Genomic DNA, 60948 nt, shown 5'->3' with positions numbered 1-60948 from the left:
GAGTAGAAGGAAATAGTGGGGTATGTTCCATTATTTTTGTAAACAAAGTTTACTGTTTGTGTTTAGGTAATCCATGCCCATTACATAAAACACAGAAGGAAAACATTTACCTATAATTTCATCAACCAAGAAATAATCGTTCTGACTTATTGGTTTGTTTCCTTATAGATATTTTTTGGTGGGGGGGGGTCTAGGCATATATATTTATATATACATGTTGTATATAATATGCATATATATTTATATACATGTATATTTACATATACATGTTATATATTTTATATATATATATATCTATTTTTTGAGACGGAGTCTCACTCTGTCGTCCAGGCTGGAGTGCAGTGGCATGATCTCGGCTCACTGAAACCTCCACATCCGGTCCAAGCAGTTCTCCTGCCTCAGCCTCCCAAGTAGCTGGGATTACAGACATGACCACCATGCCCAGCTAATTTTGTATTTTTAGTAGAGACAGCGTTTTGCCTTGTTGACCAGGCTGGTCTTGAACTCCTGGACTCAAGTGATCCACATGCCTTGGCCTCCCAAGTGCTGGGATTACAGGTGTGAGCCACCAAGACTGGGCCTATACATGTTTTATAGAATTGGTTGGTTACTGTGTTGCTGCCACAATGTCCAGCAACACAGTAGGGTTAGGGTTAGGGTTAGGGTTAGGATCCTGTTAAGGTTGCAGCCTATCTCCTTCTTAACAGGAACTGGAATATGGTGGACCCCATCCACATCTTCAGGAATGGGTCCCAGTTGGTTAAGCCAGTAAGCAATTCCCATTTCCCCAGTCACACGATTAGATCATGAATGAACTAGCAAGATACAAGGAAATTTTTGCTCAGGGCTTTTGGGAAAGGAAGCTTATTTTCTCTCCTGAGGAGGTTGCCAAAAAAGATGATCTCCCTTCCATTAGATTTAAATGAAGAGGCCAATGGCTCTAGTTACTGCTGGCAGCCATCTTTACACCATGCAGAAAATTGGCCTACTGATAAACTGACATTATGGAAAGCAGAATGGAGAGACACCAGGTTTTGGTGACTTCATTAACTGGATCAAACCTCACCTGAAGCCCTACCTGCCATTGGACTTTTTTTTTCTTTTTTTTGAAACGGAGTCTCATTCTGTCACCCCGGCTGGAGTGCAGTAGCACGATCTCGGCTCACTGCAACCTCCGCCACCCAGGTTCAAGCGATTCTCCTGCCTCAGCCTCCCAAGTAGCTGGGGTTACAGGCACCCACCACTGCGTTTGGCTAATTTTTGTATTTTTAGTAGAGATGGGGTTTTGCCATGTTGGCCAGGCTGGTTTCGAACTCCTGACCTTAGGTGATCTGCCCACCTCAGCCTCCCAAAGTGCTGGGATTACAGGCATGAGCCACTGTGCCTGGCCTGGACTTTTAAAATTATTTGAGCCAACAGAGTCCCTTTATTTATTTATTTATTTATTTATTTATTTAGAGACTGAGTCTTGCTCTGGCACCCAGGCTGGAGTGCAGTGGCGCAATCTTGGCTCACCGAAACCTCCACCTCCCAGGCTCAAGCAATTCTCTTCCTCAGCCTCCTGAGTAGTTGGGATTACAGATGTGCACCATCATGCCCAGCTAGTTTTTGTATTTTTAGTAGAGAGGGGGTTTCACCATGATGGCCAGGCTGGTCTCCATCTCCTGACCTCAAGTGATTTGCCTGTCTCGGCCTCCCAAAGTGCTGGGATTACAGGCATGAGCCACTGGGCCCGGCCCCTTTATTTTTATTATTTTTTGACACAGGGTCTTACTCACATTGCCCAGGCTAGAGTGCAGTAGTGCGATCTTGGCTCACTGCATTATTTTTTATTTTTTATAGGAGATGGGGTCTCACTGTCTCCCAGGTTGGAGTGCAGTGGCATGATCATAGCTCACTGTAGTCTCGAACTCCTGGGCTCAAGCAGTCCTCCCACCTCAGCCTCTGGGGTAGCTGGGACTACAGGCACTGCCATGCCTGGCTAGATTTTAAATATCTTTTTTTAGAGATAGGTTCTCACTATGTTGTCCAGGATAGTTTGGAACTCTTGGCCTCAAGTTATCCTCCTGCCTCAGCCTCCTGAGTAGCTGGGTTTATAGACACAAGCCACCACAACCGGCTCCCTTTATTGTTTAAGCCAGTTTAAATTGGGGTTTCTGTGACTTGCAGCCCACAGCATCACAACTCCCAATTGATATTACTAGATTACTGTTTTTATTGCTTTTTTCTTGCTATTTAATACCATAACCACGAACATTCTCCATGTCATTCCATCTATGCTGCATCTTTTTTTTTTTTTTTTTTCTGAGATAGAGTCTCATCCGCCCAGGCTGGAATGCAGTGATGCGATTTCGGCTCACTGCAATCTCTGCCTCCTGGGTTCAGGCAATTCTCTCAGCCTCCCAAGTAGCTGAGATTACAGGCAGCCACCACCGTGCCCGGCTAATTTTTATATTTTTAGTAGAGATGGGGCTTCACCATATTGGCCAGGCTGGTCTCAAACTCCTGACCTCAGGTGATCCGCCCACCTAGGCCTCCCAAAGTGTCGGAATTACAGGCGTGAGCACCACGCCCAGACTGCTGCATCATTTTTAACAATTGCATGGTTTTCCATCCTATGGAGGTACACTCATTAATTTAACTCATCCCCTGCTGTGACATGCTTAGGTTATATCCCCAGTTCTTCACCACAATAAATGGTATTCTAACAAACAAGCTTGACCTAACAATCCTCTCTCTGATGATTACTTTGGGGCTAATTCTGAAAAATGGAATTACTGGGTCAAAAAAAGTTTTTAGGGTTTTGATTTTGCCCTTCAGAAAGCCAGGTGAATTCATACTTCCCCAGCAGTAAACAGAGTGTTAGAGATAGCTTACTGTGTGAATAGTCTGGACAAGACCAATCATATTGACTACATATATAGATATATATTTTTCTTTTCTTTTTCTTTTTTTTGAGACGGAGTCTTGCTGTATCACCCAGGCTGGAATGCAGTGGCACAATCTTGGCTCACTGCAGCTTCTGCCTCCCGGGTTCAAGTGATTCTCCTGCTTCAGCCTCCCAAGTAGCTGGGATTATAGGCACGCACCACCATGCCTGGCTAATTTTTGTATTTTTAGTAGAGACGGGGTTTCACCATGTTGGCCAGGTGGCCTCGAACTTCTGACATCAAGTGATCTCCCTGCCTCAGCCTCCCAAAGTGCTGGGATTATTGGTATGAGCCACCATGCCCAGCCAAGCCTATTTTATATCTTTACAATAAAGTTAGTAAAGGGGAAGTTAGCAGGGTGCAAACAAAAGACTCAGTGCAGACTTAACTTCTCGAGAAGGCACAGTAGGCTTAGTGTTTAGGGCCCACCATACTTTTAGGTGGTCCATGAAAGTGTTGAAATTTTTTTTTTGAGACGGAGTTTCGCTCTGTCACCCAGGCTGGATGGAGTGCAGTGGCGTGATCTCTGCTCACTGCAAGCTCCGCCTCCCGGGTTCACGCCATTCTCCTGCCTCAGCCTCCCTAGTAGCTGGGACTACAGGTGCCCACCACCACGCCCGGCTAATTTTTTGTATTTTTAGTAGAGATGGGGTTTCCCTGTGTTAGCCAGGATGGTCTCAATCTCCTGACCTCGTCATCCGCCTGCCTCGGTCTCCCAAAGTGCTGGGATTCAGGCGTGAGCCACCATACCCGGCCGAAAATGTTTTTAATATCCTTTAAAATTAGAAGGATACACTGGGAAGTTAAGGTTAAAAAAAAAAAGGAAACATATACTAATAATAATGAATCCAGCCTAGATTATAGTTATGTTTTTACCAAAGCAATTGAAAATCAAATATATATATAATATTTATGTATATTATATCTATTTAACGGAGGCATGTGTCCATATCCCAGCTACTCAGGAGGCTAAGGCAAGAGCATTGTTTGAGGCCAGGAGTTGAACACTAGCTGGGACAACATAGAAAGACCCTGTCTCTTAAAAAAAAAGAAAAAAGAGGCCAGGCACAGTGGCTCATGCCTGTAACCCCAGCATTTTGGGAGGCGGAGGTGGGCAGATCACTTGAGGTTGAGACCAGCCTGACTAACATGGTGAAATCCTGTCTCTACTAAAAATAAAAAAAATTATCCGGACATGATGGCACGCTCCTGTAATCCCAGCTACACAGGAGGCTGAGACACGAGAATCGATTGAACCTAGGAGGTGGAGGTTGCAGTGAGCCAAGATTGCACCACTGCACTCCAGCCTGGGCGACAGAGCAAGACTCTGTCTCAAAATAAAAATAAAAATTAAAAAAAGAAAAGAAAGAAAACCCTAGCATCCATGAAAGTCATAATGCAGTCTTGGCTCAATATTGAGAAGGAGTCCCTAGATTCAATGGGAAAAGAGGACAGTGACGAACTTGCTGTGTCTGCTGAAGAAAGCATGAAGAAGAGAGCTGGCATCCTAATCTGGTGATCTGGTGATCTGTTCTTTTTTTTTTTTTTTTTTTTTTTGTAGGCATTTTATCTGCAAATGCATATTACATCCTTAGAAAAAGAATCCCAGGATTTTCCCTCCTGTGTGTTTTCGTCTTGCTTCTTTGTGATCCATGATGCCAGCTGAGGTTGTGAGTACAATGAAACCAAACTGGCAGGATGGGAGCAGATTATTCTGCCATTTTTCTATATTTTTGAGTTGCACATCAAATCTGGGGCTGATTACTCCACACTTGTTTAACCTGCCTGTGAGGTTCACAGCAGTTTTCCTAGCTCTGTGATCAATGATTTCAACTTCACCAGTGTAACCATGCTTCATCACCACAGTTAGAAACCAGAGAACGACATTGTAAGAACCTGGTGTTTGCCTCTCTTTTGGCATTGTTGATGCTCTTGAGAGCATCAGCTGGGACATTCATGCACACCATTATGGCAGTGCATGGCAGAAAGAGCTATCTGCTTATGCGTGAGATCGAGAGGTGAAGCCAGCTGGACTTCCTGGGTGGCGTGGGGACTTGGAGAACTTTTCTGTCTAGCTAGAGGATTATAAATGCACCAATCAGTGCTCTGTGTCTAGCTAAAGAATTGTAAATACACCAATCAGCACTCTGTAAAAACGCAGCAATCAGCGCTCTGTGTCTAGCTAGAGGATTGTAAATGCACCAATCAGCACTCTGTAAAATGGACCAATCAGCACTCTGTAAAATGGACCAATCAGCAGGATGTGGGCGGGGACAAATAAGGGAATAAAATCTGGCTGCCACCCCCACCCCCAGCAGCCAGCAGCCAGCAGCCTGCAGCCTGCAGCCTGCAGCCTGCAACCTGCAACCTGCAACCTGCAACCTGCAACCTGCTTGGGTGCCCTTCTGTGCTGTGGAGGCTTTGTCCTTTGGCTCTTCACAATAAATCTTGCTGCTGCTCACTCTTTGGGTCCTCACCACCTTTAAGAGCTGCAACAGCCTGTAATCCCAGCACTTTGGGAGGCCAAGGTGGGCGGATTACGAGGTCAAGAGATCAAGACCACCCTGGCTAACACGGTGAAACCCCATCTCTACCAAAAATACAAAAAATTAGTTGGGCATGGTGATGGGCGTCTGTAGTCCCAGCTACTCGGAAGGCTGAGACAAGAGAATGGCGTGAACCCGGGAGGCAGAGCTTGCAGTGAGCTGAGATTGTGCCACTGCACTTCAGCCTGGGGGCGACAGAGCGAGACTCTGTCTCAAAAAAAAAAAAAAAAAGAGAAAAGAGAGCAGTATCACTCACCGTGAAAGTCTGTGGCTTCATTCTTGAAGTCACTGAGACTACTAACCCACTGGAAGGAAGAACCTCCAGACACATCTGAAGGAACAGACTCTGGACACACCATCCTTAAGAGCTGTAACACTCACAGCCAAGGTCCGCAGCTTCATTCTTGAAGTCAGTGAGACCACCGACCCACCGGAAGGAAGAAACTCCGGACTCTCAAGTTGAGTGCAGACATGTTGGGTTCAAGTCCCAAATCCACAGTTCACTCATTTCACCTTTCTGAGCCTGTTTCCTAACCTGCAAAATGGAGTTCACGGGGTCTTTATGAGGTGAGGAAGGAACTGATAATGAAAGCTAACACTGTCCTAGTAGGTACTTTTTTTTTTTTTTTTTTTTTGAGACAGTCTCGCTCTGTCGCCTGGCTGGAGTGCAGTGGCGCGATCTCGGCTCACTGCAACCAACGCCTCCCAGGTTCAAGCGATTCTCCTGCCTCAGCCTCCCGAGTAGCTGGGATTACAGGAATGCACCACCACGCCTGGGTAATTTTTTTGTATTTCTAGTAGAGACGGGGTTTCACCATGTTGGCCAGGATGGTCTCGATTTCTTGACCTCATGATCTGCCCGCCTCGGTCTTTTTTTTTTTTTTTTTTTTTTTTTGAGACAGTCTCTCTCTGTTGCCCAGGCCGGAGTGCAGTGGTGTGACCTCGGCTCACTGCAACCTCCACCTCCCTGGTTGAAGCGATTCTCCTGCCTCAGCCTCTGGAGTAACTGGGACTACAGGCGCCCGCCACTACGCCCAGCTAATTTTTTTTTTTTTTTTTTTTTTTTTTAGACAGAATTTTGCTCTTGTTCCCCAGGCTGGAGTGCAGTGGCACCATCTCGGTTCACCACAACCTCTGCCTCCGGGTTCAAGCGATTCTCCTGCTTCAGCCTCCCGAGTAGCTGGGATTGCAGGCATGAGCACCATGCCCGGCTAAATTTTGTATTTTTAGTAGAGAGGGTGTTTCACCATGTTGATCAGGCTGGTCTCGAACTCCTGACCTCAGGTGATCCGCCCACCTTGGCGTCCCAAAGTGCTGGGATTACAGGCATGAGCCACCGTGCCCGTCCTGTATTAGGTACTGTTCTAATGAGCTTTATATGTGTTAACCCCTTTATCCTGCCAACCCCCACAGGGTACACAATATTGCATCACCACAATGTGTGCTCTGGGAAATAAAAACCTTGATTGGAATTTTTGTCCAAAGAAATAAAAAGGCCAGGTGCAGTGGCTCACACCTGTAATTCTAGCACTTTGGGAGGCTGAGGCAGGAGGATCACTTGAGACCAGGAGTTTGAGACCAGCCTGACCAGGGTCAGCAGCAAGACCCCGTAATCTACTGAATAAACAAACAGCGCAAACAAGGATTCCCTAGGATTCGGTTTTCCTATCTCTTTTTTTCTACAACCAATTGGTTTATTACAGGAATGCAAGGTTTAACATATGAAAATCAGTTCCCATATTTTACCACATTTAATAAAATAAAGGAGAAAAACCACCTGATCATCTCAATAGATGCAGGAAAACATTTGACAAAGTTCAACATCCATTCGTGATAAAAGCTCTAAGAAAAATAGAAATAGAAACTTTCTTTTACAAAAGGCACCAGTAACAAACCTACAGCAAACACAATCGTTTAAAGATGATATCTGGAAAAAGACAATTATCAGTTCTAGTCAACATTGTACCAGAGGCCCCAGACAGTAAAATTAAGACAGTGCAACGAAACAAAACCAAGGTATAAGGACCAGAAAGGAAGAAAACCACTTTTATTTCCAGATGATATGCATATGTAGAAAATTTAAAAAAATCTCCAGTTAAACTATTAGAGTAAGCAAATTCAGTGAGGTTACTGGCTGCAAGGTTAATATACAAAAATCAATTGTCCTCCTATATGCTACTGCCAAGCAACTTGAAAATGAATATGTAAAAACAATAGAGTTTGTAATGCTATAAAAAATTAAATACCTAGGAGTAAATCTAATGAAAGATATGCAAGATATTTATTCTAAAAACCACAAAATATTATTGAAGGAAATTAAAGAAGACCTATAGAAATGGAGGGACTTACTATGTTTGTGGAAGAAAAGACACAATAATGTAAAGCTGTAGAGTCTCCCCACATTGATTTCCCCAATGGGAATCTGAAATCCTGATAGAAATTTGGAAGGTTTTTCTGTGGAGGTTGACGAGCTGGCCCTAAATTGTACCTGGAAGTGTGAAAGGCCAAGTATAGTAAAGACAACCTTCAAGAAGAACAAAGCTAGACTGCGATGGCTTACTGAGGCTGTGGGCTCACACATGGCCCTCACCACAGGAAAATGTAGGCCACAGGCCAGGCATGGTCGCTCATGCCTGTAATCCCAGTACTTTGGGAGGCCAAGGCAGGAGGATCACTTGAGCCCAGGAGTTTGCGACCAGCTTGGTCAACATGGTGAAATCTCGTCTCTACTAAAAAGACAAAAAATTAGCTGGGTGTGGTGGCTGACGCCTGTAATCCCAGCTACTTGGGAGGCTGAGGCAAGAGAATCACTTGAACCTGGGGGGCAGAGGTTGCAGTGAGTCCAGATCATGCCACTGGACATGAGAGTGTCCAGCCTGGACAATGAGAGTGAAACTCCGTCTCAAAAAAAAAAAAAAAAAAAAAGTCAGCTGGGCGTGGTGGTGCATGCCTGTAGTCCCAGCTACTCAGGAGGCTGAGGTGGGAGGATTGCTTGAGCCTGGGAGGTTCAGGCTGTGATTGAGCCACTGCACTCCAGCCTGGGCAACAGAGCAAGACTCTGTCTCAAAAAAAAAAAAAAAAAAAAATAGCCAGCACAGTAGCTCACACCTGTAATCCCAGGACTTTGGGAGGCCAAGGTGGGTGGATGACTTGAGGTTAGGAGTTCAAGACCAGCCTGGCCAAGATGGTGAAACCTCCATATTTACTAAAAATACAAAATTAGCTGGGTGTGGTGGTGAACACCTGTAATCCCAGCTACTTGGGAGGCTGAGGCAGGAGAATCGCTTGAACCTGGGAGGTGGAGGTTGCAGTAAGCTGAGATCGTGCCACTGCACTCCAGCCTGGGTGACAGAGCAAGACTCTGTCTCAAAAACAAAAACAAAAACAAAAACGGCCAGGCACAGTGGCTCACATCTGTTATCCCAGCACTTTGGGAGGCTGAGGCGGGTGGATCATGAGATCAGGAGATCGAGACCATCCTGGCTAACACAGTGAAACCCCGTCTCTACTAAAAATACAAAAAAAATTAGCTGGGCATGGTGGCACGTGCCTGTAGTCCCAGCTACTTGGGAGGCTGAGGCAGGAGAATCACTTGAACCCGGGAGGCGGAGGTTGCAGTGAGCCGAGATCAGGCCACTGCACTCCAGCCTGGGCAACAGAGCGAGACTCCGTCTCAAAAAAAAAAAAAAAAAAAGAACAAAGCTAGAGGACCAACACACAACCAGATGTCAAGTCTGACTATAAAGCTATAGTTAATAAGACAGCGTAGTTAGACAAACCCACTGAAGGACTAGAATAGGGTACGATATTCAGAAGTAGACTCCCATATATTTATATGGTTACCTATTTATTTATTTATTTTCGAGACAGAGTCTCTGTCGCCCAGGCTGGAGTGCAGTGGTAGGATGTCGGCTCATTGCAAACTCTGCCTCCCAGGTTGAAGTGATTCTCCTGCCTCAGCCTCCCAAGTAGCTAGGATTACAGGCGCCCACACCACGCCCGGCTAATTTTTGTATTTTTAGTAGCGATGGGGTTTCACCATGTTGGCCAGGCTGGCCTCGAACTTCTGACCTCAAGTGATCTACCCGCCTCGGCCTCCCAAAGTGCTGGGATTACAGGTGTGAGCCACCACGCCCAGCCGTGGTTGCCTATTTATATATAACAGAGGTAACGCTGCAGAGTAGCAATGAAAAAGACAAGATTTTTAATTGAATTGGATAGCCACATTTAAAAAAAAGTAAATCCTGACTCCATAAATTTAACCCAGCTGATTTAAGACCGTGTTGTGGCCTATCAGCTGTAACCCTCCTTGCATTTTCCCATCTTTGAATAACAAATTCCTTTCCTCACCCCAGGTCAGAAAGTCTGCTCAGCAGTAGCTGTGGATGGTAAGAAGACACGCTGGTAGGTCTCAGTGGCTCCCAGAAGCCGCACCCTCTCCACCGAACCTCACTCCCCATCTCCCACGCTCCAAAGCGAGGAGTCCTCAGCAAGTCAGTTTCCCTATTTTATTTTTTCTTCTTTCTTTCTTTCCTTTTTTTTCTTGGATGTCCTATCAGTTTCCCTATCTTAAAGTCGCAGGTTTGGCTCAGAAACTCCCGTGTCCCTCAGCGTCTCGCCGGCACCCTCTGCCGGCGTGAGGTGGCGCTGCCTAGCTGCATCCTGGGGGAGCGTCCACATCCTCGGTCGACAAAAGGAGCGTCGACACTCTCGGACCTGGGAAAGTGACGGCCCAAAGGCCAGAGAGGAGCTAGGACCTCGCCCTGAGCTAGCGGGAGGTAACGGCGGGGAGCCCTGGGGCGGAGACCGAGCGCTGGGGGCGTGGTCTCCAGCGGGACTGGGCCTCTAGCGGGAGTGGGGGTGGGGGCGGGGGCGGGGGCGGGGGCGGGGGCGGGGCCAGCCTGCAGGCCCAGACGTGGCGCAGCGACTCGGAGGTTCGCCTCCAGCTTGCGCATCATCTGCGGCCGGGTCCCGATGAGCCTCCTGTTGCCTCCGCTGGCGCTGCTGCTGCTTCTCGCGGCGCTTGTGGCCCCAGCCACAGCCGCCACTGCCTACCGGCCGGACTGGAACCGTCTGAGCGGCCTAACCCGCGCCCGGGTAGAGGTGAGTACGCTGGCCTCCAGCCCCGGCACTACCGTCCCCCAACCCTGCGGCCCCATGGGAGCACCGTCCGTCCCAGCCCCAGGACCACCTCGAACCTCGAGTCTCCCTGCTTTCCCCCTGGTGCCAGGACCATCCTTCCTGTTCCCTAGCCCCAGATGGCCCCAGCATCCACCGTGGAAGCCTGAGACACCGACTTTGGGGCCTGGAACTCCGAACCCTTCCCCAGCTCCCCCTACCCGGTCCGACAGCGGACACCCAGACACACTGACGCAGTCTGCTAACTCTTCTCGTGGCCTCTGACTCCCAGTCCTGTCCCAACTTCCCATCCCCCATCACTTCATGTTTTCCTGGAATTCCCCCCCCGACCCAGTTCCAGGGCTGGAGAGTCTCTTTTCCTTCTCCTGGGGGCAGAGAAGACTTTCTGGTTGCCTCCTCCCATATGCAGGATCCGGGGAAGGGGGCCAACTCGGAGGGGCAACCGAGTTGGGAACTTGGTTGCCAACATTTACTCTGCAGCAGCCTCCCATCCTCCCCCCACCAGGAAATTCCCGTTCGGAGTCCCTGTCTTGCTATGTGACTTTGGCCATCACAGCCCCCCTCTGAGCTTTTTGTCAGCTCTGTCTGACGAAAGGGTGTAGAATGGCTGGGTGCTGGTGGTGCACGCCTGTAATCCCAGCACTTTGGGAGGCCAAGGCAGGAGGATTGCTTGAGCCCAGGAGTTCAAGACCAGCTTGGGGGACGTAGTGAGACCCTGTCTCTAAGAAAAGGGCTGAGGGTAGGATGGAGGAGGGCTGGAGTGGGTGGTCCTGGGGGCTAGACTCCTGCTGGATGGTGGCATCTCCTCAGGGAAGGCAGGGAGGAGCCCTCCCATCCTCCCATGTCAGGGAAGCAACCAGATGGTCTGGTGGGGCTGGGCCGCAGGTGGCAGGCAGGGTGAAGTCTTCCTGTGTAGAGTAGGGACCAGATGGTATGTGTCTCCAATGGGGGCCCCCAGGGCCATTCTGAGGTGTTTCCTTCTGCTCTGCCTCCACTGTGAGATTTCAGGGATCAAAGGCCAAGCCCAGGTCTCTACTGCTTAAGAGGAGTGGGGTGATCATTTCTCCTGGGCATTGGGTGTCAGTCAACAGCCAGTAGGATGTACAGGCCCCAAGGCTGGCAGGCACACTGTGGGTCTCTGGCCTTGCTCTTTTCCCCTGGTGTCTCTAGGCCTGAGTCTCTCCACCTGTATACACAGTTCCCCCTTCTGCCCACAAGGGTCCAGCATTTCCTTCAGACCTTGGGAACTGCTGATCTGGGGGTAACTCGCAGCCCAACCCAACTCAGGGATAAGGATGTATGGCTTTGGGAGTGTGACTGGAATAAATGTGAAGGACTCCTGACCTATCCCATTTTATCCCCCTCCAGACCTGTGGGGGATGACAGCTGAACCGCCTAAAGGAGGTGAGTTTGAAGGAAGAGGTCCCTAGCTCTGTTCCCCCTGAGCCTCTTGTGGAGTGGGCAACATGGTCCCAATGACTGGGGCGTGGGGGGGGGGGGGGAAGGATCCCTAGGCTGAGAGTCAGGAGCCTGCACCTGACTTGCTTTAGACCTCACTGGGCTTCAGTGTCCCGTCTGTACCTCGAGGAGACTGAGGTCATGGTCGCTGATGCTCTGGTTCCTCCCCAGGTGAAGGCTTTCGTCACCCAGGACATTCCATTCTAGTATCCTTCCGTTCTGGGGGAAGGGAAACGGGGTGGGCACCTGGGAGAATCTCCACGTAACTTCAGAAAGGGGTGGCAGATGGTTTTCAACTGACAAGTGGAATTGACTGGTAGTGGCTCCCAGAGGATTCTGAGGTGGTCTCCATGTTGGGTGGGCGAGAGAGATTGACTAGTGATGACTGCCACAGAATGGAGAGGAGGGCCCTTTACTCTTTGAACCCCAATTTTCTCACGTATAAGCGGAGACCCTGGCCCCACCCGGGCACGGAGTAAGCGCTCAGCAAAGGAGGCAATGCTATTCCCATCAGTAAGGCTGCGGGAACCACCACCTCCCTCTGCCCACCACCACCCTCCTTAACACCACCTCCAGTCACAACCTGGTGATGAAACACCTCCCTGGGGCCGACCCTGAGCTCGTGCTGCTGGGCCGCCGCTACGAGGAACTGGAGGTGAGGCCGTGGGAGGCGGGCTGGGGGCGAGGCCAGAGGCGAGGCCCAGCCTACTGACCCCGCCCCTCCTCCGCCTCAGCGCATCCCACTCAGTGAAATGACCCGCGAAGAGATCAACGCGCTGGTGCAGGAGCTGGGCTTCTACCGCAAGGCGGCGCCCGACGCGCAGGTGCCCCCCGAGTACGTGTGGGCGCCCGCGAAGCCCCCGGAGGAAATTTCGGACCACGCCGACCTGTAGGTCCGGGGGCACGGCGGAGCTGGGACCACCCTGCCTGAGTCCTGGAGACAGAATGAAGCGCTTGGCATCCCGGGAATACTTCTCTTGCTGAGAGCCGATGCCCGTCCCCGGGCCAGCAGGGATGGGGTTGGGGAGGTTCTCCCAACCCCGCTTTCTTCCCTCCCCAGCTCCACTAAATTCCCTCCTGCCTTAACTGAGGCTCGACTCCTTCGTTGCTGCGGGCGGGTGGGGTGGGAGGTCGGAAGAAGAACCTCTGAGGACCCCAGCGGGACCTCGCATCCCCAAGTGCCTGGCTGCTGGAGTTGGAGACCTTGCCGAGCTGCCTTCGGTTCAAACCCCCTCCCCATCCCCAGGAGACGCAGAGAGGAGTCAGGATCGTTGAAAACCAATAATTTATCAAAACGCTGCGTGTGTATGTGGGGGGGAGGGTGTCGCAACAGACAGGGCAGCGGTGGGCGGACGCACAGGGAGGGGACGGTGCCCGGAGAGTGGGGGCGGCAGCTTGCCACTGGCTGGCCATGCGGGCGGGGAGGCTAGACATTCTTGCCGCGTAGGCGCAGTTCGTGGCGTCGCAGGTGGTTGTAGAGCGACTGCACATAGGTGAAGACACACTTGGGGTCAGGCTTCTTGCCCATGATCATCATGTCCTCCACCTCCACCAGGGGCACACAGTCCACCAGCATCCTGCAGGGAGGGGGCACGGGGTTGGATGTCATTGCCGGCCCCGCCTCTTGTGGCGCCCCTCTACCCCAAGGTCTTTTTTATTGCCGCATTGCCTGCTGGTCTTTCATAAACTCCAGACAGGGAAAAGCCTTCCAAGAAGGCAGGAAGCCCCTGGCTTCATCCACCCAAGCCTGGAGGCATCCCTCGGGGCGAAGTAGCAGAGCTAGGCAGGTGGAGGCGGAGATGGCAGAAGAGAGCCCCATCCCAGTCAGGCAGGTCCTGGGTCTGCTTCCTCCAACCCTGGGGAGGTGCTGGCTCCAAACCCTGCCCATGTTCTCCCTGGAGACCGCCTTCTGCTCACCCTCACTGGCACACTCCAGTTGGTAGAAGCCTCTCAGCTCGGCCTTTGCACCCAGATGGGCTTCATCACTGGCCAATCTTTATCTATGGACAGGTCTCACTCTAGTGACCCTGTCGTCCACCGATGATTGTCTGCTAGCTGCCTGATCTGGTGCTTCCTGTTGAGAGGCCCAGGGACCCCTATTCTTTGACAGGGGGTGGGGATAACCCTGCTGCTGGAGATGGAGGCCAGGGAACATGTGGGCAGCAGAGGGGTTCTCTAACCCTTATCACCTGCCTTGGGTAGAGCAGGGGAGGCAGATGAGGATCCCAGCCAATACCAATGGACCATCTATGCCATGCTTGCGGGGGGTGGGGGGAACCACCCTTCTGGCCATCCTTCAGAATGCTAGCTGCCCTTCACAGATAAGGAAACTGAGTCACAGAGCAGAGGAGCCATTTGTTTCAAGCCCCACGGCTTAGTAAGTGCAGGCTAGGCCGCATGGGACCCAGGCACCCAGTTCTGGGTGTTGGCAAAGCCTTTTCCCCACTCTGGAGTGAGTGGGTTGTGCCTATTAAGCAACTGACAGCTCCCAGAGCTCTGAAGCTGGAGTCTGCTCTCTGGCTCCTTTTCCCCTGTCCCTCAACCCCCAGAGCAAGACCTCTTCTGCCTTGATCCCTGTTTGCTTTCTCCTATCTGCCATACCTGGCACATAGCAAGCATTCAATGTTGCTGAATGAGTTTCCTGTGGCGGGGAAGGTATAATGGCAACAATTGCTCCTTATTCTCAAGAACCTGAGAACCCAAGACCACCTCCCATCTTGTGCCCTTATGGAGAAACTCAGAACTGTCGTAGGGCTGGGCCTACCCCCAGCTCACCTGGACTCCTTCAGAGAAGAAACCTGGGAGGCAGAACACCGAATACCTCTGTTTCAGTCCAGACTGTATCCCTAACCAGTTGTGGGTGCTAGATAAGGCCCTTTTCTATGACTCAGTTTCCCCCTCTTTAGAACAGGACAGTTATTCCCTATCTCATTTGAGACCTTACAAGAATTTAGGATGAGTGAGAGGGTTCTGGGTCTGCCGCTGATGTGCCACGTGCCCCTAGGGTCATCCCTATCCCAGACTGGGCTTGTTTCCCGAGCTGTACCATGATGCAAAGGCAGCCTCTCTCTGAAGCTTCTTCCAGCTGTGGCTATCGTCCCGGGGATCCCGACCTCCCTCTCCAACCTGGTGCTCCCTCCCGCCCCACTCCCTTCCCTGGAGACCTTATAAAGCCATTGTTTACACTGGGGCTCAGGGCTCAGGGCTCAGGGCTCAGGCTGCCCCAGTGACAGGCCAAACACCAGGCAACTTGAGCAACAGCACGGCTGAGTCACACTTTCCAACTGGATCAGGGCTGGGCTGGGCCCTTCTCCCTCCAAGCTGGCTTGCTGGGCAGCAGCTCCTAAGTCCATATATGATCTGGAGATAGCACCAAGCCCATCCTCCACTCATCTGCACTCCTCTGAGTGTGTGTGTGCACATGTGGACTGCCCCCCACAATGGCTCCAGGCCCTGAGGGGCATCTGAGTGTGCCCCTACCTGTCACTGACTCACATTCCTTCAGCCAATCCCCTTGCTCCTTCTGGGTCTCTATTTTTAATCCTCTCTACAAAATGGGCGGGAACGCAGTGATGGGGCAAGGAAAACAGCCACTAAGTGGGGAGTCTGGAGTCTCAGTTTCTGGCCCCAGCTCTGACCTAACCATCTTCCCTCTCCCTCCCACCCCCAGGACAGTCTTAGCCCACCTCTCTCTCTGAGCTCCTTGTCTGTAATGGGGTAGTTAGTTTAGGATCTGAATTCTTTACTTTGGTACTGAGGTGAGGTGACCAGAGAGGAAATGCCACAGCTGGCTTAGGATCCAGAGACCCCAGCCAGAAACATCTTCCTGTTGAACTGGTCCTGCTCCTGAGCTCCCCACTTTGGAGTATGGCACCACCAACTCCCCAGTGCCCACACAGGAGCCTGGTAGACTTCTTGGCCTTCCCTCTCCCTCTCCAAACCAGATCTATTAGGAAGCCTGTCTCTCTAGCTCTTAAGCTATTCCAGCCATCTAGTCCATCCCATCTCTCATCCAAGCCTCATCCAAGGAAGGTCCTAGAATGCTATATCCATCCCTTCTCTGTTTGGAAACCCTTTATAACTCCTGTTGTCCTCAGGAGGAAGGTCAAACTTTTTTTTGTTTGTTTATTTTTGAGATGGAGTCTCGCTCTGTCACCCAGGCTGGAGTGCAGTGGCATGATTTCGGCTCATTGCAACCTTCGCCTCCTGGGTTCAAGTGATTCTCCTGCCTCAGCCTCCTGAGTAGCTAGGATTACAGGTGTGCGCCACATGCCCGGCTAATTTTTGTATTTTTAGTAGAGATGGGGTTTCACCATGTTGGTCAGGCTGGTCTCGAACTCCTGACCTCGTGATCTGCCCACCTCGGCCTCCCAGAGTGCTGGGATTACAGGCATGAGCCACCGTGCTTGGCCTGAAGGCCAAACTTCTAACTGTGGCCCCCTCCTCCCTCATATCCAGACTCAAGTTTCTTCCCTTCCTGATGTGCTGTGCTCTCCAGCTCTCTTGCCCTGCTAAGCCTAGGCTGATCCCTCTGCCTGGAACTCCCTCTCCCTCCTTTAGCCTGAACTTGTTCAGATCCCAGCTTAGTTTGCACTTTTTTTCAGATGGGGGGCCCAGACCTGCAGCCTGGGTCAGGCACCTCCCCTGGGCTTCCCCCATCACAGTGCTGCTCACCTGGGTCATCACTGCCCATTTAGAATGGTCTCGCCTGCTGGGCCCTGAACTGCCAGAAGACAGGGCTATGTCTGGCTCCTCTGGCTTGACTAAATGCCCCCCTTACTTCCCCCACCCGCCTCCCTGGACCCTCTCTGGCCTTGCTGAGCAGATTCTGGTGAAACGGGGCAGGTGGGAGAGGCGGCGTTTCTCACCGTGGGGCCCCGAGCAGGGGTTAGGACTTTTTGGTTTTTACCAGCCCCTTCTGGACCAGACAGCGGTAGAACTCCTGGATGTACGTGTACACGCACTTCCAGTCAGGCTCTCGAAGCCGCACCATGTCCTCTGTATCCAGGAGCTGCGGGCAGTCCGCATGGGTCCTGGGGAGGGTAGGGGGCCGGGAAGGGGTGGGGGATGGGGGCAGGAGGCCGGGGCCCCGGGTGGGGAAGAGAGGGAAGAGGCAGAGAAGAGAGAGGGGAGGAAACAGAGACACACACACATACACACACACACAGAGACATGAGTTCAATTACGATTCCAGTGCTGCAGTCTGCCAGCCCCCCGCATGCCGCCTCCCCACTGTGGACGTGCCGCTCACTACCCATCACTAATGGTGTGCAATGCAGACAGGGGTGGGGGCCAAACCAGTCACAGGTGCAGAGAACTCTAGGGGCAAGCGGGAACGCGGGGTGGGGGCAATGGCGTTGGCACCAAGGTTGGAGAGGAGGGCTGTGCCCCGGGGAGAGGGGGTGAGGGAGGCGTGAGAGGAGGTGGGGGGAGGAGGAAGAGGAGAAGGAGGAGGAGAAAGAAATTTGAGGGAAACCAGAAAGAGAAGGGGAAAGAAGGGAAGACAGATGGAGAAGGGTGCTGAGGGTGAGGTGAGCAGACGGGGCAACGATTCCAAAGTGGAGGGCTTGCTGAGGTCCTATATAAGCCTCTGGCAGCACTATATAGGCTGGGCGGGCACGGTGCCCGGGCCAGGAGCCTCCTTTTGGAATCTCCAGCCGGGATCCCGTGGGAGCAGGAAGCTCTGGTGATAGTGGGAGGAGAGCAGGACAGAGAAAGGGAGAGAGAGGGAGAAGGGGGCAGAGGGAGGATGGAGGGGATATGGACAGGGCCACCTGGTAGGCTTTGGCCCAGGCTGGTAGGCCGGCCTGAGGCTCCTTCGTTCCGGCGGGCACCTGGCACGCTCAGCAGCGGGTGGGCGGGGATGGAGAAGGACGGGGACTCTCTGGGGAAGGGGGTCTCAGCCGCTGACTGACAATGTGGCTGGCCCGCTCCAGGGGTTCACAGGGCAACTGGGCCTGGTCCCGATGTCCAGCCCCAGATGTGCAGCAACATTAGCAGGGCCAGGGCCCACACTTACTCCGCAGATGAGAAGGCCACCTCGAAGTTCTGGCGTCGGTTCTGAGGGCTAAGCTGCCCATAGTCGAAGGCCTCAGGGAAGAAGTTGTGCACCAGGGCACAGAAGGCCATCCCATCACTCCAGCTGGAGGAGAAGTTCTGGATGTCGACGTGCTATAAGCCGTAGGAGGACTGGTCAGGACCCTGGGGGCAACTCCCCCCTGCTGTCTACCCCTCAGCATTCTGGTATTCCAGACCTAGGGCACTGGGCACAGAGAGGCCCTGTAGCTTGCACAATGAGTAAACAGTTGGAACATGAGCCTCCTCCAAGTCAGCCTGTCAACTCCCATATTTGCATTTTTGAGGGACAGAGCTACTGAGAGGCCCAGCGCCTCCCAGCTAAGGCTATGGTCATGCCTCATCACTCCTTCCCTCATTTAGAGAAATTGACTCAGGGCCTCCTACAGAGCAACACCCAAGAGGCCCTGTTACTTTATCACTGATTCTGGAATCTAGGGCTTGCCTTGTGTCCTCTTTGAGTCTCAGTTCCCTCACCCCAAGAGCCTTTCCATGTTCCCTGTGAGGCCACACAGTGGCGGGAAGTGTACTGGGGAATAGGAGCTCTGCTAAGAGGGAGGTGCTGAGCTGGGGTCTGGGGAGGCCTCCAGGCCCCGTGGCCTCCCGGGGCTCACCTCGTAGCCGCGAGTCTTGGCTCGGCACCAGTCCAGCAGCATCTGCTTGATGCTGTTGGCGTTGGGGACCCCGAAGCTGGTGGATCGCTGCACGGCTGCGCGGGGTCCGCCAGGGCTGCTGTAGGGGCAGTGACAGGACCAGGTCACACGACTATAAGGGGCATGCCTCTGTGGGCCCACCCAGTGGCTCCCAGGCCCCGCCTTCCATGACCTTCGGGCCTTTGCACCACAGATCTAGCCGCGCGGTCTTCCCGCCTCTGCCGGGCCAACTATCAAGCCCCGCCCCCCACTGCCCAGCCCACTTCTGCAGCTCACCCGGCCGCGCTCTCCTTCTCCAGCTTCTCAATCATGGCCTTGCGCGCCTGGGAGGCTGAGGTCTTGGGCAGACTCTGCGCCTTCATCAGCTCTTTCTTCTTCTCGGCCTGCCGTTTCTCGAGCGCCGCCAGGCTGCCGGCCCGTGGGCTGGCCTGGTCCTCGCGGTCAAAGATGCTAGGGGTTGGGGAGGAGCATGTTAGGCAGGGAGAGGAGGGCTGCTCCCCAGCCTGGGCCACCACTCGCGAGGAGGAGGGGGGGTCTTGTAGCACACTAGTATCTCCACTGCCACAAACGCCTGCCAGGGAGGGAGGCGTCCTCATCACACGCATTTTAGAGGAGTACACTGAGGCTCAAATGACAGCAAGGTTTTCAACAGGTTTCCGCCTCCCCCTCCCCCACCCACGAGGAGTTCTCTGAGAAGGGTCATTGTACCCTCAAGTTACAGGGGAGTTCAGCTTCTGGACACTATCCGATAATAAAAATGATGACTAGCATAATAATAGTAATAATAATAATTCATCTCTGTTGATCTTTTCCTGTGTGCCATTTTAAACTTCACAAGAGCAGGGAGGGGCCTTACCAATTCCACTAAAGGTGAGGAAACTGAGACCTCTGGCAGTAACTTGCCTAAGATTTCAGAGGACGTGATGGGCGGAACTAGAACTTGAACAACGTCTGTCTGACTCAGAGTCCCTGGACCCCTTTGGTTCTCATCCTGGATTCTGATCCTGTTCCTGCTTTCTGCCAGCCCCAACAGCCTCTGTTACATGGGGGTACCCTCCTTTCTCATGGGGCTAAGGTATAAAGGTGCTGTGTGACCTGGGACATGGTTTGCAGATCCTGGGAAGTGGCAGTGCCACCAGGCAGCTCAGTGTGGTAGGTAGGCCTCTGTAAGGGTTCAATGCTACTGCGGCCACTCAGAGATGTGAGCCCCTAAGCAACTCACTGGCCTCCCTGAGCATCCACCTCTCCTGTGCTGTGGTTGAGAATAAAATGAGGTCCCAAAGAGAGCAGGATCATTAACTCTCACTTTGCCCCTCCCTGGCTATAGACCTCTTACCTCCCAGCATCCCAGTCTACCCCTCTGTTTTATTTATTTATTTATTTATTTATTTATTATCTATCTATTTATTTTTGAGACTGAGTCTCGCTCTGTTGCCCAGACTGGAGTGCAGTGGAGCGATCTCGGCTCACTGCAACCTCCACCTCCCAGATTCAAGTGATTCTTGTGCCTCGGCCTCCCCAGTAGTTGGGATTACAGGTGCCTGCCACCACGCCCGGCTAATTTTTGTATTTTTAGGAGAGATGAGGTTTTACCATGTTGGCCAGGCTGGTCTCAAACTCCTGACCTCAAGTGATCCGCCTGCCTCGGCCTCCCAAAGTGCTAGGATTACAGGCAAGAGTCACTGTGCAAGAGTCACTGTGCCCAGCCCGCCACTCTGTAAACGGGTTTGCAGTTAGGTCCCCTGTGGCACTGACTCCTCTATGGTCAGGGATTGGGTGCTGGTGCTCACCTGCCCATCTTCTTGGATGAAGAGGAAGAGGAGAAGGTCTTGGTTTGCATCATGGTGCTGCCACTGCCATCTGCAAAAAAGGGGAAGGGGCACCAGGTGAGGGCCTGGGCTGGACATCAGGAGATGGGATGGGAGGCTGTATGGAGGGGTGGTGATAGCCGCAGGCAGAGAAGAGAAAGTGACGGCACAGTTGAAGACACAGAGAGAGAGCTCAAGGAAGAGCTGGAGGAGGTGGGCGGACAGGCAGGCAGGCACAGGGCGACGCCAGGTGGCCTTACTCTCCGAGCGCCTCACGAAACTCGACTCCACTGTGGTGGTGCGGGCCGTCCGTGTGCCATCATCTGCAGGGGCAGGGGATGAGAAGGATGTGAAAGGCATAGGGGGCTGGGGGAGGATGTATTCCCACCCTGAGCCCTGGGCCCCATTTGGCCCCTTACTGGAGTGGACGAGCCGCTCAGTCTTGGTAACAGTGCTGACAGCAGAGCCATCAGCTGCCCGCTGGCTGTGCCTCGTGGTGGTCTCAGTGGCTGTGTTGCCTCGCCCCTCCCCTGGCCGGCCCCGTGCCTCCTGCAGCCGCCGTTCCCGCTCCTTGTCCCGCTGGTCTGGGCAGGGGATGCCCCATGCATGCGCAAAAGGGCCACCAACACCCACACAGCACAGATGCACAGGTGCATGGGGCACACAAGATGGGGTGGAGGGTGGCTTGTTAGAAACATGAATGACACAGGTAACAAGGGCCTCTCTAGGAGAAGCTGGGGTGAGGGGACAGCCATAACTTGACAGGGAATGGAGTGTGCGAAGGGGTTGATGGACTCAGGCAGAAACTAGAGAATATGGAATAGCTGAACTCAAAGGGGTATGGATCCAAAAAGGGTTTCTATAGGAATGAGTAGCTAAGTCAGGAGGGGTATCTAGATCTAGTGAGGGGGTAGCTGAGTCCAAGGAAGGAGAAGCTGAGTGAGGAAGTAGCTGGGTGGGCCATCAGCGGGTCTTTGGTTGGAGGAGAAGAGCAGCTGGAGGCAGGAATATTTAGATCCAGGAAGGGAGCAATTGATGGGATCTGAGAAGCAATCTGATCCAGGGGAAGAGTAGCTGGGAGAGAAGCTAGTGAAGGGGGTAAACTGGGCTTAAAATAGAAGTAGGTGGGTAGAGATAGAGACTGGGGTGGCCATCAGTGGGCCCTGGCAGAAGCAGCTAGATTCAGAGAAGGAGTAATTGAGAGTGTTTGAGAGGAGAAGCAATTGAACCCAGAATCTAAGGGAATGAATAGATGTGTCCAGGGAAGAACTATCTGGGGGAGGAAGTAGCTGTGTCCAGGAAAAGGGAAGCTGGATGGGGCAGAGGCTAAGATGGCAACCAACGGACTTCAGGGAGAGAGAAGCAGCAGGGAGAAGGAGTATCTGGATTCAGGGAAGGAGTCGTTGACAGTGCTTTGAGAGGCAACTGGATCCAAGGAGAGAGTAGCTGCGGGAGGGAGTATCTGGGTCTAGGAAGGAGAAGAGAAGCTGGTTGGGGAGAATAACTGGGGTCACCAGCGGGAGAGAAGGAGCTAGGGAAGGAGAAGCTGGATCCAGCGGGGAATAGCCAAGGGAACTGCTGGGTCTAGAGAAGGAGAAGCTGGGTAGGGCAGTTATTAAGCTGGGGTGTCCACAAATGGACCCCAGAGTATGAGGGGAGCAGCTGGGGAATGGGGCAGCTGGATCTAGGGTAGGGCAACTGGCTCTCTACCTCTCTTCCTTTGTCGGAGCTCACGAAGTGCGGCCCGGATGAGCTTCCGCTCTTCAAAGTCCGTGCTCTGATCCAGCTGCATATAGAGCCCGTCATTGCCTACCTGGTGCCTGCTGACCTCTGCCAACCCCCAGCCCACTGGATCTGGCCATACCATCTTGTCCAAGACTCCTTCATCCTCAATAGTCATCAGTTCCTCAGCGCTCAGAGGGCTCCGCCCCTCTGGTGCTTTGTTCACTCGGGTCTGCTCAGCCCCATTGGCCGCTTCCACTGCTGCAGCGAGAGGCTCTGCTGGCTCTGGTTCCATCTGCAGGGTGGGGAGACGGCATGGACTTTAAGCAGGGGTATGGGTGAAACTCATCATGTCTCCAGTGGATAGGGGAGCAGATCCTAGGGTTGCTGGCACGCCTTGGAAATAACCACTAGCCTGCCAGCCTGCCTGCCCAAAGATGGCCATGTCAGCGTCAGTCAGGGAAGAGGCACTGAAAGTCTTGTAGGGCTTCCCACATACCCAGAATTGTATTAATACAATGGATAGTGATAATGATGATGATTTCCAGTCCATAGTAAGTGTTGTATAAGCACTAGGGATTTTACTGTCCCTATTTAACAGAAGGGAAGGCCGGGCGCAGTGGCTCATGCCTGTAATCTCAACAGTTTGGAAGGCCGAGGGGGGAGGGATCACTTGTTGCCAGCAGTTTGAGACCAACCTGGGTAACATAGCGAGACCGCATCTCTACAAAAACAAAAATAAAAAATTAGCTAGGCATGGTGGTGTGCACCTGTAGTCCCACCTACTCAGAAAGCTGAGGTAGGAGGATTACTGGAGCCCAGGAGTTAGAGGCTGCAGAGAGCTATGATCACGCAACTGCACTCCAGCCTGGGCAACAGAGTAAGACCGTGTCGCAAACAAAACAAGACCAGAAAAAAAAAAAAAAAAACCAGAAGGGAAAACTGAGGCTCAGGGCAGCTAACTGACTTGCCCACAGTCTCTCTCTAAGTGTGATGCATCCTGGGATCTGAGCTGAAGGCAGCCTAACTCCTGAACCTCAGTTCATTTTGCTGCTTTGTTCCCAGCCCCCTCCCAGGCAGGCTCTGCTCTGTGCTGCCAGTTCCCAAGGCCTAGGTCCTCCTGGGCCAGTGCCCAGGCAGCACATGTTGCCCCCCATCCGCCTGCCACCTTGCCAAGAGGGCTGGCCCGGGGCCTGTAGGCTCCTGACCAGGTGTCTGACTGGGGCTGCCCTGAGCCAAGACCTCTATGAAGCTCTCCTCTGTACCACCTCCCCCTGCCTCGCCCCTGCTGGAAACCATCCTCTAAGGAGTCTCTAGCCCTGCAGCCCTCCCAGGGCATCTCCCTAGCCCCTTGAAGACAAGGCCCCAAGCCAACTATTATGGCCCTTCCTCTCCTGGCAGGGCCTCTCTGTCTGCTATAAGGGTAAGGAGAGCCGAGGTGGCAGCTGTTTCAGGGAGGCTTGGTCTCGCCAGGGTGCAGGGCGCGGGGAGCTGGGGGCTGGGGCCTGGGTCATGCCAGGGGCTGCCAAGGCAGCTGCCACGCATGCCTCAGGGCTGGAGCCTGGCACCCTCTTGCCCTAGTCTTAGAGCACTAGTGCCCCAGTCCCCTGTCAAGATAGGTAAACTGAGGCTCAGAGAAGGTGGTGACATACCTAAAGTCATAGAGGAGGCAGAACCTGGCTCAAAACTACCCCCTCCCACCAACCCAGAAGGACTTACGAGACTAGTGCTGCGGGTGGTGCCGGTGGAGGAGCGGCGGCGGGTGCTGAAGGCAGGTGGGTGGGCCACGGGGGTCCCAGCATCCTCGGCAGCCTGGAAGAGGGCCTCGGGGTCGGCGGCAGCCAGGAGCAGCTCGCTGGGCTCCAGCTCAGGCTCAAGGCCGGACACAAGTGGGACCCCCAGCCGTAGGCTCAGCACCTCCACCTGCCTGCTCAGTGCATCCAGCCGCCGGCTCAGTGCTGCTCTCTCTGCCCGCAGCTCTTCAGCTGCCCGGGCCACCGGCTCCACGGTGGCTACAGCTACCTCGGCTGCCTGGGTCACTGCCACCCGGCCTGCTTCAGCCACCGCCCGCAGCTCCTCCAGTGCCCGGCCCAACTGCTCCTCAAGGGCTGCAGCCAGCTCAGGCCCAGGCCCTGGTACCCCCGGCATGGTGCTGGTGGGGACTCTATGGGGGGTAATGGTGGGGCCGTGGCAGGGGCTGCTGCCTCTGGCTGACAGTGTCTGAGTCTTTGCAGCTGGTCTGAGGGCAAAGGCAAGGGCAGCAGGCCTGCCCCGCCCCTGCCTCCCAGCCCGCCACCAGCCAGCTGGAGCTGCAGCCCAAATTGAAACCTATTCTGGGCTCCTCCGTGGAAGGGGCAGTGGGGGAGGGGGGGCCAGCCCAAGCAGGCAGATCGCCAGGCCTGGCTCTAGCCCTACAGAAATCATAGGCCTGCAGCACAGTAAGACTGCATGGATTCTGAAGATCACTGAGATCAGGGTCCCATGTCTCACAGGTGGGGAAACTGAGGCAGGGAACAGGGAATGGACCTGGCTGAGCCACCGTGTACAATAGCTGTGAGAATCAGTCTGCTGGACTCCACAGCCTGTACTCCTTTACCCTTTACCCTAACTCCAGCTGTTTTAGACAGCTGGAACAGATGGTGGAAATGGAGGCACAGGGAGGCAGGACTTTGAGTGATCTGCTACAAAAAGTGTCTTGGTCTTACATAAATGCCCTCTGGCCTGCCCATGGTGCTCACGTCCAACCACAGACTTTGAGCAAGCACATTATGGGCACAGCACCTGTCCCCTTTGGTTCCAGATGGGTAAACTGAGGCAAGTTGGTGGTGTCAGACCCAGGTCTCACTGTGGCACCTCCCATCCACCTCAAGCGCCTCAGCTGGTCCCCCCACCCCACTCCACACAATCCCTTGTCAGAGGGCAGCTGGATCCTGCTTTTTTGGAAAGGAAGGGTGCTTGATTTCCCTCACTCTCTCCCTGTCTCCCCTGAGAAGGCCCAAAGCTGGCTCTAGCCATCTCACCTCAGCCAAAGTCCCGTTCAGTCCCTGGCTTAGCACAGAGGGCATTACCTGGGCAGCCGGGTGGCCCGCTTGGGGATCCCTTTCCCGGCTGAGCTCCCGGCTAGTGGATCCTGGGCTTGGGAATGAATAATGGAAGGGTGCTGCGTATTCAGTTCCCAAGGCACCTGCTAGACTGCTGCCTCACCTGATTGGCGCCCCCTTGCCTGTCTGTCCCCCATCAGAGCTTCTGCCCAACCCCCACAGGGAGGTTGACGTAGATGCTAATCACTAATCTCCAATCTCCTAATGGGCCAGGCTGATCTTGGATGAGCAGATGAGCTGCTCTACACCTCGGGGCTGATGTCCAGTGTGGGTTGGCGCAGGGGCACTGGGGCTGCCACAGGAAGAGGGGAGCAAGCCCTTACCACCCTCTCTGAGCCTCAGTTTCTCCATCTGTTCACCAGGAATGAACCAACCAATTTCGGACTAAGGATCAGAGATCAGCATCCAGGAAGCTTAACGCCAGTACAGAGTAAGCTTCCAACACACTTAGGGACTGATATGCTAGGGTCAGGCCTTAGCTCTGCCACCGACTGGCTGTGGTCTGTGAGCAGCCACCTTCCCTCTCTGGGCCTCGGTTTCTCTGTGTGTGCAGTAGGGGAGGAGCAGAGGAACCCTGCTAGCCCTACACCCTGAAGCAGTGTATGTGAGGCTGACGGATGGTGAGGCTGGTGGGGTGAGGAGGGGCTCACCTTGATGCTGCAGCCTCCTCGGCTACTGGGGGGGGCATGGCTGAAGCTGGTGACGTGAGTGACACTCCCCAGCCGAGCCAGGGTCCCAGGGCTGTTGACACGGGTGATGGTGCTCTTGCCTCCACTACTGGTGCTGAGTAGGGTCGGGGGCGCCCGCAGCCCCAGTGTCAGTTCTGAGTGGGGAGAAAGGCGGCTGTCAGGAGGATCAGGTGGAGTGAGGGCAGTGCCAGACAAGGTTGATAGTGCCCTCGCTCCCAGCACACCCTTTGGAGACACCCTGAGCCCTGGCCGCAGCACCTGTCCTGTATGCAGAGGTGCGGTTGCAGGCACTCATCCCCATTGGGGAGGCAGTGAGGGGCGCCTACCTGCCCTCTGGTTGCCTGTGGGCAGCAGCACCCGGCCTGTGGAGGCCTGGCCACGGCCGTCCTTGATCTCGATGGTGAATGTGGTCTTCATACCGCCCCCTGGCTCGGCAGTGCCGACGGCCACGGGCAGCGGGGCACCAGGCTCCTCTGAACGTGCCACAGGCCCCCCTGCTCTGTTTTCAAGGGGCCTAGCAGCCAAGCCCCGCCCCCTGGGGCCCTCCTCCTGGGGGCAGCTTCGAAGCTGGGCCAGGGGCTGGGCTCCTCCTCGTTGCTCCTTGCTGAACCGGGAGGAGGTATCACTGGGGCCCCGAGAGGAGGAGCCGCTGGAGGAGGAGGCAGGGGTGGTGCTGGTGAGGGAGGGGCCCAGGAGCCTTGCGGGGGTCAGGGGACTTAGGGCAGCCCGGGGCGTGCCATCCTGGAGCCTAGCAGCCATAGGAGAATCAGATGTGAACTTGTGGACACGGTCCCGCACAGAGCCAGCCCGCTGGAACGAGGAAGGTCCGCTGGCAAGGGGGGTGGACTCTAGAAGGAACAGGAGGGCTGTCAGCGACTGGGTGGGACAGGGTCTGCCCAGATCCTAGGCAGGGTGAGAATAGGTAGTACCTCGGTTCTGGGCTGGTTGGCGGGGGCTGAGCACCGACAGGGAGCGTTGGCAGGGTCGGGGTCCAGCCACGTCTGGCAGGTTGGGGAGGGGGTGATGGCCATGTGGGGAAAGAGAAAAGACAGGGGATAGTGGGCGTCCACCTCTCATAATCCTCTCCTCTACACCTCCCTAGCCTCCCACCCTTTCCTATACTCAACCCCCACCCCACCTCTCCATCCCCTCCTGGATCTCCCACACTCCGGCATCCCCACTCGGCTGCATCTCTCCTACAGGCACCTCCTTCTCGTCCCACACTGACCCTAGGATGATTTGGACACTCCTGGGGGCCAGGCGAGGCTTAGGCTGGAGGAAGGGTGCCCAGATCCTTCCTGCAGATGGGGAGGGGGGACAGCCCTCCTGGCCAGTGCTGCCCACAGCTCCAGCTGGGAGATGGGTGGACTCCCTTATTGGGGAGAAGAATGTGCCTGAGGCCCGTTGCCTTTCAAGGCTGCAGGGGAGGCCTCTAGCCATGGGGGTGGAGGGGGAGGCTGGCCTAGCTGAGGGCGGGGACACTTCAGGGGTGGGGTGCAGTATCAGGGACTGCGTGGACCTGAGGAAGCTGGAGCTGCCAGGCACAAGAGCCCATTCTCTAGGCAGGGAAAGGGAGGCGGGAGGAGGGGAAGGCAGATGCCTGTGACTACCCCTGCTGGGACCCTCACCTGCTCTCTTGGTGTCAGAGGGGCCTCTGGTGGGGCTCTGGGCAGCCGGGGTCTCTTTGGGGCCAGACAGAAGCTGCAAGGGAGAAGAACAGGGCCTGAGCAAGGCCTGACTCCCAGACCTGCTCACTTGCCTGGCATCCCTGCCCCTCGTCCAGACTCACCTTGTTGACCACCTGGCCCTCAGTGCTGGGGAGCGCTGGAGACTCCTGAGGCTCAGGGCTGGTGGTCTTGGGTGGGCTGGGGGGTGGCTCTGCGCTGCCTGGAACCTCAGCTGTAAGGCACTGGGCCTCGGCAGTCTCCAATGGAGGCTCAGGAGAGGCAGGGGTGGGTGAACTGCTGGGTGAGGCAGGTGAGCTGGATGTGCTCCCAGGTGGGGCTCGCAGCAGGAGTGTCACTGTGGTCACATCCTGGCTGGTGCCTTCAGGGGTGGGGGTTGGCTTTGAGACCTCTACCTGCTGTTCCTGTTCCTCTCGCTCTGGCACCTGTAAGGGACCCACAGGATGCAACCAAGGCTCCCTAGGCCTTGAGCGCCACCCCCACCACTGAGGGCCAGGCTGGCAAGTGCCCAGGGCAGGGCATGCAAAGCAGAGTGGTAGGGCATGGCTTCCTGTAGGCACACCTGTGCAAGCACTGGCACTGGCATGCTAAGGGCAGTCTCTGATCCCCACTTCCCAATCTCTTGGCACTACCTAGCCAAAGGGGTTCAGAGAGGACCAGGTCCTGATGTCAGTGGGTGGGTATGGCAGGAGACCTACTGGGGACGGGAGCCTTAATAGATCCCTGGAGTGGAGGTTCCTGACTCCTGGCCTTAGCCTGGTTCATCTGGAGTGGGAGCGGGGTCCCGCCAGGACCGTGGACCCAGCGGCCTCTGCTGGCCACTTAGGGAACCTGCATGGCCTGACCTCTCACCCACACTCTCTGGAAAATAGAGAGTGAACTGTGAGCCAGCTGGGGTCTCACATGCAGGCCCCATAAGCCAAGGTAAAGATGTGGGCTGTGTGGAGGGTGAGGGGCAGCCCTGGGACGGGTTGAAGCAGGGGAGGTGCCAGGGCCAGATTTGCATTTCTGGGAGATCCCTCTGTCTGCTAAATAGAGGCTGGATGGCAGGGGTGGGCCCCTTACAGTCAAATACCAGCCTAGCAAAGACACGCAGGCACTCTGTGCTACTGGCATCCGTGGGCACAGGACACTGGGCCACCCTCCCACTCTCCTTACCTCACACTGTTCCAGCCTGTGTGCCGCTCGCCCCTTGCTGTCCTCTCTTGAGCCACTGTTGGGACGCCCGCCGCACAACCTCCCAGCCAAGGTGGCAGCTGGAAGGGAAGGAGCAAGTGGCAGGTGAGTGGTGGGGAGGTGCTGTGGACAACAGACAGCAGGGCAGGGGTGGGGCCGGGACAGGCCACATACCCTCAATCTCCTGAGCCCGTACACGGCGGATGGCAGCTCGGATCAGCTTGCGCTCCTCATACTCACCAGCGCTTCGCAACTATGGGTGAGAGACAGGCCGCGGGTGTTGGGCTGTGGAGTCCAGGTCTTCACCTGCCCTGCCCCCATCCCCTGCCCCAGCCTGGGCCTCACCAGTGCAGTCAATTCTTCCACATCGTTCATGGACTCCAGCTGCCCTGCCAGCCGTGCCAGGGCAGCCCGCTGCTCAGCTTCCCGCTGCCGAGAGCTGCAGAGACATCATGACTGTAACCACTACTGCCACGGCCAGGTCGTGGAGGATGTGGGCTAAGGGTAGGAGCCAGAACAGAGTACCCAGAACCTTGGCAGAAGGGCATGTGGCTGTGCACACCCTCTGACTGCACACTAATACTCATATGCCCATGGACGTGGGCACTAATACCACACACTCAGCACGGCCGCGACACCACAATCAGTACGTGTTCCATGCCCACAAACATCCCTGTTTTTCCAGAAGCGTATGTGGACATACTGCCATTGGCACATGCAGTCCACAGATACACTTGTGCGCACGCCTGCCTGCACACATGAGCTGAGCCGGGGCTCACACTCACCCTCTCACCCGCATGTTCCACCCCCCGCTACTCACTGCAGCCAGTTCTCCTTGTTGTCCTGCCGCTCGGCACGGAAACGCTTGGATGCCAGGGCCTCCTCCTCACGCTCCAGCTCCTGCCGCTGCAGTTCCCGGATGGCTGAGCGGATGCGCCGCCGCTCTGCCAGATCCGCTGTGACCTCCAGCTGCAGTGGGGGCGAGGGGCAGGTCATTTTGGCTGCCAGGGGCGGAGGGCTGGCACCAGCTGCCCACGGCTCTGCCTGGGGCACAATGTGTGGCCTGTGTCCACTCCCTATGTCCCAAGCTCTTCACGTGCCTGCCTGCCCACGCAGGGTCCTGGGGGTAGACCCAGCCCACTGTTTCAGGGATCTTGGGTAGCCCACTTTGCATTGTGGTTCACAGAGCACACGACTGTGAGTGGACAGCCAGAAACCGCCCACCTATGCCAGGTGCCAAGCCAGGCACTCCTTTCTACAACTCGATTCCTGCCCCTCAGAGCCCAGATCCCCAAAAGCCAGGGAGCTATTGCAGGAGGAGGAGGGAGGCCACCCTGTGGGCCACTAACATGGTCCCTAGAGGGAAAGGTGACAGCTGAAGTCCACCCTCTGAGCAAGGGAGGCTCCCATGGTCTAGTCACCAAACACCACAGCCCAGCTGGGGGTTGACTGCTTCATCTACAGATGGGGAAACTGAGGGCAGGTGCTCAGGAGTCCTGCCTGGCTGAGGGCTATTGTCCCCACTGCATTGGCCTAGCCCTAGCCACCATCGAAGAAGCCAGGGTGCAGAGTGGGAGGACCAATCCCCCAGACATATAAGGTGGCTGGCACTAGGGGCCACCCCAGGGCCTTAGGGAGGGCATCCCTGGGTGACAGGTGCTTCTACCAGGTTCTCAGCCCCTCAGGTCCTGGGAAATTGGGGGTGACTGGTCTAACCAGGTTAAGGAAAGAACACCTTCTCTGGAGTGAGTCAGCCAATCCTGTTGCCTCCCCCACACCTCCACCATGTAGAGCCACCTGCTACATACAGATCCTCTGTGGCTCAAGGAAGAGAGGACTGGCCCAGGGTTCCCCTGGAAGATAGTGGCAGAGATAAGCCTCCAGTGTGGGTCTGATAACCAGAAGGGAGCCAGTAAAGGTGGGGTGATTTCCTCTGTCCCCACCCCCCAAATCATTCAGGGATAGGGCCAAAGAACCCTCTATCATCTCCCTTTTTAGCGCCCCCCATCATTCGTTTCTGCTTAGCGGGAAGGCCAGGTGGCAAGGGTGGGGATGGGATGGAGATAGCTTTCAGCAGGGAGTGTGGGCTGGCCCAACTCAACCATGAGCCAGCTTGTCCTAGTCTGAAGAGAGCAGGGAGAGTCTTGGGGGAAGAGCCCTCCAGGCTCCACATTCCTGAGGAATTATGAGAAGGCCCCCTGAAACTCAGGCCAGAGCCCCTAGTTGGTTCCAGCCGTAGTCCAATCCTGGCTAGGTGATCAAGAGCATATCCCTTAAACTCTCTGTGTCTTGGTTTTTTCATTTGCCAGTGGGTGGGGTTGGGAACAGTGACTCGGGCTGTCCTGTACATAGCTGCAGTTGCAATAAGCATCACCTCCATACTTGGTTCTAGCCAGTCAGGAGGAGGGAGAGAGACGAGGGGGCAAATGGGAAGGGCAAGATACCCGAGGCATCAGTAACATTTATGGAGAGCCTGTGAGTCGAACACTGTGCTGAGCCCCCTACTTGTCCTAAGCCCACAAAAACCCTAGATACTGTTATTCCCATTGGACAGATGAGGAGATTGAAGTCCAGGGAGGAGATGTGATTTGCTCATGGTCAAATGACCTGAGCCAGGATTTGAACCCAGGTCTCTCTGACTCCAGGGCCTGCCCTAGACTGAAGATACCTCTGCTATTGGGGTCTGTTTGTCATGGTAAGGACCTCAGGGATCCTGTGTTGGAGGCCCCTCTAGCCTGGACTAGAGATGCTCTGAGGCCTAAAGAGACCTTATAGCAGAGGCGGGGGGAATGAGGCTCACTCCCCAGCCCCCGGTCCTGGCTGTGTCTCAGGCCTAGAACCTTCTGTGGTACATTTGGAGGCTGGGGGCCAGAGGGGACAGAGGGTCCGGCCCCTTCTGTAAAGAGGGTAAAGAGGCCCAGAGGGGCAAGGGCTAGCCTTTTGTCTCCTAGATCCCCATTCTCAGTGCTCTGGGCTCGAAGATGGGGTCCTTGTCTCTGACAAAAGCCTGATGTAGGAACTTGGCCACCTCTACAACACAACCCCGGGAGCTTCAGTGTCCCCATCTGGAAAATGGAAGCCTCCCTTTGATCCCCCAAAGTGGGTGGGCAAGGCTGGAGACAACCTCATTCCACTGGTCACCCTCTGGCACGACCCTTCCCTTTGGGCCTGGAGGCAAAGGTTGGACCACAGTGTCTCCTCTGTGTGTCCCGAGTTCCACCCTCCCAGGCCCCACCGTTGTGTAAGGAGGGAGCTGCGGGAGGGAGGGAAGGAAGTACAAAGCGCCATTGTCTACCAAGGGGGAAGGGGAAGGGGATGGGGCGGTTTCCGAAACTGCCCAGTGAAATTCTCCCGGGAGGAAAGAGGGTGCTTCCTCCCCCTGAGGGGCCGGCTCTCCGTGTACTCTCTGCCCTCGCTGTTGGGAACGCCTGGCAGGCCCTGAGGTCTCACTGGGCCTCAGTCTCCCCAACAGCACAACGGAGGGGGCTCTCCAGGCATTCAGTCCCAGCTCCCCCAGTTGCCCATGCGGGTCCCGCCGGCGGTGGAGCGAAGCCTCGCCAGGGGGCGCTGAAGGCCCGCAGGCTCTGCGACCGCCCTCCCTCGCAGGGCACCGCCCTCGCCTCGCCCACCCGGCCTCGCGCTAGGCGCCGAAGGGGTAGCCAGGTAGGAAGACACCCGCTACCGCCTCCTTCAGTGTCCCGATCTAAAGGGAAGAAATCAAGGTCCCCAGGACACCCAGCTGAGTGGCGGAGGTCGAACTCGAACTCGGGACCGAGGCGGAGGGCGTCCCGGCGCGTGGTGGAGGGGCACGCGGCGTGCAAGTCCCCAGGCGTCCCCATTCCTCCCATCCGCGGCCCAATCCTCAAGAATGTGCGGGAGCCGGGGCCGGAAGCGACTGCCAGCGTCCCCAAATCGGTCAGACGCCGGGGCGCAGGGCGGGCGGAGCGGGCCCAGCTTTTCCTTATAAGGCCCGGCCCCGCGGGGAGGAGCCCGGCTCGGGACGCCCCCGTTCTTGCCACGAGGCCAGCGGGGGCCGGGCCGGCGCGCGGGGCGCAGTAATGGCGGTCGCCGGGTGCTGGAGGAGCCGCTCCCGGGGTCGGAAAGACTTCGAGCGGCACCGATCCCGACACCGGGGCAGGTTCTCATCTGTCCTTTCCCAGAGATTCAACCACTGCTCCAGCTTCTCTCCGAAACTCTTTTCCAGCGCCTCCCGAGCCTCGCATGAGAGAGGGAGGTGGCGGCTGAAGAACCTTGAGCCTGCCTGTGGACACCTTGAGATGAGGATGCGCGGGAACCTGGCCTCGCATTCCCTCTTTTTGGACTGCGCTGCCTCTACGACCCCCACTGGGACTTGGACTTCCTGAGGGGAGGTCGAACTGACTGGTGGGCACCTTTGGAAACCCAACCCCATCCCCTCCAGGCTGCACACATCCTGCGGTGATAGTGGAGAGGCAGACACCCAGAGAGTCTAATGCACTGGTCCGAGAACAACAGGCAGAGTGCCTTGGGGAGGTCATGGCAGCAGCTGGGCACTGCTCAGTGGCTGGGCTACGCTGGTTGGTTCCAGCCTCTGCCTGCAGGGGAAGGTATGAGAGTGGGGTGGGTCACTTGTCTTCTAGGTAAGGTAAATCTTTAATTTACCCCCATGGACAAGGGTCAGGGACTGGGGAGATGGAGCTCCTCTGGCCCCTCCAGGTCAGGCTGCCTGGCCTTGGGGATTGGGGGAGGAGCCCTGCCCCACTGGGTTGCCCTACAGCCTCTCTGTGCATGGGGGTAGACAGGGCTCTCAGGAAGAGGAACAAGAAAGGGAATGGAGTGGGCTCATATTTCCTCCACCTGAGATCTGGGTCCATGCCTCATTCTGTCCCCATGCCAACTCTAGGACCTAGAGCTTGTGTGCACACACATCTCCCTCCCTCCCTCCATTTTACAGGTAGAGGAACTGAGACTCAAGAGTAGAAAAATGAGATGGGAAGCCACAGAATCCACAAGGGCCGCAAAGCCTGTCTCTCTCTTATGGCCTTGTCCGGCCTTGACTTTCCCAGGACTCTGGTTCCCCGTGGCCCACTATGGGGCTGGGATTTTGGCACAGCTCCTTCTTAGATGGGTGTCCTTGAGCAGGTGATTTCAACTCTTTTGAGTCGCAGTGCCCAGGCTTTCAGAGCTGCTGTGATTATTCTGTGACATGGTATGCCCGGTACCCAGCCTGCCCCCTGCCAGGCCTTGGCATTATTAATCATTGCTGCTACCATTATCACTGGGCCAGCTTCCAGGGGTGGGCACTGCCCCAGCTATTGCTCTGGAGAGGCATATCCAGCCTCCCCACACCTGTGGCTGCATATGGGCGAGTCCACAGCAGTTACTGTTTAAACAGGTGGTGGCTGTGGAGGGTTGGGAGGGACTAGGCTTCAGCGCCAGGCATGGACAGGCACATGCCACAACGGCCTCTGCATCAGCCACATGGAACTGGCCTACCCCTGTTCCCATGTCCCCCTCCTCCTGACCTTTCCCCCACCACTTCTTCCTGTCAGCTGAGAGGTACCCTGGATTGACCCTGCCTCTCTGGCTTGGCTTTCCTGTCCCCACAGTGGGTGATGGGGCCACTTACCAGCTTCCGAAGGGCTCCCTCATCCAGCCCAGCTAAGGCCTCGTCCGCCATCTCGCTGGCCCCTAGCTCCGTCGGTTCCTTTCTGGTGAGATCCCCAGTGCCTGTGGCACCTGTCACCAGCTCAGAGAATTCTGCAGGGGACAGACATGAATCGGGCATGCTGGGGCTTCTAGAAACCACAGGCACTTAGGCTCTGTGCCTTACTTTCCCTCTCTAACCTAGGAGCGTCCATTACTGTCCCATCCTGTAATGTGGCTCCTGGCTGGAAGTTGCCCTCTGCCCTAGGGTGGTTTGCTGGAAAACTCACCAAACCCAGGGTAGGGGATCTCTGGTTCCAGCCCTGCCAGCTTGGCCGCCAGTCTGCTGTGTGGCCTGGGATGGACTCTCATCCTGTCTAAACCTCAAACAGGGAGGGCAGGGACCTGGATTGAGAAGCCAGGGCCCGGCAAGACCCACCCAAGCTGTGCTCACCACCAGGGGGTGCACTCCAGTCTCCAGTTTCCTGCCCCACCCACCCATCCCCAGGGCCTACCCAGCCCCCACCCACTCGGCAGGCTCAGCTCCTGGCTGTGGGCTGAACCCGTAGTTCTTGCTGCCACCACCACTGTCATTCCCCCAGGTATAGGAAGGTACACTGTGTCTTCCGATTCTTGGAGCCAGCTCTGCTGTCCAGACCTCCTGAAGCCAGGTGTCCAGGCACCCAGCACCTCCTGCCAATTCATACAGAATTCAATTCCCCACCTGGAAGGGCTTTCAGAAGCTGACCTGCCCAACCTCTGGATTTCAGGCAAACTGAGAGGATTGGAGAGGGCCAAGGATTTGTCACTGAGCAAGGAGGAAGCCAAAGAGTTAGAGGGCAGAGAAGGATGTAATCAAAATCTTCGTCATCTCCGGCTTCCGAAGCTCCCTTCCAAAGTGCCCTCAAGGGCCTGGAACACTCTCAGTGACAGAGGCAAGAGCCCCATCTTGCCCCAGTGCTGCCCATCAAAATGGATCCCTAGATCCTGGCCCAGCCTCCCAGGGCAGATCTCTCCTTCCTCCTGTAGACCCAACTAATGTCTGTCTGGAATTTGAGGGGCCCTGGTCTGGCACGCTGTGGATGCTTAGTTAATGTATGGTGACTGACTAATGCGTGGCCCCAGGCTTGCCCCCCACCTCCTGTTGATTCATCTTTCAATCATCCCTTCCCTCTCTTCAGAACAGTCACTTGGGAAGTCACCCCATATGGTGCATGGGTGGGAGGTGAGGGTTACCACTCCACACAGTTGGGGTGTGTGGGTCCCAGCCTGTTCAAGTCACTGCTTGCTCCTCCTCCAATCCTGGTAGGCTCAGAGGTGTCAACCTCCCAATCTCTGCCTGTTAGGATCCTTGCCTCTTACCTAGTTACTCTGTCTGGGTTAAACCTCTTCAAGACTGTCCAGTGGTCACCAGCCTTAGGTTCTGCGGACATTATGATTCCCCCCATGTCTGTTCTTCTAAGGGCAGGTGTCCCTAATGCCTAATCTAGGACACCCATGGGACTATAAGAAGATCCCTGCCGCTGCCCTTCTCCAATCCCATGCCTCCCTGTCACACAGTCTGGGGTCGCCGGACATTGTGAGGGGCCTCAGGATTCTGTGGCAGCTTCCCCAGGGTTTCTGCCGCCACAGACTAGCGCCCCTGTGGGGCGTGGAGTCTCTTAGGAATCCGGGGTCGTCTTCCCCCAACAATCTCAGAACTTTATCCCATGGCTTAGAGCTCTCGTATGGGTGGGGGCTCCTAGATCTGGACGTTCCAGAACTCTTGTCTAGACATCCGGGTTCCACCCCCGGACACGTTGGGCCAGCACCAGGATCCCCCCCGAGGTCCGCACACCCACCTCTCAGTCCAGCCCACCCGTCCGGCGCAGGCTCGGCTTAGCTCTTTCGGGACCCGACAGATGGATTAGACACGCGCGGGCGGGAGGCGCCGCGACCCGGTGTCCCAGGCCCGCTCAGCAACCGTCCCCTGGATTCTGCGGAGAGCTGCCCGTCCAGCCGCGCCAGCAGCCCGGCTGGCCCCGCCCCGCTCCGACGCGCCAGCCAACCCTCGATTGGGTGCCTCCCACTCTCGTGCCCCATTGGGAAAATTCAATTTGACGGCCACGCCCCGAGAGGAAGGCCCCGCCCCTCGCGGGCCAGGGAGGTCGGAAATTGGAGTCTTGGGGTCGTCTGCCTCGGTGGCTTTAGCGAGTCGGGTGGGCATCGGCAGGGGGACGCAGGCTCTGCGCCAAGTCGGGGAGGGCGCCCCGAGCCGAGGTAAGTTTCCTGGGGTCGTAGGAGTCTCAGAGCCTTCAGGACAGCCCCTCTCCGCCCTCCTCTTTGTTCCTGAGACCACGTCCCCTCCCTCGACTCCACCCCTTTCTCGCGTCAGTGTTGAAGCTTGGCCGCCGTCCCTAGGCTGCTTTCGGGACACCTGGTCTGAGCCACCTCAGAGCAGGGACTGAGTGACTGGCAGCACCTTGACCCTGTGTTGGAGTGCCGGGACCATCTCAGGTGGAGCAGGATCAATCACACAGCACGCCTCCCCCAGCCCACACACCTTTGAACAGACATTGCCTTCTTGTAGCATGCTTCTACCTTCCAAGCCCTGAGAGTCTGCCTTTAGGAGCGCTGGAGTCCTAAATAGGGAATATGGAGTCCAGGCTGTCATTCAGCAAAAGGGGGAAATTGAGGCCCAGAGAGAGCTGACATATCCAAGACCAAGCAAGGAATCAGCCAGGGGACCCAGGAGGTCAGACCCACAAGGGAAAGCTATTCCATCTTCAGTGCCAGAGTCCCTAAAGCCGCCCTCGGGTCTCCATGGAGACCAAAGGGGGTGGAGTTGGGAGGATGGGGTCTGGAGTCCTGTCAAATAAAAACAATAACAAATCGTTTATTTTGTACTTGCCATGTACCAGGCATATAATGCCCATAACAAGCACATGAGACCATGACTATTGCCCCATTTTACAGATGAGGACAACAGCTGATAAGTAGTAAAGCTGTGATTCATACCCAGCACCTTCTGAGTCCAGACTCTGCTTTTAACCACTATAATGTGGGATTCTGGGGAGCTAGTTTCAGCCTGTTGCCCCAGAAGAGCCCCGGTTCAGGTCCTCTGTGACACCCCCCAGCCCCCATCTAAGGAAAGGCCCAGTCTCCACATTGAGAGTCTTTTCCATGTGTCATTTCATTTCATCCCCACCCCCCTGAGAAGTGGTCCCATTTTACACATCAGAAAACCAAGGCACGGACCAGGTGCGGTGGCTCATGCCTGTAATCCCAGCACTTTGGGATGCCAAGGCAGATGGATCACCCAAGGTCAGGAGTTCGAGACCAGCCCGGCCAACATGGCAAAAACCCCGTCTCTATTAAAAATGCAAAAATTAGCTGGGCAAGTGGCATGCACCTGTAATCCCAGCTACTTGGGAGGCTGAGGCAGTAGAATCACTTGAATCTGGAAGCAGAGGTTGCAGTGAGCCGAAATTGTGCCACTGCACTCCAGCCTAAGTGACAGAGCAAGATTCTGTCTCAAAAAAAGAAAAAAGAACATCAAGGCACAGAAGAAAGCGACTTGTCAATGCTACACAGCAGGAGAGGCAAACAGAGCTCACTTCAGAGGACATAGTTCAAGGTCCTAGGCCTTCTCTACCTGGGCGAGATGCCATGTTATTATCCAGAATGAGGGTCAGGCGCCCTCTAAGGCCAATTCTGAATACTTCAAAATTCGCGCGTCCCTTGGGACCTCCCCTTCATGCAGGGCACACCTAGGCCACCTCTGATTTTCAGGGCCTGCCTGAATGGCGGTCGCCAGCTCCAATGAATAGCCTGCTTTGTGCTAATGCCCTCCTTTCTCCCTGCCCTCTTGTAGGCTAGGAGGAATGGTACAGGTGAGTTCCTCCATGCTTGGATTTACCGTCTGGCACATGCGCTCACTAGTCCTTGACCCTATGGAAGGGATGTGTGGGTCCTGCCCCTTCAAGCCCTTAGTGCCTGGGTCCACCTCCAGACATACCCACCTGCTTCTGTCTTCCTCTCTGCAAGGGAGTGGGAGTGATCTAGAGATCAAAGGGCAGTCCAGTACAGTGCTAGGGAAGTTTACAGCTACAACCGAGGAAAGAGTAAACATCCCGTGACGAGGGCCCCAGCATTTGCTGAGCACCTGTTGCATATCAGACGTGGGGCTCCACTACTGCCAGGTGACCACTGTGCAAGATAGGTACACTCTGATTCAACAGAGGAAGCTGAAGCTCAGGGAGGTGAAGGCACCTTGGGCTAGTAAAGGCATTCAGACTAAAGTGGAATTCTGCCTGATGCTGAAGCCCCTTCCCTCCACTTTGCTGCCACTAGGATGGGGGAAGCTCTGGAAGACTTCTTAGGGAAGTGGCGTATAAACTGTGTCACACTTGTTGTTGTTTTTTTTTTTTTTGGAGACAGGGTCTTGCTGTGTCCCACAGGCTGGAGTGTAGTCACATGATCACAGCTCACCGTGGCCTCAAACTCCTGGCTCAAGCAATCCTCCCATCTCAGCCTCCCAAGAGGCTAGGACTACAGGCATACACCACCACGCCCAGCTAATTTTTAAAATTCACCCCACATAGAAGAGGGGGAAAGGCATGAAAGGGCATTTGTGGCAGAGGAACAGTGTGAGCAAAGACCAATAGTCTGGGAAAAGGAGGAGGATAGGCTGTGGGTGGAGCAGGAAATGTGGGTGGTTCTCTTTGCGAAGGATTCTGAATGCCAGGTGAGCAGGATGAATGTATCTTGTGGGCACCAGAGAGGCCTGGGCCTCAGCCTGCCCCCTGTAAAATGAGGTGATTAGACTGGTCTGCTTCAGGCCTTCCTAGGGCAAGGGGCTGTCACAGAAAGGGTCTACTCTAGGTTCTTCCAGGTTCAACCCTGGAAAGGCAGAATGGGAAGTGGCTGGAGCAGCTCAAAGGCTAGGGTAATATTTTGCTCCAGAGCCCAAGTCTGAGAATGACTATTTTACCAAGCTGTCTGTGTTGCATCCCTAAGTCACCCTGGCTAACCCTCCACCCAGTCAGGGTCCTGCACAGAAAGCCCAGGCCTTGGGTCAGGAGGCAAGAAGGGTGATGGGTGTCTTACCCCCGGCTCCACCCTAGGTAAGGGTTGGCCCTCTTGGAGCCTCAGCTTGCTCATATGCACAACGGAGGAGCTGTGCCTTGGGCTCTCTAAGCTCTCTAAGCCTCTCTCCCCAGGACAGCACCGTCATTCTGGAGACGGGAACAGCATTAGCAAAGGAACGAAAGTAGGATTGTGAGGACCTTGTTGGGCAACAGACAGGCAGGTGAGGCTGGAGAATGGAGTCCCTAGAGGTGGATGGTTCTTGTTGGGGTTGGCTGGATCCAAGGGGTATGACCTTCCTCCTTATGTGCAGAACTGGATGCGCCCTAGGTCATGGCCAGCAGCCCTCGGAGTGGGACTGAGGACCTGTTGGGAAACCAGTTTGGCAAGGCCATCATCTCCATGATGTCATCCAGCCGCTGTGTTCTCTGGGCAACAGTGCCAGGCAAACTTCTGGCCCTGCAGGAGGAGAAGGGGCCTCAGATGCCCACTGGGCAGCAATGAATTCCAGGAGACCCAGCCTCACAGACAGAGGAGAGGCAAGGGGCTGGAACAGGAAGGAGAGAGTTCTGGATGTGCCAGCCTGGACCTCTTTAGACTTCTGGGAGTCCCTGATGCCTGGGCGCAGGGAGTGGGGGTCTAGGCTCATGGTGGGACACTATGTAATTGCTACCTGATGGGTTGGACACGGGCTCCTGATCATGCTTATACTACATGTGTGGCAATTTTGTTTCCACTATGACCTTCACAGCTTGAGTCCCGTGAGGTAGGACCACCATTATACAGATAAGGAGACAGGCTCAGAACCCTCGTTCTTTTGTTGTTGTTTTTGTTTGTTTGTTTTGTTTTGTTTCTTGAGACAGAGTCTCACTCTGTCGCCCAGGCTGGAGTGGAGTGGCACAACCATGGCTCACTGCAGCCTCGACCTCCCAGGCTCACAGTGGGACTACAGACACGTGCCACCATGCCCGGCTAATTTTTTTATTTTTTGTAGAGACAAGGGTCTCCCTGTGTTGCCAGGGCTAGTCTCGAACTCCTGGGTTCAAGCAATCCACCTGCCTTGACCTTCCAAAGTGCTAGGATTACAGGCATGAGCCACTGCGCCCGGCCAGAACATTTGTTCTTAATCACCATATTCTACCATCCACCATTTGGAAGCTCCGCTTGGATGAAACCTGAGCACTGGGGAGACCTGGGCCTCAGTCTGCCCATCTGTAAAATGAGGGGGTTTGACTGGCCTCCTTCAGGCCCTCCTAGGGCAAAAAACTGTAACAAGAAGGGTCTAGATTCTTCCAGGTTCAGCCCTGGACCGGCAGAGTAGGGAGTATCTGGAGCAGCTCAGGGGCCAAGGGTATTTTGGCTCCAGAGTCCAGTCCGAGGATGAATATTTTACCAACCTGTCAGTGTGGGATCCCAGCAAACCCTTCTCTGTACTTCTGAACATAGCACCTGAATCTTGGCATCACAGAGTCCTAGATACCCACCTTATGGTTCAAATAGGTAACTGAGTCCCAGAGAGGACAAGCGACAGGCCTCAGGTAGTGTAGCAAATCAGGAGCAGAATGCAGCCATTCTGCATCCCAGATTCTCAACCTCCCAAAACTTTGTTTCCTCCTCGGGGCCTGGCACACTTAAGCATGAAATAACTGACACATATTGAGTGCCCATGGCATACCACGCACTCATGTAACCATCACCACAGCCCTAGAAAGCAGATGCTAATATTCTGTCCCTTTTATGGGCAAAGAAACTGAGGCTCAGAGAGGGGAAGTCATTTGTCCAAGTTGACACTGCATGTTGGCGGTAGGGAAGGGATTTGAACCCAGGTATATAGGCCCTTCCCCCTCAGCAGATCCAGTAAGCCTCAATGGAGGCATGAAGACCTGTAGACAGCGGGGTGGATGGCTCTTTTGCTGGTTCTGAAGGCGCGCAGTGTCCAATTCAGAGTTTCCACGCAGGCCTGGCCTCTCTGGGGCAGGCAGAAAAGTGCTGAGGCTGCAGAAGGGCTCTGAATCTTCCCAGAGGAGGCGGCCACGGTGGGAGGGAGTGCTCCGCACCAACCTCAGAGCCAAGTGTAGACGTGGCGGCTGGACCAGCTGCAAGCAAGGGAAGGCAGGCAGGGTGGGGCCCAAACCCAAACCCAGCCTCCAAGCCGTGTTCCCAGCCTTCCGCCAGCCGGGCCCTGCCCTACCCGCCCTTCTCGCTCCCCATCTGGATTTGAGATGAGGACGCCGGGCCTAATAATAGCCAAATGGCAGCGGAGGCAGTGCCTGGAGCCACTGCCAGTTGGGGCCTGGGGTCCCCCATGGTCTCATGTTGGCCTCCAACAGGGTTCAGAACTTTAAAAGTACTGCACTCCAGCCTGGGCGACAGAGCGAGGCCTTGTCTCAAAAACAAAAACAAAACAAAACAAAAACCCTTTAAAATAGCAACTGCTTATGAAGTTTATAATATGTGCTGGGCACTGTGCTAAAGCTTAGCCCACAGTAACTTACTTATTCCTCACCTTACCCCCCACTGGCTAAGACTATTCCTTTTTTTTTTTTTTTTTTTAAGACAGAGTCTCCCTCTGTCACCCAGGCTAGAGTGCAGTGGCGCAATCTCAGCTCACTGCAACCCCTGCCTCCCGGCTTCAAGTGATTCTCCTGCCTCAGCCTCCCAAGTAGCTGGGATTACAGGGGCCCATCACCACGCCTGGCTAATTTTTGTATTTTCAGTAGAGACGGGGTTTCGACATGTTGGCCAGGCTGGTCTTGAACTCCTGAACTGAGGTGATCCACCCGCCTCGGCCTCCCAAAATGCTGGGATTACAGGCATGAGCCACTGCGCCTGGCCGGGCTAAGACTATTCTTAGCCCTTCTGATGGATAGAACGCTGCCCCTGATGATAACGGGAACTTGGCAGCCTTCAATTGCTGAGCATGCACACTGTCCCTCCTTGGCACTCTGCTAAGCACTTTCTTTGTATTTTCCCATTGATTCCCCATGGCATTATAAGACAGATGCTAATTTCTTTAGACGAAGAAAAAAATTGAGGCCCAGAGAGAAAAGTGACTTGCCCAAGGTCACACAGCTATAATGGACAGAGTCGAGACTCAAACCTAGGACTTTCTAACTGTAGCGAGGCTAAGACCTTAGCTTCTGGAAACAGACAAACTTGAGTATGGTGGGGACATCACCGCTCCTTAGCTATGCAGCCTTGGCAAGTCACATCACCTGCCTGAGCCTCTGTTTTCTCCTCTGTAAATTGAGGGTTTGGTTGAGATAATACTAACACTCCCTGACAGCTATTAAGCCCACCTTGGGTGTAATAAAATAGGTAATTTACAGCACACATTTCCATGGTGCATTCCCTCAGTCAATTCTCACAATAGCCCCCAACGTTAGGACTCCTCTCTTCCAGCACCTGTGTTTTTTTTGTTGTTGTTGTTTGTTTGTTTGTTTTTGAGACAGTTTCACTCTTGTCGCCCAGGCTGGAGTGCAATGGCACAATCTCAGCTCACTGCAACCTCCGCTTCCTGGGTTCAAGCGATTTTCCTGCCTCAGCCTCCTGAGTAGTGAGTAGCTAGGATTATTGGCGTGCACCACCACGCCTGGCTAAGTTTTATATTTTTAGTAGAGACGGGATTTCACCATGTTGTCCAGGCTAGTCTTGAACTCCTGACCTCAGGTGATCCGCCTGCCTTGGCCTCCCAAAGCACTGGGATTACAGGTGTGAGCCACCATGCCCGGCCCCAGCACCTGTTTTATAGAAGGGAAATGTGAGTCTCAGAGAGGGGAAGGCATTTGCCCAAAATCAATAGCACGTGAGTCAGGACTTAAGCCCAGGGCTGTGATTCTAGAGGCTGAGCTCTTTTTTATTTTTTAAGACAGGATCTCTGTCACCCAAGCTGGAGTACAGTGGTGCGATCATGGCACACTACAGCCTTGACCTGTCTGGGCTCAGGTGATCCTCTCACCTCAGCCTCCCGAGTAGCTGGGACTACAGGCACTCACCACCACACCTGACTAATTTTTATAGAGACGGAGTTTCCCCATGTTGTCCAGGCTGGTCTCAAACTCCTAGTTTCAAGTAGTCCATCCACCTCAGCCTCCCAAAGTGCTGGAATTACACAGGTGTGAGCCACCATGCCCAGCCAGGCATCTGACTATTTTTGGCCAATAGAATATACGGAAGTGGTATTGCCAATTCAAAGCCTGGGTGTTAGGAGATTGGGCCTTAAGAGATTCCACTCATTCTCTTGGAACTCTCGCAGTTGTTATGTGAACAAGCCTGGGCTATCCTGCCTAAGAGACCACTGGAACAGCTGGAACAGGGACTAGTCGTCCTAGCTGAGGCTGTCCTAGTCAGTCACCAGCTAATCCAATAGCTGACCACAGATACATGAGTAAGCCCAACTGAGACCAGAAATATCTTTAGCTGAGCCCAGGCTAAAGTGCCAATCCATGAAATCTTGAGCTAAAAAAATGGTTGCTGTTTTAAGGCACTAAGTTTTGGGGTGGTTTGTTATGTAGCATTGTTGTGGCAATTGATAACTGATACACAGTTTTATTCAGTGTAATTAATGCTGACTGCTGTAACAAACCAAATATCTCAGTGGTTTAACCCAATCAGAGTTTATTTCTCACTCCTGCAAAGTCTGATATAGGTTGGGGCTCTCCCAGGGAGCTCTTTTCCAAGCAGTGACCTTGCCCCCCAATCCTGCCTCCACCCCAGGCTTTCCCTGGAATCTATTCCTGAATCCTCTACATGTGGAAAAGGAATCAGAAAATCAAAGGAGGCACATCCACACTTAACTGCCTTTGCGCAGGGGTCACGTATAATTTCATTGGCCTTTATGTAGTCACATGACTCTACTAACTGCAGGAAGAATGAGAACATGACCTTCCTGTGTGTCCAGGAAAAGGAAACAGGTTACAGAACACAAAGCATTGCTTCTGTTACATTCCTCCTGCTGTGGGGCTGGCATGCGTGCGTGCATGCGTGCGTGTGTGTGTGTGTGTGTGTGTGTGTGTCTGTGTCTGTATGTGTGGTGGGAGTTGGAGGGGAGTGTGTGTTAAGCAGAGAATTAACATCTATAAAGAATCAACAGTGGTGCATGCCTGTAATCCCACTACTCTGGGAAGCTGAGGCAGGAGGATCGCTTGAGCTCAGGAGGTTGAGGGATCATGCCATTGCCCTCCAGCCTGGGTGACAGAGCAAGACCCTGTCTCAAAAAAAAAAAAAAAAAGAGAGAGAGAATCAACTTCAGCACCTACCATGTGTTAGCTTAAATAAGGGACAAGTTATAGGTAAAGAATTTGAGGCTCAGCTTAACTGGGCCTGGTGCTGCACGCCTATAGTCCCAGCTACTTGGGAGGCTGAAGTGGGAGGATCACTTGAGCCTAGGAGGTTGAGGCTGCAGTAAGCAGAGATTGCCCACTACATTCCAGCCTGGGTGACAGAGTAAGATCTTGTCTTAAAAAAAAGAAAAAGAGGCTGGGCACAGTGGCTCATGCCTGTAATCCCAGCACTCTGGGGGGCTGAGGCGAGCAGATCACCAGAGGTCAGGAGTTCGAGACTAGCCTGGCCAAGATGGTGAAACCCTGTCTGTACTAAAAATAAAAAAATTAGCCAGGCGTGGTGGCGGGCACCTGTAATCCCAGCTACTTGGGAGGCTGAGGCAGGAAAATCGTTTGAACCCGGGAGGCAGAGGTTGCAGTGAACTGAGATCGTGCCATTGCCCTCCAGCCTGGGGGACAAGAGGGAAACTCCGTCTCAAAAAAAAGAAAAAGAAAAAGAAAAAAAGAATCTGAGACTCAGAAAGGTTGAGGAACTTGCCCCAAATCATACAGCAAGCCAATTGAGTAGCTATTTTGCGGTAGTGAAGGGCTCAGGGAGATCTGGAGTTGGACAGATCTAGGTGCAAATCCCAACTCTGTCAATTCTTTACTGTGTGACATTTGGCAAGTTACTTAATTTCTCTAGGCCTCAGTTTCCTCATCCACAAAATGGGGAGACAATACTTCCAACCTTATAAGGTTGGGAGTGATCATTCAAGGAGCTTGCATGGGCTGGGAATCCTGGTACATGGGACTTACATAATGAACATCACCCACATAGGCAGAAATGATGCTATCTCTGATCTTACCCTGCCAGGGTCCATGATTTTGGCCAAGGGGATTTATTATGTTTTGGGCAAATCCTATCCCTTCCCTCTATCTCTTGTGGTGTAAACGGTTTTATTTACTTCATTAAGAGATGGCAATATGGCTAAGTGTGGTGGCTCATGCCTGTAATTCCAGCACTTTGGGAGGCTGAGGTGGGAGGATCACTTGAGTCCAGGAGTTCGAGAGCAGCCTGGGCAACATGGCAAAACCCCATCTCTACAAAAAATACAAAAATGAGCTGGGTGTGGTGGCACGCACCTATAGTCCCAGCCACTTGGGAGGCTGAGGTGGGAGAATCCCTTGAGCCTGGAAGGTGGAGGCTGCAGTGAGCCGAGATCATGCCACTGCACTCCAGATTGGGTATCAGAGTGAAACTCTGCCTCCAAAAAAAAAAAAAGAGAGAGAGAGAGAAAGAGAGAGCTAGAACTATTTCCTCAGTTGAATTTTTTTAAATTAATTAAGTTTGTAATTTTTTGAGACAGGGTCTCACTCTGTCTCTCAGGCTGGAGTGCAATGGTGTGATTGCAGCTCACTGCAGCCTCGACCTCCTGCGCTCAAGCGATCCTCCCACCTCAGCCAGTGCATGCCACTATGCCCAGCTAATTTTATTTATTTTATTTTTTGTAGAGATCAGGTCTCACTTTGTTGCCAAGGCTAGTCTCAAACTCCTGGGCTCAAGCAATCCTCCTGCCTCAGCCTTCTGAAGTGCCAGGATTATAGGTGTGAGCCATGATGCCCCCTCCAGCTGAATATTTGTTACCGAACAAACCTTTATAAGCACAAAGCCCCTGAACACCTATGGCTGCTGACAGATGTCTGAAATGCCTCCATTATTGCTTTTTTTTTTTTTTTTTTTGAGACAGGGTCTAGCTCTGTTGCACAGGTAGGAGTGCAGTGGCACAATCATGGCTCACTGAAGCCTTGAACTCCTGGGCACAAGCAATCCTCCCGCCTCAGCCACTGAAGTAGCTGGTACTACAGGCACACACCACCATGTCTGGCTAATTTTCTTATTTTTTGTACAGATGAGATCTTGCTGTGTTGCCCAGACTGGTCTGGAACTCCCGGCCTCAGCAATACTCCTGCCTTGCCTCCCAAAGTATTGGGATTACAGGAGTGAGCCACTGCACTCAGGCTTAAATCATTTTTTTTTTTTTTGAGACAGAGTTTCACTCTGTTGCCCAGGCTGGAGTGCAATGGCGTGATCTCAGCTCACTGCAACCTCTGCTTCCTGGGTTCAAGCAATCCTCCTGCCCCAGCCTCCCAAGTAGCTGAGATTACAGGCTCCTGCCACCACACCCAGTTAATTTTTGTATTTTTAGTAGAGACGGGGTTTCATGACATTGGCCAGGCTGGTCTTGAACCCCTGACCTCAAGTGATCCGCCCACCTGGGCCTCCCAAAGTGCTGGGATTACAGGTGTGAGCCATCGTGCCGGGCTGGCTTAAATAATTTTTAAAGTGTTGTTTTGAATAGGTAGTTCTGGGAGGTCAGAGGAGTTATCTCTCAGGAGATAATTATGCTCAAGTCTGGAAGATAAGAAACTGTTGAACAAAAAACTAAGTTGGTCTCGACGTGGGGGTGGGGGTGTTCCAGGCAAGGGGAACAGACTGCACAAATGTCCCAAGGCAGGAGCAATCTCCAGAAACTGATGGAAGACCAACGTGACTGAAGTATGAAGGGTAAGGGAGAAGTGTGATTTGGATGAGGAGAAGGGAAAAGGGGCCAGACTGAAAGGTCCCTGTGGGTCCCTTCATAATTTGCAGGGCCTGGTGCAAAATGAAAAAAAGGAGCTCCTTGTTCAAAAATTATTAAGTATTTCAAGATAGTGACAGCAGAGCATTACACTGACCCTTCGTTACATGAAGCTGGCCCTGCCCATGGACCATAGTAAGAAGAAAGGACTTTCATGTGAGGGCTGCAGGGAGCCATGGAAGGTTTTTGAGCTAGAGGCGATCAGATCTGATTTGCATAAGCTTTAGTTGCTGTCCTCACTACCCCACACCTGGATGATGTGTGTCTCTGCACAGGTGGCCTGCTTCACTTTCCTATTCAACATGTCACTCCCCTGCTCAAGAACCTGGGGTGGTTCCTACTTCCTATTAGACCCAGCCCAGATTCCCTATCCAGACACCCAGAGGCCCTTCAAAATCTTCCCTTACTGGATTTAGTTAATCTAATGTCAACAAAGGCTGTGTGCTGAATCCCAGAGAGATGATGAATCAACCCAGATTCACACAGCAATTATAGGAGAGCAAGTCAGGGCTAGAACCCAGGTTTCCTGAGGTCGGCCCACCCAGCCTTGAGCGAGGGTGCAGTCCTATGAAGTGTTTTGTATCCCCCATCCTAGCACAGAGCCATGCACACAGTAGGTGCTCAATCTGTGCCTGTGGCCGTGAGTTCGTTCCTCTTAGGGCACATCTCTGCCAGGGCATGGGTGTCCCAGAATCCAGGATGCAGTTAGCATCCTTCCTGACTCCTTCTCTCCCTTGTCCCTACCTCTAGGCGTTCACCAAGCCCCACCGCACCCAGGCCAGCTGGCCAGGTCCTGCCCATAGACATGTTGTTTGGCCTGTGCAGTGTTTTAAAGCTTTTCGAATTCATCGTTCTAACATTTTAAAAAATCCGGAAACTTCACATGGCAATCCGCATCTTGTGTCTCTTTGCAAAGTCTCAAGCCTGGGTCTGGGTTCCTTCGGGGAAGCAGTTCTCTCCAACCTCTGAGCTTGGGGTGGGTGGGGTGGGGAGCGGTCGCTCTAGTCCCCAGTGGGGTGCCTGAATTTGGAACTTTGAAGCGAGAGCACCCTAATTACCACCAAGGGCCAATAAGGATCCTGGAAGCTGATTCAATCAGACGTATGATAACCCCTCCTTCTGGAGCTGGGCCAGGTGGGGGCAAACCCCGCCTCCGGTCTCTAACAACAGGGAGTAGGAGGGGTGTTTTGCCCTAAACCTTACAACTAGCCCCAACCTGATGTTTGACTTCTGAATCCCTTAGGGCTTCACAGATGAAATGAATGCCCCTGAGAAAGGCCATGCTGCTTCCTCTCACCCGGCCTCTGCCTTTGCTTTCTTCTCCCCCAGGACTGTGCTCTTTGACCTCATCTTCACTCTGGCTGGCTCCGGATTACCATTCAGATCTTAACTCACACATCACCTCCTTAGAAAGGTCTTCCCAGAGCACGTATCTGAAGCTCCCCAAAATTACTCTGTACTGTAATTACTCCCCACCACAGCACTGACGATCGGAAATGATTAATTTTTTTGTTGTTTGTCTCCTGCTAGACTGTGAGCTCTGAGAAGCCAGGGACTTGGGTTTGTCTCGCTCAACACGGTCCCCAGGACCTAGAAAGGATCTGGCGTCAACGAAGGGGCTCAACACACGTGTGGAACAAATGAACCACTGGATTCATAAAACACCTTTCCCTGAAGGATGCATGTGACCCCTGGGTCAGCCAGCCAGCGTGGGTGGGAGCCAGTAAGGAGGCAGCCAATTTGCAATTAGGGAGCAATTAATAACTACCTAATTGGTACAAAAGACAGCTGAGGGGCTGGGAGGAGAACAAGGGAATGAAGCTCAGAAAGGAGCCTCAGGTCTTTCTTGGAAAATACTGGGAGTGGGCAATGAGGAATCCCTGGGGTAACATTTGAAAACCTCTTCTGTTATTGGAGATTTAAATGATCAGAAGCCCCCCTAAAAGGACTTGGTCCCTTTAAAACATTTTTTTTTTTTTGAGATGGAGTTTCACTCTTGTCACCCAGACTAGAGTGCAATGGCGCGGTCTTGACTCACTGCAACCTCCGCCTCCCAGGTTCAAGTGATTCTCCTGCCTCAGCCTCCCGAATAGCTGGGATTACAGGCGTCCACCACCACACCCGGCTAAATTTTGTATTTTTAGTAGAGATGGGGTTTCACCATATTGGCCTGTTGGTCTCAAACTCCTGACCTCAGGTGATCCACCCGCCTTGGCTTCCCAAAGTGCTGGGATTACAAATGTGAGCCACCGTGCCCGGCCAAAACATTTTTTAATGGTTTGTAGAGATGAGATTTCGCTATGCCCAGGCTGGTCTTAAACTCTTGGACTCAAGGGATCTGCCCACCTTGGCCTCCCAAAGTGCTGGGATTATAGGCATGAGCCACCGAGCCCAGCCAGGACTTGGTCCTTTAAGAAGCAGGTGTGGGCTGGGCGTGGTGGTTCACGCCTGTAATCCCAGCACTTTGGGAGGCTGAGGCAGGTGGATCACAAGGTCAGGAGATCGAGACCATCCTGGCTAACACAGTGAAACCCTGTCTCTACTAAAAATACACAAAAAAAATTAACCGGGCATGGTGGCGGGCGCCTGTGGTCCCAGCTACTCAGGAGGCTGAGGCAGGAGAATGGCATGAACCCGGGAGGCAGAGCTTGCAGTGAGCCAAGATCGTGCCACTGCACTCCAGCCTGGGCAACAGAGCCAGACTCATCTCAAAAAAAAAAAAAAAGAAGCAGGTGTGCCAGGCGTGGTGTGGTGGCTCATGCCTGTAATCCCAGCACTTTGGGAGGCCTAAGCGGGAGGATCACGAGGTGAAGAGATCAAGATCATCCTGGCCAACATGGTGAAACTCCATCTCTACTAAAAATACAAAAATTAGCTGGGTGTGGTGGCACGCACCTGTAGTCCCAGCTACTCAGGAGGCTGAGGCAGGAGAATTGCTTGAACCTGGGAGGCGGAGATTGCAGCAAGCCAAGATCATGCCACTGTACTCCAGCCTGGCGACAGAGCAAGACTCCATGTCAGAAAAAAAAAAAAAAAAAAACCTTTCTGGGCATGGTGGTGTGTGCCTGTAGTCCCAGTTACTCAAGAGGCTGAAGTAGGAAGATTGTTTGAGCCCAGGAGTTTAAGCTTGCACTGAGTCATGATCACACCACTGCACTCCAGCCTGGGCAACAGAGACAGAGTCTGTCTCTAAACAAATAAGTAAATCCTGCCTTAGATTAAAATTGCAGGCCAGGTGTGGTGGCTCACACCTGTAATCCCAGCACTTTGGCAGGACAAGGTGGGTGGATTGCTTGAGCTTAGGAGTTCGAGAGTGGCCTTGGCAACATGGCAAAACTCTGTCTTTACAAAAAAATACAAAAATTAGCCAGGCATGGTGGCGTACACCTGTAGTCCCAGCTACTCAGGAAACTGAGCTGGGAGGATCACTTGAGCCTAAGAGGTTGAGGCTGCAGTGAGCTGTGACTGTGCCACTGCACTCTAGCCTGGGCAACAGAGCAAGACCCTGTCTCAAAAAATAAAATAAAACGAAATAAAATAAAATTGCTGTTGGATTAATTAGGAGGTTTGATATGGAGCAAGTCATCCTTTCATGTTTTGAAGTAACTTTAAAGTGTGTCCACTCAGTAAGACACAAGTATCCATTTGGGCTTCTTCAATATTCTGTGGGGTTTGGCTGGGCACGGTGGCTCATGCCTGTAATCCCAGCACTTTGGGAGGCCAAGGAGGGCGGATCACTTGAAGCCAGGAGTTCGACACCAGCATGGTAACACGGTGAAACCCCATCTCTACTAAAAATACAAAAATTAGCCAGGCGTGGTGGTGCATCACTGTAGTTCCAGCTACTTGGGAGGCTGAGGCATGAGAATTGCTTGAATCTGGGAGGTAGAGATTGCATGAGCCAAGATGGTGCAACTGTACTCTAGCCTGGGCGACAGAGTGAGACTCTGTCTCAAAAAAATAAAATAAAATAAAATATTCTATGGGGTTCAAGAGTTTCGTTTTTAGGGCCAAAGCATTATTATTGGAGGAAGGCAATCCCTACTTCTCCCACTTATTTCTGCCATGGGAGGAAGGTTCTCCTGCCCAACACCCACAGGCCCAGGCACCTGGAGGCAACTCTAAAAACAGCAGGAGACTACTGAAGGAAATTGTCCATCTCTACGAGGCGCTCCTTGTGTCTCCAAAATTTATTAAATGACATCACAGTAAGGCTTGGCATGTAGGATAAGGGATTTAGACCAGGGAGGACAGACAGAAGTCTGCAGGCCTGAACACAGGCAGGAAGGAAATGGAAAATGCAAACAGGAGAGGTGAGGCCAGAGCTGAGCACTGCAGAAGGAGAATGAACAACCCTAGTTGGTATTACAGAACACTTTCACAAGTACGGTCTGCTTTTATCCTCAGCAGTTCTTACTGGTAAGATATAACGATATCCATTTTATAGATAAGGATCCTAAAGCCCAGCAAGGTCATGGATCTACACATAACTGAGCCACACATCTGAGATCAGTGCTTTTTCTGCTTGGCACACCCCACAGGGACTGGCACATAATGGGTAAAGAGTTGACATTTATTGAAGAAAAGTAGAAGGTATGCATTTGACAGCACTTAAAAAAAAATGTAGGCCAGGCGCGGTGGCTCACGTCTGTAATCCCAGCACTTTGGGAGGCCGAGGCGGGCGAATCACCTGAGGTCAGGAGTTTGAGACCAGCCTGGTCAACATGGTGAAACCACATCTCTACTAAAAAATACAAAAATTAGCCAGGCATGGTGGCGGGCACCTGTAATCCCAGCTACTCAGAAGGCTGAGGCAGGAAAATTGCTTGAACCCAAGAGGCAGAGGTTGCAGTGAGCCGAAATGGCGCCACTGCACTCCACCCTGGGTGACAGAGCGAAACTCCATTTCAAAAAAACAAACATACTGTAAATGTTAAGAAATTTACATTTTTGCATGGTCTTAATATCTCCCCACAAGATAATTACTAATTACAAAAGGACCCTTTATAAAAGAGAAACCCAGCAGATAACCTCTTTAACCACATGATCAGTGTTAACATGCCCAGTAATAAGTCATATCAACAGAAAGTAGCCCCTGATATGATAAGAAGGGCATAATGTTACTTCTGTGATATTCTTGCCAAAAGTGCATAAGCTCAATCTAATCACCACAAAAAATCAGACATTCAAATTGAGGGATATTCTATAAAATGACTGAACAGTACGTGTCAGGGTCATATGAGAAAAAAAGCGAGAGACTGAGGAGCTGTCATAGATTAGAGAAGACTAAGAAGACATTACAACTAAATGCAATGTTGGACCTTGGATTAGATCAAAAGGAAAACAGCTGAAATTCAAATAAGGTCTGTAGGTTACTGTACCAGTGTTAATTTCCTGGTTCTGATAACTGTATTAAGGTGAGGTAAAATGTTCCTATCAGGGAAAGCTAGGTGAAGGTGTAGGAAATGAAGAGTTTAGGATAACTCTGAACTATTTTTGCAACATTTCTGTAAGTCTAAAATTATTTCAAAATTAAACACCAAAATAACTATAAAATATAATTTATATATGAATTATATCTAAATTTTGAAAACTATAGCTAGGTGTGGTGGTGCGCACCTGTAGTCCCAGCGCTCTGGGGGCTGGGGCTGGAGGGCCACTTGAGCCCAGGAGTTCAAGGCTGCAATGAGCTATGATCGCACTGCACTCCAGTCTGGGAGGGAGAGCGAGACACCATCTGTAAAAATAAAAAATCTATAAAATCTTGACAAAGTGAGGCATTAATATTTAATTCTTTCGGATGCTATCTTCTCCACTACCAGGGATCATCTTTCTTTTCTAATGTGAGGTGGCATTTAGAATCTCTGTACGCTCCAGATGATTCTCGGCTTCAAGGCCCAGCTCCAATGCCACCTCTTCCAGGAAGCTCTGACTGATCACCACAGCTGCACAGCTAGAAATTGTGTCTTCATCCCCTAAATGCCCACGACATTTTTTGTGCACATCTATTAGGGCATTTATCATCTCCATAGTGGACATCTATGGTATTCTCTTCCCAGCTCACCTGCCCAGTTCTGCTTCTTCCTCTTCTGACTCCAACCATGCGGTTCTCATGGGAGCTGCCATGTTGTTACAGACCCCACAGCTGATTGGCCCAGAGATAGACATCTGACCCAGCTGGGCCAATCAGACACCTTCCTTGTTTTTGTGGCAGTTGCTTTCTTTTTTCTTTCTCAATAAAACTGAGTTAAGTTTAGCTTGAAGCTTCCTCCTTACCTGTTGTATATTAATTTGGGTCTAAAGGTTTCTCCATACGCTGTGAACTGTAATCTAACTAGGTATGTAAACAGACCGTAAGCTACTCTTGTAACAAGTGGCTAGGTCTCATCCAGTCACAGGGGCTGAGTTTCAGCCAATCGCAGGCCGACCACAGTTCAAACAGTGTACGAATAACGACAACCGTAACCAATCTAGCTGTTTCTGTACCTCACTTCTGTTTTCTGTATGTAACTTTCCTTTTTCTGTCCATAAATATAATCTGACCCTGTGGCAGTCTCTGAGTTGCTGTGAACCTGTTCTGGTTCTGCAAGGCTCCGGATTTGTGAATTGCTCTTTCTGCAGTTACACTTTGTTAAATGTAATTTGCCTAAAGTGCCCCCCCGGACCCACAATTAGAGGTAGAGACTCGCTATGTTGCCCAGACTGGACTCAAACTCCTGGACTTAAGCGATCCTCCCACCTCAGCCTCCCAAGTCGGGACTACAGGCTTGTGCCACACAGTACCCAGTTCAGAGTTTTTCTGGTAACATTAGCCACCATGTTCTCTGCCACATGGAGGAACCCTGTCTGTAACTAGAGTGAGAAGACAGCTAATGCAGAGAGAGAAGCAGAGACACAGAATGACACGAGAGAGAGAGAGCGCATGCAAATGGGCTGATTCCACGTGTTGTTGAAGTTTTCTGTCCTTGCCTAGAGTGGTTGTTTGGTTGATCCCTAGTCACTACATAACCCTCAGAATCCAAAAAATCTTCTGGTAAAACCCTCTTCCAATAAATCTTTTTTTTTTTTAATTAAGGTAATTAGAAGAGTTTTATGCGGCTCTCATCCCAAGTTGCAATGAGCTACTCTGAATTATTTGCATACATGTTTTCTCTCTCCTATTCATCTGAGGGTTGCCAAATGCCCATCTTAGATACAGTTCTCACTGGCCCAAGGCTAGTGAGAAAATTAGGACGACATAGTGAGTCATTTACATAGGTAATTTTTAAAATTGCCAAATTCTGGGATTAGTCCTTGTTATTGAATTTTATGAGATGATGGTAACAGCAGAAAGTAGCAATTTATTTTTCCTTTTAATATTCTTTGACAAATAACAAGATGTTGGCGATTGTGTACCCCAATTTAGGAAAAAACTTTACTGGGACATGAAATCCCAGTGAAGTGCTGGCCAGGTAATGATTCTTCTGGGTGGGGCCCCCTCTTGGCTCTCAGCAGAGAGCCTTGTAAATGAGTGAGATGAGCTAATTTCTGTAGAGAGCTGTTCTGGTCTCCTGCGCCTTGTAGGAATACGATCTGATTTAGAACAGTTACAGCTTATTCATTCCCCCAGTTCTTTTATGATTTTTCAAGGAGGCTTACTTTTTATTTTTATTTTTATTTTTTTACTTATTTGCAAAATACCCTATTAGTCCTGCAGGGCCCTTCCTTTCAAATTGATATCACGTTGATTTTCTCTTTAATCCTAATCACCTGTGTAGGTGTGGGAGTTGAGGTGAAGTCTCCCATCTGGGAAGGTCGAGGGGTTGAGGGTCAGCTCGCTGTGGTGGGGAAAGAGCACTGGAGTGGGAGTCAGACAGCACTGTTGTCCACCTATGGTTTCTCCTCTTGCTGGTTGCAAGGCCTCAAGCAACTTGCTTCATTTCTCTGAGCCTCAGTTTCCCCGTCTGTGACATGGGGATGATATCTAGCCTACCCTTTGCACAGGGCTGTTGCAAAGGGTTGAATAAGACTTTGGTGGCAATTTGAAACTGAAGGAGGCAGCAGGGGAGGGGACAGGTGCCCAGTGTTGTTTTATAGAAGCTGCTAGGGGCCGGGTGTGGTGGCTCATGCCTGTAATCCCAGCACTTTGGGAAGCTGAGGCGGGTAGATCACTTGAGGTCAGGAGTTCCAGACCAGCCTGGCCAACATGGTGAAACCCCGTCTCTACTAAAAATACAAAAATTAGCCCAGTGTGATTGCATGCGCCTGTAATTCCAGCTACTCAGGAGGCTGAGGCAGAAGAATCGCTTGAAGCTGGGAGGTGGAGGTTGCAGTGAGCCAAGATCACACCACTGCACTCCAGCCTGAGCAACAGAGCAAGACTGCATCACGAAAAATAAAAATAAAAATAAAAATAAAAATAGAAGCTGATAGGGTATATTTGAGGGGGAAAAGATTCAATAACAGAAATTGAAATGTAGGTAAGCGTGAGGAAGTTGTAAGCACCTCCTAGCTCTGTCTTTTTTTTTTTTTTTTGAGACGGAGTTTCACTCTTGTTGCCCAGGGTAAAGTGCCAATGGCGTGATCTCGGCTCACGGCAACCTCCACCTCCCAGGTTCAAGTGATTCTCCTGCCTCAGCCTCCTGAGTAGCTGGGATCCACCTCCCGGGTTCAAGCGATTCTCCTGCCTCGGCCTCCCGAGTAGCTGGGATTACAGGCATGCACCACCATGCCCAGCTAATTTTGTATTTTTAGTAGAGACAGGGTTTCTTCATGTTGATCAGGCTGGTCTCGAACTCCCAACCTCAGGTGATCCACCCGCCTCAGCCTCCCAAAGTGCTGGGATTACAGGTGTGAGCCACTGCACCCGGCCTCTAGCTCTGTCTCTTACTTGAATGTGATCTCACCCTGTGTGCCTCAGCTTCCTCATTTGGAAATCCAGGTCTCACAGTCAGGAAGTAACTTTTTGGAGACCTTACACGGAACACTGAAGGTTGCATAAGAGTTGGTTACAGGCTGGGCGCAGTGGCTCATGCCTGTAATCCTAGCACTTTGGGAGGCCGAGGTAGGTGGCTCATCTGAAGACAGGAGTTCAAGACCAGCCTGGCCAACATGGCGAAACCCCGACTCTATTAAAAATACAAAAATTAGCCAGCTGTGGTGGCACTTGCCTGTAATCCCAGCTACTCGGGAGGCTGAGGCAGGGGAATATCTGGAACCCGGGAGGCAGAGGCTGCAGTGAGCAAAGATTGCGTCACTGTACTCCAGCTGGAGACAGAGCAAGACTCCGTCTCAAAAAAAAAAAAAAAAAAAAAAAAAAAAAACAGAGAGAGATACACTCCAGGTAGATGGGACTGCACGAGCAACGGCTTGGGTTAGAAATTATGGCAGCATGGATGAGAGACACTGTTCTCATGTATTTTGTTTCACGAGGACAATAATAATACTTGTTTATTGTGATGACAATTAAATAAGATAATGCAGGTAAGGTGCTTAGCAGAGGCTTGTACATAACGAACTCAGTAATGGTGCTTGTTTTTACCGATATTTTTGCTGCTGTTTTTACAGATAAAGAAAACAAAGGCTCTGATAGGTGATATGTAGGCCAGGCACACAGCTATTGGTTGTTGAGCAGGATTTGAACCCACAGCTTTTATTTATTATTTACTTACTTATTTATTTACATTTTAAAATTTAATTTGATTAATTTTTTTTTTTTGAGATAGGGTCTCACTCATTGCCCAGGCTGCAGTGCAGTGATGCGACCTCAGCTCACTGCAACCTCTGCCTCCCAGGTTCAAGCGGTTCTCCTGCCTTAGCCTCCTGAGTAGCTGAGACCACAGGCACATGACATCATGACCAGCTAATTTTTATATTCTTAGTAAAGACAGGGTTTCACCATATTGGCCAGGCTGGTCTTGAACTCCTGACCTCAAGTGATCCTCCCGCCTTGGCCTCCTAAAGTGCTGGGATTACAGGTGTGAGCACACTGCACCCAGCCTATTTATTTACTTTTAGAGACGGAGTCTCACTATGTTGTCTAGGGTGGAATGCAGTGGCTATTCACAGTCACAATCCCACCACTGATAGCACAGTTTTGACCTGCTCCATATTCATCCTGGGCCTGTTCACTCCTCCTTAGACACCCCTGCTTACAGGAGGTCACCATATTGAAGCTGAACTTAGCACAGACACTCGATCAATATAGCACACTACAGCCTAGAACTCTTGGGCTCAAGAATCCCTAGGCTTATCCTCCTGCCTCAGCCTTCCGAGGAGCGGGAACCACAGGGACACACCACTGTTACCGGCACCATATCTTCTTGACACTAAGAGACCAGGCTCTGAACCACTGTGTTCAAGTTACCCCATTGTGGGGCCTCTGTTCCTGCCCTAGGGGCCTCCCTGACTCAGCAACTGTGGGTGGCCTTGCTTCTGTGCCTGGACAGCAGAGGAGGTGAGAAGCCTTCCAGTTCCTTGAAAACCAAATATGGCCAGACCAGGCCTCTGAGGCCCGACCCTCAGGCTTGGCCTGCTCCTGCCTGCTCATATGGGCTGTAGGGCGCTGCTCCCTACTCAACCTCCTGGCTCTGCTCCAGGGGTCTCTGGCAGAACCTCCATCCAGATCCTCCTTCTCAGGATCTTGTTGGGAAAAATACTAAAAGAGAACATAAAATGAGTGCCTCTCATCCATGCTGCAATAATTCCTAATTCTAAGACTTTGCTCATGTAATTTGGTCCACGGAGTACCTCTCTAATCAGTGCTTAATGTGTCTTTGGTGGCCAGTGTGAGCTATCAGGAAGAGTTACTTTATAACCGTGAGACCTGCAGTAAGTCACTCATCTCATCCATCCACCCATCCATCCATCCATCTACCCACCCATTGGGCACCTACCTGTGCCAAACACATTACATACAGACTCTTCTTCCAGGCTGGAAACTCCATGAGAATTGCAGACCAGGTGTCAAAAGATAATTATTTAGGGCGGGCATGGTAGCTCACGCCTATAATCCCAGCACTTTGGGAGGCTGAGGTGGGTGGATCACTTGAGGTCAGGAGTTCGAGACCAGTCTGGCCAACATGGTGAAACCCTGCCTCTACTAATAATGAAAAATTTGGCAAGGTGTGGTGGCGTGCATCTGTAATCCCAGCCACTTGGGAGGCTGAGACAGAAGAATCACTTGAATCCAGGAGGTAGAGGTTGCAGTGAGCCAAGATCATGCCATTGCACTCCAGTCTAGGCAACAGAGTAAGACTCTGTCTCAAAAAAAAAAAAAAGAAGATAATTATTCAACCAATATCCATGTGTCTCAATGTGTCTCCTCCAATTTATATATTGAAACGTAATCTGCAATGTGGTAGTATTAAGAGGTGGGACTTTTGGGGGCGATCACTTCATGAGGCTCCATCCTTATAAATGGGATTAGTGCCCTTATAAAAGAAGCCTGAGGGAGTTTGTTCACCCCTTCTACCATGTAAGGACACATAGAAGACGTCATCTATGAGGAACAGGCCCTCACTGACACCCAGTCTACTGACACCTTGTTCTTGGACTTCTCGGCCTCCAGAACTATGAGCAACATATTTCTGTTGTTTATATATTACGGAGTCTGAGGTATTTTGTTATAACAACAGGAGCAGACTAAGACAATGAACCAATGGGCCAAGGCTTGTCCTTACTACAGTCCTGGTAAGGCTGTTGTCATTATCACCCCCATTTCACAGTTGAGAAGCCCGACACTCAGAGAGGGGAAGTACAAAGAACATACAGCCAGAGATGAGTGGAGCTGAGACTTGGCCAAGTTCTTAACCCTCCTAACAGTGGGAGGAACCATGCTGAGGGGCAGGCCCTGGAGGAGGACACGGACCATTTCTCCTTCAGCTCTTGGCTTCCTTGGTGGGAAGTGGATTAATTCTTTCTCTTGTCTCCCTCCTAACCAAGCCTTTGAGGGTGCCCAGCTCAGAGTCTACAAAGTCCTTTTCAAGGTTTCCAGAGCCCTCCTCTCAGCCCTGTAGGGGATTCAGGGCAGGGGGGACCTTCCCCATGGTTCCGATGGGAGAATTGAGGCCTCCGTACTGCCCACAGTCACATGTCATATTAGGGGCCTGGAATCTCATGCTTCAAGAAACTGAGCATGGAACTGGCTGCTAGATATGTCCTGTAGGTGTGGTATGAAGTGCTTAGAGTCTGACAGGTCCTAGCTCTGCCACTTACAAGCTATGCAGTCTTAGAGGAATCACTTCACCCCTCTGAGCCGCGGACTTCTCCCCTGAATAGTGAGGACAGTGCTAGTACCTATTTGAGAGATGTTGGGAGGATGAAATGAAACAATGCTTGCGAAGCACTTAGCGTAGTACCTGGAACATAGTGAGTGCTCCAACAATGAGGCTATTATGGTACTAAGTACCTAAAATAGAACATCAGACTGGTAGGAGTATCCATGCTGAGGGTAATATTAGCTAATGTTTCTCTTTTTTTGAGACAGAATCTCGCTCTGTCGCCCAGGCTGGAGTGCAATGGCCCGATCTCGGCTCACTTCAAACTCCACTTCCCAGGTTCAAGCAATTCTCCTGCCTCAGCCTCCCATGTAGCTGGGATTACAGGCACAAGCCACTGCGCCCAGATAATTTTTGTATTTTTAGTACAGACAGGGTTTCACTGTGTTGGCCAGGCTGGTCTCCAGCTCCTGGCCTCAAGTAATCTGCCCACCTTGGCCTCCTAAATTGTTAGGATTACAGGCGTGAGCCACCATGCCTGGCCAGCTAACGTCTTTTTTATTGCTACTATGTACCAGACACATTCATCTGGACAATATCCCTATAACTTAGTGCCATTTTACAGATGTGATAACTAAGGCTTGAAATTGACTTGCCCTAGCTCCTTGCCCAGCAAGAGGAAGAGTCTGGGCCTGAACCTGAGTCTAAGTCCATGATCTCAGGAGCTCTGATCCACTGTCTTGGATTCTCCAACTCCATCATGTTGAAGCCAAGAGAGGAAAAGGGAGTTTCTCAGGGCCCCATGGCAGGTGGGTGTAGGGCAGAGCACATTGGGGAGGCATTTTTTCTTCCTGGCAGCTCTTCATGGGTCTGGATAATTCTCCAGCTTTAGGATTAAGGCAGAGCCTGACTAGCACATTCATAGTCCTCTGGAAGGATCCAGGGATCTGGCTGTTAGTCTCAGGCCAGCTAGCAGATTCCATTTCCACTCCCCCCACCCGAGCTTTAATGACACCTTCAGCCCCTACTCTACTCTGACTGCCCGTTCCCCATCCCCAGCTTTAATGCATGGGGGCCCCCTTTTTTCATCGGCTGAACCTTTGGCCAAAGAAAACTCATTGGTGCCCGCAAAACCAGCCAGCTGCCCTGGAATGTTGGAGGGGGGGTCATCAAG

At 52.7% G+C, this 60948-nt stretch overlaps 2 protein-coding genes across 9 annotated transcripts; one reads left to right on the top strand and one right to left on the bottom strand.

The window, feature by feature from the left end:
- The first annotated feature begins 10344 nt into the window (after positions 1–10344).
- Positions 10345–13159, top strand: SELENOM (selenoprotein M). Of its 2 annotated transcripts, XM_054470362.2 has the most exons (5): positions 10345–10579; positions 11984–12019; positions 12245–12279; positions 12650–12728; positions 12808–13159. In XM_054470362.2, the coding sequence occupies exons 1-5, from the start codon at positions 10451–10453 to the stop codon at positions 12964–12966; spliced, it is 438 nt and encodes a 145-aa protein (XP_054326337.1). In that variant the 5' UTR covers positions 10345–10450; the 3' UTR covers positions 12967–13159. The 2 variants fall into 2 exon arrangements, with proteins under 2 accessions (XP_054326337.1, XP_054326338.1); XM_054470363.1 differs by lacking the exon at positions 11984–12019 and having other exon boundaries at positions 10367–10579.
- A 182-nt stretch (positions 13160–13341) lies between these two features.
- SMTN (smoothelin) lies at positions 13342–36625 on the bottom strand. Of its 7 annotated transcripts, XM_054470361.2 has the most exons (21): positions 34898–34994; positions 34591–34721; positions 29803–29951; positions 29328–29421; positions 29157–29235; positions 28965–29062; positions 27911–28231; positions 27750–27822; positions 27051–27122; positions 26448–26969; positions 26083–26255; positions 24051–24143; positions 22474–22626; positions 22320–22395; positions 21029–21193; positions 20870–20932; positions 20592–20661; positions 19078–19251; positions 18763–18880; positions 18093–18244; positions 13342–13650 (listed from the first exon to the last, which is right to left on the bottom strand). In XM_054470361.2, the coding sequence occupies exons 1-21, from the start codon at positions 34977–34979 to the stop codon at positions 13500–13502; spliced, it is 3009 nt and encodes a 1002-aa protein (XP_054326336.1). In that variant the 5' UTR covers positions 34980–34994; the 3' UTR covers positions 13342–13499. The 7 variants fall into 7 exon arrangements, with proteins under 7 accessions (XP_054326336.1, XP_054326332.1, XP_054326334.1 ...); XM_054470357.2 differs by lacking the exons at positions 24051–24143; positions 34898–34994 and adding an exon at positions 36449–36607; XM_054470358.2 differs by lacking the exons at positions 13342–13650; positions 24051–24143; positions 34898–34994 and adding exons at positions 16943–17106; positions 36449–36625.
- Positions 36626–60948: the final 24323 nt, after the last annotated feature.

Source organism: Pongo pygmaeus, chromosome 23, assembly GCF_028885625.2.
Source record: "Pongo pygmaeus isolate AG05252 chromosome 23, NHGRI_mPonPyg2-v2.0_pri, whole genome shotgun sequence".
Taxonomy (NCBI): Eukaryota; Metazoa; Chordata; class Mammalia; order Primates; family Hominidae; genus Pongo; species Pongo pygmaeus.
This window is presented reverse-complemented; position numbering and strand designations above follow the sequence as displayed.

Excerpts from the sequence above, each read along its gene's own strand:
- SELENOM (XM_054470363.1), top strand. The coding sequence starts at position 10,451 with ATGAGCCTCCTGTTGCCTCCGCTGGCGCTGCTGCTGCTTCTCGCGGCG. Across the intron at positions 10,580-12,244 it reads TAACCCGCGCCCGGGTAGAG|GTGAAGGCTTTCGTCACCCA; the intron begins GTGAGTACGCTG and ends GTTCCTCCCCAG. Across the intron at positions 12,280-12,649 it reads ACCCAGGACATTCCATTCTA|TCACAACCTGGTGATGAAAC; the intron begins GTATCCTTCCGT and ends CACCACCTCCAG.
- SMTN (XM_054470361.2), bottom strand. The coding sequence starts at position 34,979 with ATGAGAGTCCATCCCAGGCCACACAGCAGACTGGCGGCCAAGCTGGCA. Across the intron at positions 29,952-34,590 it reads AGGGAGCCCTTCGGAAGCTG|CTGGAGGTCACAGCGGATCT; the intron begins GTAAGTGGCCCC and ends CCCCCACTGCAG. Across the intron at positions 28,232-28,964 it reads ACAGGCTGGAACAGTGTGAG|GTGCCAGAGCGAGAGGAACA; the intron begins GTAAGGAGAGTG and ends GGTCCCTTACAG.